Source organism: Carex rostrata, chromosome 18 (assembly GCF_964058835.1).
Source record: "Carex rostrata chromosome 18, lpCarRost1.2, whole genome shotgun sequence".
Lineage (NCBI taxonomy): Eukaryota > Viridiplantae > Streptophyta > Magnoliopsida > Poales > Cyperaceae > Carex > Carex rostrata.
This window is the reverse complement of record NC_135935.1, coordinates 7249419-7321507: the sequence shown is the minus strand read 5'-3', so window position 1 is coordinate 7321507 and position 72089 is coordinate 7249419. Positions and strand designations below refer to the sequence as shown.

Here is a 72089-nt window from a genome sequence, read left to right as displayed (position 1 = left end):
TAACGTTTTATGCGACAATGTGAGGGTCTATTTAGCAAAATTCTGTGTCTCTTTCTCTCTCACTCTGTCCCTTCTCCCTGCCTGGTGTGTGTTCCGCCCCAAAGAGAAAAGAGAGAGAGAGAGCTCCATTATTTCACGAAAGTTCGGGAAATCGAAGGTAGGAACGAGAAATTGGACGTAGATCTCATCTAGCTCTCCCATTTGGTATTCCCTTCTCTCCTCTTCTCCCTCAAAATCCGAATTTCACCATTGTTAGGGTTTTTCGTTGTAAATCCGAGATTTGTGTTTGAATTGCTTGTAGACTGGCTCCTTGAGCCTCCTTGGTTGTTTATGTGTCGATTCTTTTCCCGATTTCATTTCGATTTTGGATTTCCATTTCTAGGGTTTTTGGTACCAAATCCGAAATTGGGAAATGTTGTTGATCGCTTAGGCTAATCCGACCAAATAGACTTATAATCGGTAAACCTCTTTCTCAACCTTGACATAGAGCGATTAATTCAATTTTCGACCAAATTAGGGTTTAATTAATCGGCAAATTGAATTGTTACGAGAACCAAAATAGTGAGACGGTAAAGGAATTGTTACCAAATTGGAATTGTGTATGGTCTAGAGGACCCAAACGTGAATATGAGAATTGATAAGAGATGTTAAGTAATTAAGACCAATGAAGAAAGGGTTGACACCAAAATATATGAATTTCGTTAAGAAAAGTATAAAGAGATTAATACAACTCAAGCAAGCACCCGAACAAAGGTTAAACCAAGGGTACATTTAATATAGGTGTAGGCTCGGTCGAGCAAGACTTTGCGGGACATTTCGAGACGTCTGATCCATAACTAAGCGGTACGCTCGTCGTAATCAGGTGCGGGATTCTTGGATTTGTTTGATGTTTCATTTTCAGAAATTAAATTATCTTTTCCGATTGTCATGTTGTGTGATTGATTGTTGCATACTTGGAATTGTCATGTTGTATGTTTGATTGTTGCATAATTAGAATTATGTGAATTGTGTGCATAATACATCTAAAACCGAATTGTTGCGGTATGGTTGATTTGCATATTTGTATGGTTGTCATTTTGATTGTTCTCTTATGAGTTGACTATGGATAAAGGTCACCACAAATTGATGATTGTGAAATGATATGTGAATGAATTGGCAAGGTTGAGCTGTATCAGCTAACTTGAGATGATATTTGAATGAATTTGCAAAGTCTGCTAGCTGACTTTGATCCCAGGATCCTAATGGCCTTAGGTGAACGGCCCTCGAGGTATCCCAGTACCAGTTGGGACGAGGGGTGGGTGACTATATGTATATGTTGATTGTGATTGTGGGTGACCTATGTGTGACGTCTGTGGCTCGGGGGCATTACCCTACGTGGTAATGCATTTGGACGGTCAATGGACTATGACGACATTCTGATTTATTTCATGTGAATTTTCATTTTATGACTTGGAACCAGACTTTAGTAAATGGTTAAGCCAAAACATTTATAGATGGGTGTCAGATAAAGGGTCCAGCTCGGTGGAACATCTGTAGGTGCCAGTAACCCTACAGATGAGGGTTTGATAAAGGGTCCAGCTAGGTTGAACATCTATAGATGCTACCAGCCATAATAAAATGAGTCAGGCCAAAAATGTGTTTGTTCAAACTTCATCTTGAAAATTCCTTAAGTTGTTTTTCATTCGATTATTGTTGTCGAGTACATGCATTCATTTATATATATATATTGTTATAGAACTGCTAATGTGATTTTGTATGGATTTCATTTTTGAACATGGAGTCTGATTGCAAGTCCAATAATCTAACTGTGGCAAATTTCGCACTGAGAATTTATTCTCACCCCCTCCCTTTGGGTCATTTTCAGGTTTATTACACGGATATAGAGAGACGATTCTGGATTGCGAATGACAGCATAACCACACATAATTTGGGATTTGGGTGGTTGAAACTGACAGGATGCGGGAGACAATTCTAAATTGTAGTCTGCCGTATTCTGTCAGATAAATCTTGTAAGGAATATAGGGATGTGGTTATTATGTAATGGTGTTATTGGTAATGCATATAAAAGATCCACTGCCTTGCGTATATATATGTCTTAATAAATATACGTGGCAGGCTGTTATATCCTGGATTTGGGGTGTGACACAACCACTTTCTGAATTTTGAATTTTAGTAGTGATCTATCGGTACCGATCAACTTTGTCTCTTTTTGGAAATTTTTTTGTCCTCCTCTGAATGTTTAATTTGTAATTCGGGTTAAATTTAGTGTTAAAATCAAAATAAATTTATTGAATTATGATTGGTAATTAGAATTATAAGTTAAAGCATCATAAATTATAAGTCTAAGTACTGAAAAATATAAGTCAAAGCATTTTTTTTATCGAGTTCCTAATTAGTTAATGAGTTTAAATCTCATAAGGTATTTAAACCTGATTCAATATTTTTTTGCACCCCTAGACGAAAATCCTGATTCGCCCCAAATTCGAACGACATTGGTGTGGATCGGAATGAGTGATTGAACACCAAATTGTTTGGACAATTCCGAACTAATTACTCGGTTCTTAATCAGACATTGCATTGTGACGATCAGTTATAAAAAATGTCTGTTTTGGCCGATTAGTTGTTGGCGATAACCAAACCGTCATGAATTTTTTCTATTAATCGTCCGATTATTTTCGATTATGGCCGATTATTCCCGATTAATTGCTTGGCGGTACCCTGTCCGTCTGACGACCGCATACCGTTATTTACAACACTAGTGACGACAGAGGAGAGAGAGAGAGAGAGAGAGAGAGAGAGAGAGAGAGAGAGAGAGAGAAGATGGATTGGTATGTAGAGACGAAAGGGTTTTTGTTTGAAATAGAAAGAATCTTGATGAATGATCCTTGTTTCAATTATTTCCATCTTCTTGATAAGTCAGCCTCTCAACTCTCATAAATTAATTATTTTCATTTTTACATTAAAATTTCTATTTTTGTTTTAAATAGAATGAAGTTACAACCGTAATGCTCGACCCCTCTAAACAAAAGGTCTTGTCCTACTGGCTCAGATACCGTTGTTTGATACATTTTTGAACCATTGATAAAGCAGTCTTGTAAAAGACGTTCTAGTCATTGGCAGTAATTAAACCGTTATGGATTTTTTTGACTAATCGGATAATTATTTCCGAATACTATCAGTTATTTCTGATTATTTTTAATTAATCGTTTGGCGATATCTTGTTCGTCTGACGACCGCATACTGTTATTTACAACACTGAAATAAAGTAATTGGACCAACCTGTATCAATAACTTTTCAAAATAAATATAAAACCATTCAATCAATAAAAGATGATCATGACACACTTTTGTGATATTATTGGGTGTAAATTGATTTATAAGATCACGAACAAAGAAATAATGTATATGCACACAAGACGAGTGAGTTGGCTATGAGCAGTAGCATAGATGAATGGGGTCAATTGACTCTTTTAATATTTTTTTTTTTTTGTATTTCTATGTGATTTTTTATATAATTTAGAGTAAAATGTTATGAAAATTATAAAATCGATCCCTATTAAGTATGAAAAAAATTACATGATTAATTTATAATTTGTGTTTGATCCTTATAATTAAAAAAATTGACTCCATCTCTAGCTACGAGCGAATCCTTGCTACTTGGTAAAAACAAAAAATGCATTTAAATCTTGAGACGCATGTATATATTCATATCTATATTCCTCGATACGTAACAATCTAACCACAGATATTTTTAAAGGTTCTAAATAACGCGCTATAGCGTTTTCAGACCATAAAAGCTATGACGCTATCAGCGCTATAGCTATGCTATTTGGAGATAGCGCTGTTTTTTAACCAACCCGCTATGACGCAATAAATCTTTGGATTTTTCCAAATTTATATATAAAAACCTTAAATTTTCATGAACAATTTTGTTGTTCTAGGAAATAATAAATGCTGGTTATATATTTTTTAAGATCTTGGCCCTAAATTGTGGGATATTCAAACATGTTACATGTACCGTTATGTATATATTAACAAAATTAGTAATCAACAATAATAAAATACCACATCTTTTTATTTAATACAAAACTGTTACAAGCAACGAACCAACAATCACACCTCATTTTATAAACACTAATTTTGTTTGATTATTCGCGGAAAAAAAGGTTGTAAACATAATTTAATATTTTCCACGGGGTTACTTGTCACTAGAATTTTCTGTCTTGAAAATATCTAACTGGGTGTGGGTCCTGATAGGGGTGCAAACAGATCGGATAATATCCGATCATATCCGGATTCGTATCCAAAAATTTGATATGAATATCCGATATCAGAATATTCGTGCGGATACAGATATGGATATAATTTTGAATTTTAAATATATACCATATAACTTAATATATATTATGAAAATATTTATGTATATATTTACGGATATCCGATATCTATCTGTATCTGTATCTATATTCAAAAAATAAAAACAGATACATATATGATTTTACCACTGTCTGATCCATATCCGATCCGTTTGCACCCTATGTGGGAAGACAAATTTTTGGCTACAAAATTACAAAAAATCTTTTGTTTTGTCTCCCTATAATTAAGGGTCTAAATGCGAGCAAAAAGGAACGCATGCGCGCATAAGGCAAAAGGCCCCCCCAACTCCCCAAGGCCGCAACACACACACAGGATGATTTAAATGGAGAGGAAAATGGTTGAATCTTCTCCATTTGATTCCCGACAAATGCTCCCTTTTTTCTTCTTTCTTTCTGCTAATAATATATTGCCAAATGCCAATAACAGACATCGGCAAAAGAACACCGGACATCTTTTTCTTTTTCTTGATTATATCATTTTTTTATTTTATTCAGTATGCTATAGTTTATATCAGTGTTTTAAATAGCGCGCTATAGCGTTTTCCGACCAAAAAAGCTATGACGCTATGCCCAAATAGCGCCGCTATAGCGCGCTATTCCGCGCTATAGCGCCGCTATTTGAGCATAGCGCGATTTTTTTAACCCGTACGCTATTTCGCGATAAACGCTATTTAAACCATTGGTTTATATAAATCATTGCAGTTTTTATGAAGTGTCAGTCATACATACACTGATAATTATAAAATTATTAGGTTCACATTCAGAGCCTGTTCGGCGGTACAAGGAGAAAGGGAATGGATACAGAATTTTAAAACTTTTGAACTGAAAATTACTGTTCATGTGGAAAAAAAAAATTCAATCTGAGTGAATTTTTTTTCCCACATGAATAGTAATTTCGTTGCTGCAGCCGAACAGGCACTCATAGAGTTAGAATGAAGAAACCAACTTTTAGAACAAACTAAGCATCCTTTTATTTTATATATAGTCTGTTATCGTGTCTTCATAAATTTTTGAAAGGTTATAACTTATAACACTATCCGCATTAAAATACTTTCAAAAATTCTCACACCATAACTATCATAACTATCTAGAGGAACTATAATTACAAGTATTTATATTGTTATTTTCAATTATATAACTGTATGCATAAAAGTATTTATAAAAGAGGAGGGTTCAAATGCCTCCATGTTTTTGTGCCTCCATCATGCCTCAATCTCTCTCTATCATTTTCAAAGTTCAAACAGTTGATCCGAACCGCTCAACCGAACCTCCATACTAAAATATGTTTGGAGACCAAATTTTATATTTTTAGGAATTTTTTTACTACTTTTTTAGATAGGTACAAAATCAGTAAATCTGAACCATCTAAAAACAGTATTTTTGTACCTATCTAAAAAAAAAGTAAAAAATTTCCTAAAATATAAAATTTGGTCTCCAAACATATTTTAGTATGGAGGTTAGGTTGAGCAGTTCGGATTGACTGTTTGAACTTTGAAAATGACGGAGAGAGATGGAGGCATGATGGAGACACAAAAACATGGAGGCATTTGAACCCTCCTCTTTATAAAATATACTTAATGATGTATTTTGTATGTACCAGTTAGTAATAAGTGTTTCAGTTATAAATTATAAAAGCAGTAACAGTAACTGTATATATTCACACACACACACACAAACGAAAGTTAAAAAAGACGACACGATCGATGACAGCAAAATTAAACATTGAATTAATTGTAACATCTAAAATTATACGCAGGAGTCTTGTTTGGATTGATTAGGAATCTCAATGGAGAATGATTTCTTCTCTCTGTTTTTCACCAGGAATTGAGGCGATAATCTTGAATAGAAACAGAAAGTCGCTGTTGCTTTATGCTTTAGTTATGGTCATATTATTGACTCAGGTATTTGATAACTGATACTTCAACCACATCCTCAAAACCCAGGCGAAATTATTGTCTATCACAGTATCTAGCTGCAACCAGTGCAGTGTTTTAATATTCGGTTTATATGCGGTATGCGGAAAGCTACTGCATACTGTATATATGGATTTTTATACGGATTTATATATGCGGATTTTAAATAAAAATTCATATATATATAGAGGGGGGATCAAGTTACAACACTTGAAAGTTACAACAAAGTTACAACATCAATTTTTTTCATTTTGAAAGTCCAAATCGTCGATCCAAACCGTTAGATATTCAATCTATATTAAAATGTGCTTGGAGACCAAATTTTACATTTTTTGAAATTTTTTTGCTATTTATTAAGATGGGTACAAAATCGCTGTTTTTATTAAAATTCTGCACCATTAAAAAACAGCAATTTTGTACCCATCTTAATAAATAGCAAAAAAATTTCAAAAAATGTAAAATTTGGTATCCAAGCACATTTTAATATAGATTGAATATCTAACGGTTTGGATCGACGATTTGGACTTTCAAAATGAAAAAAATTGATGTTGTAACTTTGTTGTAACTTTCAAGTGTTGTAACTTGATCCCTCCTCATATATATAAACAAGTATACGGTAATATGTGGTATAAAGTTAATATACTCTAAACCGATATTTTTATCACTGTTAATATATTATAAACTGGTAATATGTGTTATAAACCACTGTTAATATACTATAAACTGGTATTTTTATCACTGTTGATATACTCTAAACTGGTAATATGTTCTAAACTACATATTCGGACTGAATATAGATTTTCTATTCAGATTGCAACTGAATATTCAGCTGAATAACCGTTTGAAATGTATTTGTTTTTAGCAGTTTATAGATGCGCTATTCGGGTTTGAACTGTTTGGATTAACCGTTTGAAGTTTATTCAATGATGAGAGATTTATTGAAAACTAAAAGGCAGTCCCATGGAGTACGTGGACCGAGTGTATGGATAATAAATTGATGTAATCCTGAAAATAGGACTGTTGGTCAGATTGAAATCCAATTATTGTCGTTCAAGTTGGTGCGAGCAATGGTCAATCCAATGACGTCATACTTTAATTGGATCCGGTGGGTCCACATTTCAAATTGACGGGACAATGTGCCCATGAATGCTACTGCTGTGATTTAAAAAAAAAAAAATTCAAAATAAATACGGTTTCATTTTTTTTTTCGACAAAGAAGAAGGTGCCCATAAATTGAGCCTTGATTTGTTGGGCCAGTGAGGACGAGTGCGTATCCTCTGAGATATCACATATTTTGCGTAACCGACGTGTCTTGTGCCTATTCGGGGATAGCGCAGGGGCAGTATTATTTGAACTTTGAGATTCGTGCAGAATGTATTTGAACGGTTTTGATTCTCCAAAAAGTCACGCAAAATATGAGATATCTCAGAGGATGCCAATTCAGTGAGGACTCGGTTTAATTCGTATCCTCCGCATTAACTCAAAAGGGAATCTTCTGAGTTAATTAATCTTATTTATCCGATATATTTTATAATTCGTGTAGACTAGATCCGTAGATCTCCTATATCACAAACAGAGGCCGGATTGACTCCGTTTAAATCAGATGGTTAAAATTCATTAACTCAAAACGGGGTCCGAATTGGCTCTTGACGAGACAGAGTGCATATCCTCTGAGATATCTCAACTTTTGTGTGACCGATGTGTCCGGTGCCTATTTGGGGGTGATGTGGGGGATCAGTATTATGTGTGCTTTGAGATTCGTGCATAACGTATTTAAAAGGTTGAAATTTTCCATAAAGTCACGCAAAGTTTGAGATATCTCAGAGGATACGAATTCGACGACACACGGGACGACGAGACCGAATCGTCTGCCCCCCGGGGGGCAGAAATTTCCTACCCCCAGAGTCTCTGCGGGTGGGACCCCATTTAAAAACAGTAACAAAAATTAAACCCTTAAACAGTAATGGTCCCACCTCGGTCCCACTGCGCAGAGACTCTGGGGGCAGGAAATTCCTGCCCCCGGGGGGCAGAGGATTTGATTTCCGGGACGACCCCATCTAAAACTAGATTTCCTGCGGCGCACATTCGGCCAACAAGGGATGTAGCGGGTCGTAACATGTGAATACAGGCTTGCAGAACAACAAAAGCTCGTGAAAATTACTGTATATGGAAATAAAAGCAATAACTATGTGTGTCCCACGAATCAGACACTCGTCACGTTAAGAACTCTCGTGAACTCGGCAGTGATTTCATCATTCATCTCCTCTCCTGGAATCTGACAGGTGTCGTACATGCTGCCATTATTTATCGTATTACTGTTACAACCATCGTCATTCAATTCGAGCGAATTGATCAAAAGTGAAAGCTGTACATCGACTGAACCGTTGGATTAAATCGGACGGTTTAGGATTTCCTAGCGTTCCACGGTTAAATCTTATTATTCTAATCAGATTTATACCTAGTGAGATGTTAATTTATTTAAAATCGTTCGATTTTAATTTGAGAGAAGCATCTCGTTTGATTTCTATAGTCCGGATTCAGATCGAGTCCTAGAAATAAATCTGTTGGTATATTTGCTTGAAAAAAATTGTCAACATTGGACCAATTTTGGAGCCATTTCTTCTCATCGTTTTGAAACAGAAACTTCAATTTTAGAGAGACGAGTGTGGCTTAGAGTACAGAAGTTTTACTAAAGATTTATTAAATGGATCTCATTTAATAAACTACAGACACATTTGCTTCCTTTTAACCTATACTGACAGTTTTTATCAATATAAACTTCGTACCCAAAACACCACCAAAATATTTTGGTTAAATGAAAAAAACCAAATAATATAAGCTTCTGTACTTTTTAACCTATACTGACAGTTTTTATCAATATAAGCTTCGTACCCAAAACACCACCAAAATATTTTGGTTAAATGAAAAAAACCAAATAATATAAGCTTCTGTACTTTTTAACCTATACTGACAGTTTTTATCAATATAAGCTTCGTACCCAAAACACCACCAAAATATTTTGGTTAAATGAAAAAAACCAAATAAGCACATCTAATACTATGAAAACAGCTAAAAAGTTCCTGAGTAGATATCAAAACCATACCAAGTATGCTAAAGGGCCAAGATTATTGATCAAGACGCTACCAACCAAAAAGAAGCTGAAAAGAAACCCAACCAATTCTGCATATGATCAACCAGGCAAAAATATCAGGTGACAACTAAAATTCTTTTTCCTATTAGAGAGATGATGAAACAGATTCGTTTGTTTTTTCAGAGGAAAAAAAGAAAACAAAAATGAAAATGGGGTTATGAGTCTTGCACAGTTGACAACAAGCACAACCATTAATCATATCCAATATCTCAATGCATCGCTTTAACAGATCGGGATTTTAGAGAGAGGGGAGAAGGGCATGCACCACGGGCAATTCTTCAAGGCCACCTTTGGCAGCCTGAAACAAAGATAACACTACAAAATCAGCATTTTTCTTATTGAAAGAATATTTTTGAGTTATGGACATGACATTCTTTGGAAAAAATGTTACTGGTTAAAATGAAACTTCATTGAAAGAAAACATAAGGACATTGGCAATGCTCTATACCTAAGACTTGACTTTGTCGGTTTATTATGTAACCTCACATTACTGTTTTCACTTTGTCGGAAAGAGGGTTCAGTGAATGTTCATTATGAGAAAAAGGGGATTTTTGAAAATTCCATAGACATAGACAAGGATATCTTGTGGACATGCAGTGTAAAAGAAAAGGAAAAACAATCTCAGCACCAACCTTTTGCTCAAATCACATAGGATATAGGATATCATAGTGGCCTGGTCGGTAAAGCAGGGTAACAAAAGGGACGGGATTCTGTTGCGGGGCGGGATTCTCTTGCTTGCTTAAGTCAGTGGATACATTGGCAGCATCAGTAGAGGTGGACCCATTATTTTCAACATTTTCTTGGTCGTAAGGGAAGAAGTCATGATGGTTGGGGGCATTAGGGTTTACAGGGTCACCAGAGCTGCCGGAATCGAGGTAAACCACACGAATGGGCACACCAAGCGCGTCACAGAGAGCTATTATGTGTACATGTTCACTTTCTTCTCCCATTGGTTCCACGGATGACCTACAAAACTGTAGTTATACAGATAAAACAAAATAATAAATCATTCACAGTAGCTTTACAATGAGAATTAGATACTTTCAATATTTTGGTACCACAAGTAGTCATAAGTTTTTCCAAGTAATTAATTCAGAAGGTAGAAGTAAAACAAATTATTCAAACCGTTGATCTTGTTTTACATCATTGAGCAAAGTGTGCAAATACAATTTTTGTAATTTAAAAAACTGGGTTGTACAAGATCAAAAGGCCAAGATATGAAAGCACCCACTTGATTGCATTGGGTAAACAATGGATCAAAAGGTCAAATAATTAAAACACAAATCCTGAACCCTTCAACTTTGCTTTGTATGTACACACATTGCTCAAGAAAGAGAACGAGGCCATTGCATCAGAATTGTGGTCTGGTTTTTCAACTTTGATTAATGTGATAGAGTTGTAACAACTTGTGGCTCAAGAACCTTGCGGGGACAGAACCTCCCTTAACGATCAATATAAAAAGTTCAATAAAAACAATGATAAACTTTCACTTGCTAGTTATCCCAGACCAAAAAGACAAAATCGGACCTGAACTACAGATTTACGAGATGGGCCAGTAACAAAAGGCTCAAAAAATTCAGCACGCTTCTGTAATGCAGCAGATGTGGCGAATCTCAAAAACATCACCGCTGGGCAAGAAAAACGCGAGACTAAAATTAATTATACCATATGAAATGCAATAACTAAGGATTTTCACTTTGGATTGTGCGGGGCGATACATGTCAGTAATAGCTCCCTGATTGTTATTAAAGACTCGAGTAACATAATCAGCTATGAATATTAGGTTAAGCCAAATGTGCCCAAAAAAAAATGTGCTGAAGTGATTTCTACAATAAGAAAAAGTAAAAGAAACATGAATATGTATTTGTTATTCTATCTTCATACCACAATCGGAAGTCATCTGATCGCAGGCCTTTCCTAAGAGGTCTGTCAGGCTAAACACAGAATTTGTAAATTCAATTAAAAAGAAGATAAAAAAGGATAAAAGAAGTAAAATAAAATAACAAATCAAGCTATAAAATGCATACCTCAAAGAAGCCTCGTGGCCTGGAACACAATTCTCCAAAAGTTCGGTGAATACCTGAAAAGTAACCAAAGGATGAAATTAAGCATATTAATAATTATCAAATAAAAAGGAAAATTTTGAGTTTACCCCTGGAAACCTCCAAATATCACATGAAACTCTTCCTCATTGCTTCAATTAACAGAAAGAAGGGATAGCTCAGTGAAGAGAAACGGAGGGATAAATATTGTATTTTCAAGCTTTATCAAGAGATGTATGTGATAACTTCTCATTTTGCAGGGGTATATTAGTTTGATGTTGTGCGCCCATGAATTTGCCATCAAAACAAATAAGAGGCTTTCAGTACTAGCACAACAGAAGAAAAGTAATAACAACAATAAATAAAATAAAGATACAAGAGAAAACTTACACTAAAGTAATCTTCATAGGTAAACTCGGTATAACCAAGATCAACAAGGTCTAGCCTGCACCGCTCTATTTCAAACATCACCCGCTCCATCTCGGGTCTGTCATGTGTCACCAAAATGTGCTCCTAGAAACCCAAAACAAATAGGACTGTTATTCCTTTACACCCGAAAAAATAAATGCTAGTGACAAAAGATCTCTCAATAGATTGTACAATAATAAAATCCCAAGTTTTCAAAAGAGAGTGTAAAACATGAGAATATTCATTTTCTGGAAAATAAAGCAGGCTTCAGTGCTAAAATACTCCTTATTTTGTGAAGAAATAAATGAAATTTTTTCCAAAATTAGAAGTACCAGATACGAAAACATAAAGCTACGAAAGAAACAGTTGCCATCGCCTCTTGTTCTTCTTAGAGCTGTATATTTCTCACCAAGCAACTGTACAACAAAACAAAATAGGAACTAATAAATGGCACCAAATGGCAGTTGGTACAAATCAACACCTGAATTGACTGGTATTGTCCCCAACTAGATTTTGATGTTTAAGCTTCATAAAGAAATAAATATGTTTGCATTCCACTTTTTCTCTCTCAAGTGTGCAATAATAGAAAATATAAAGGACACCCAAATTGCAGTTGGTACCAACAAACACCTGAATTTACTGGTGTTGCACATAACTTGGATTTTGATTTTTAGTTTTTTGTTATTTTTTCTGATTTTGATTTGTGGAGAGAGAGAGACGGAGACCTTGATTTTCTCTTGCATGACCAGGCTGCCTGATTTAAATTCAGCAGCTAAAGCTGAGAGAGGTTCCTGTAGATTTAACCAAATATAATAAGACAAATACACAGAATAAGAAATATCAAATAAAGCAATTAACTGGTTTCTTAATTATACAAAAATTTACATATAACAAAACAAATAAGATTCAAGGGGTTCATTATCAAGATCACAGTACCCAGTCATACCACATGTTACCAGTAAAATAGACAGAATTACCAAGCTGGATTTCCCATGACCCAAACAAGAGTCTAAAATGAGCCTCTGTAGAGGCTCTAGGATAAAACTTTGGCAAGGATTTTCATACCTGGTACCATAGCCATACAACATTTCAGTATTAACCAGCCAGTACAGTAATCGTAAATCATCAAACTTGAATTGTATTCTTATTTGTAACTTAATTGAATAAATGGACCCGGATTGATGCTTCAAGCATGTAGTCCAAATAATATCCTAAATTGCAAATTATAGTTGCCTTGGGGAAAGGAATTCAAAGCCAGATAAATATCAAAGGTTTATATTAAAAATCATATCCAACATTTCCAACATTTACCAATGTTCACAAAATACACTGGACATTTAGTATCTACATTCCAGTTTATGCATTTGGTCAGCTATCACAAGTTACACCAACCATTAGAGAAAAAACTGATAATTATGCAATACCCCTTATTTTCTCATATTTTTTCAGATTGGACAACAAAAACAACATTAAAAAAGTTGCCAGGCTATTCCAATAGCCTTCTAAAAATAGCACATTGCTTTGTTGCCACTTGCCAACAATTACCAATTTGAAATCAAATGTTATTTTTGTGGTCTTGTTTCCGATTAAATCTCAATCTGAGGCTAGTACTAGGAGGGTCAAACTTCTAACTTTTGGTAAAAATATAATATTTCAATCACTCTAATTTAAATGTAGGATGGTATTTGAAAAATCCAAGAAACATGAGTGGGTTGCAAATGTAAGATATCTTATTGCAGATAGTTATCATAATACAGTTGTGCAGTCAATCCATGTTTATGCCAGAACTAATTATCTGAAGTTAAAATAGCAGAACAACAGTAATGCAGAGCACTATCCTACAACTGATACAACCCAAAAATATCTTTCAAGATTCCTTTCAAGATACAGACTTCCTTCCTATTATTCCAATAAAACAAGAAAGAACAACAATCTATGTGAAGATCTCTTGCTTAAAGTACCAGAGAGAAAGCACACAGGGTTGTTGACTGAAGAAACCGAAAGATACCAAAATTTGATCTCACATGAACCTAATTGAAATTAGTGCAACTAAAAAAACCGAAATCCACACAGGATTGTTGACAGAAGAAAATGCTAAGGTATCTAATCTCTTGTTCATAAATCAATCTAAAGATTCCATCTTTACTATTGAGTGCAATTCAAATCCTCATGACAAATGGAAAGTGGCAGAATGCCGCATGGATCACCAATAAGAACCTTGCAAAGGGGATCAAGGGTTCACTGTAGATCGAAAGAACTCACCTTCTCACTGATAAAGGGAGACGTTGGTTTCTCAATTCCCTGCATGTAGTCATCATTATACCCACTGGGGCCACAGTTATCATTATACCCACTGGGGCCGCAGTCATCATTATACCCACTGGGGCCGCAGTCATCATCTACAGCGTTCATATCAAGGCTAGCATTTCCAGAGTTGGAGGTGAGAGAATAGTTGTCATATTCAGATGCGACCATCGTCGGACTCTTGACCTGGGGGGGTTTGTGTTCGTATACGTCGGCCCATTCTGGTGCGACCCCCGGGATAGCGTACAGGGGGGGTTCGGATGATGAGGCCCATTCTGATGCGACCACCGGGATATCGTACAGGGGGGGTTTGTCTATGTGTACATCGTCCCATCCTGATGCGACCACTGGGATATCGTACAGGGGTTGTTCGGATTCATCATCGTCACTAACATTTAATCTCGATAGATTAACCTAATTGAAATGAGGGCAACAATAACACCAAAAGACACACAGGATAGCGTGACTGAAGAACTACACTAAGATATCTAATCTCTTGCTCAGAAATCAATCTAAAGATTCCATCTTTACTGTCTAGTACAATTCAAATCCCTCATGACGATGGAAAGTAGCAAAATGCCGCATGGATCATTTCAAGAACGCGCAAAGAAGATCAAGAGTTCACTATAGATCGAAATAACTCACCTTGCTACCAACAAAGGGAGCCAATTGTTTCTCGATTCCCTGCATGGAGTCATCGTTGAAGCCACTGGTGTAGCACTCCTCCTCTAAGGATGGCACCAAGGACGATTCGGGGCTAGGATTTGTGTTAGAGGTGGAGGGAGCAGAAGAGGCGTCGACCAACGTCGGAATCTCTTTCTGGGGTTGGGATTCGTCGTAATCACACCCAGAAGAGGCGGCAGCGGCGGAGGCGGAGGCGGAGGCGGAGGCACCGTCCATTGACTTGCGCTTTCTAGCGCTTGCTTCCTCCGTCTCTCTCGCCAGCTTGACTTTGTGAGTTAGAGAGAGAGGTTTTGAGAAGTGAGGGAAACGGAAATGAGAGGATCTAATGAGAAAGAAAGGGGAAGGAGAGGAGAGAGACCACAGAAGTAGACCTGGTCTACTGACTGATTTATAGGGCCCCACATGTCCGGTTTCCGTTTCTAATCGTCATGGAAGAGCTAACGGCCTAACGCCAAATTTTTTATTAACAAATATAATACAACAAATTGAGGAAACTAAATATTCTTGTAGTGAACGAAATAAATATTTAACTATTATGATCAGTATTTACCTTTTTTTTTGAACTACTCCACCGATTTTACATCTGGTACCAATATGGTGCCAGTCTTATCTTAGAACAAGCAATTACAATATTACTTAGTTTAACCAATCTACAGCGTAACAAAGCATATAATCAAAAGCACAGAGACAAAAACAACATCCATCCAATTAAGCAAACATCACTAAAAGAAACTACTCCTAAACTATTATGAAATTGCTGCACCCAATTATTATATTTCACAGTCCTCTCTTGTGTTGGACCTATCTGTAAGCAGAGGGACCCATCTGTAATCATATTACATCACACATTTTTTTATATGTCATGTTATGTCTTACCACAATTTTAATATTTTTTTAAGTTTTATTAATCAGTATTTAAAATCGAATAAAATATGTAAATATCTCTTTTTTTAACATAAAGAAAATAGTTTCCCCAATTTTTCTTTTCAATTTTTTCTCAAATGTATATTTTAGAATTCAAATAAAAAATAAGTGACTGTCATGTCACAGTATTATCAGTGTTTTTACATGTGGTATGTTGTAGACTTTGTATTATTTTTCCTAGACATATCAAGTCACATTGTATCATGTAAAAAAAAAAAAATTTATTACTTCATTTCATGTTACGTGTTAAAAATTATTATCTGATATATTGAGAAGGCTATATGCCTCGTGAATTTATCCACTGGTTTGTACTCTGCTAATTCGGTTTACAAAATGATGATTTCTGGTGGCAAGGTCAAGTGGAGATATAATATATATATATATGTCATTTGAGAGTGCTATGCAGGTTAATTAAAGTTTTTGCTTTGTTAGTGGTTAGAGAGAGAATCCTAACACATGATATTATGGCTAAAAGAGGGATTTTATGTGACATGAGATGCCATTTATGTGATATATATATGTGGGAGGGAAGAGGCTGCACGAATGTCTTTATGCATGCGCATAGAGTTTGGACAAGTTTGAGTGCATTATTTGGTTGTAGATTGATATATACGAAGTGGAGATTCGATGGAACAGATATGCATCATGCATGGGACAACTCCATCAGGTGCATTAGCTATCTAACGGCCAAGGCAAAAAGAGTATGGGCCACGCGGTTCCTGTGCACCATAGGAAATAAATCTGCTGTGATTATAAAGAGATTGCAGGACCTGCGATTCCAAATCTAACCTTTCACTTTTTGAAATGCACAAATCTCAATAATACTTATTTTTTATACACAAATCTCTAAACAGATAAATGGATGGATATGGAATAACAGGTCCTGCAATCCCTTTAGAATCACAGCAGATTTATTTCCGTGCAGCATATGGTTCCTTTGGAAACAACGCAACGAGAAAATTTTCAGAGGTGCAGATATGTTAGCAGAGCTGCTGACCAGAAGGATTAAAGATGAATCAAACCTTTGGATTAAGTTTTGCAGAGGAAGAAACAGCAGGGGATGCATGCCATAACACTTTCATATATAGGTGCTGAATGTTATGAGCTGCTAAACTACATGGATTGCAAGGAGCGTTGCTTTTGTAATTTTTATTTTCTTGTTTTCTAGACTGGCAGCTTCTACTAGGGCTGGCAAAAAAATTCGTAGTTCGTGATTCGATTCGGGTTTGATTCGAGTTTAATTCGATTCGAAATGAGTTCGAATTGAAATGAACCAAACTCAAACCTAGCCTAGTTCGATCGAAATGGGTTTGGTTACTTTTATGGTTCGAATCTTATAATAACATCGGCCGTCCATTTACCTAATAAAATTAAAATCCAAGATAGAGAGTCATAATTTAACTTAGCTGACACTCCATCGCTCTCAAATCTCAATAACCTAGTTCTCTCTCCACCTCTCCCTAACTCACTCTCCCTCTAGCTCTAAAATCTAGCTGACGCTCTCGGCGATTGGCTGTCTCTTCGGCTGTCACTCCTCTCTCCGGCCTAGATGACTGTTTCTCCTCTCTCTTCGGTCGTCTCTCATAGTTCATACCAGGAAAGCCGTCTCTGATGTATTTTTTCATGAACAATTTTTCAACTTAAAAACACTCATTTCATAGTTCATACTGGTAAAAGGAAGCCATGTGAATTTTGTTCCGCGAGAAAAAATTAATGTATAAACTACCGGTATAACTAGGGCTGCTAAAAAATAATTTAGTTCGTGATTCGATTCGGGTTCGATTTGAAAAATGTGTAGTTCGCAATTAATTCGATTCGAAACGAATCAAATCAGGTTCGGTTCGAAATTAATTCAAACCAAACTCAAATCTAGAGTAAGTTCGGTCCGGTTCGATTCGTTGCCACCCCCAGCTTCTACCACGCTTTAAAAAAAAAAACTATTGGACTATTCACAAATCTCAACCCGGATAAGATAATTGAAATAGAAGTTTCTATTTTAATGTCAAAACACTAAATGAGTGCAATTTGAAAATGTTAATTTGAACCAATGCCTTGTTTTTGTTATATTTTCGTACATTTTTTCCAAAATATAACTAAAAGTTATGCTGAAATTTCCCTTGATATCACACACAACCACAATTTATTTACATTGTACATGTAGTATAGTGACACGTCATATTATTTTTTCAAATTTTTATTAAATTGAAACCAGTAAATAACATTTGTCACAACACAAAACTGGGCCCAGAATCAAAATTAACAATGCTCCAGCCCACAGGCCTCTATTTCAGCCCAAACCTCTGACTCCTGACATGCGGTCCCCACAGTCAGATTCCCCTCAAAACAAAACTGGGCCTAGAATCAAATTAACAATGCTCCAGCCCACAGGCCTCTATTTCAGCCCAAACCACTGATTCCTGACATGCGGTTCCCACAGTCAGATTCCCCTCAACACAAAAATGGGCCTAGAATCAAAATTAACAATGCTCCAGCTCACAGGCCTTTATTTCAGCCCAAACCTCTGATTCCTGACATGCGGTCCCCACAGTCAGATTCCCCTCTTCCTCGTTACTTCTTCACTTCCTCCCCCCCGATCGCTCTTAAACTTGAGAGAAATCTAACAATCTGTGTCTCGACCTCCATCTTCCGACCATTATCCCTCTCCTTAATAAGTGTGCGAGCTTCTCAAAACCTTCCCTTCACCATTTCCATCTCAGCTTTTTTCAATGCACCAACACATCCGACCTATACCCCTTTTTCTATCTCTTCTTCTCTTCTCTGTTATCATTATCTTCTTTCCGTTTTCTTTGTTCAGGTACTCTATCTCTATATCCGCTCCCAAATCTCAAGTACATAATTCCATGTAACCTCTTTCTTTTGTATTCTGTTAACAGATCGAGTTATAAAGTGAGATCCATAATCTGGGAAGCACCTAGGGTTTCGGAATGGAGGCCTTGCGGATGGTGGAAGGATAACGAGGGAACTTTAGAAGGTTTAGTTTCAGCCCTCGATTTTACAATTAAGTGAAACACTTGACACATATATTGCAAAATCATCAAATGTTGTACTGTGCATTAGTCCCTGAAATATACAATCTTGACTCCATTTGGTTTTTATTATCAGCTACCGCCTTAGCTTTCTATAATTCCTAATATATGGCCTTATATTTAAGTTTGGCATTACGGCCGGATTCCATGTTTCACAAGAACTCACTAGTAAGGATGAACATGACATACTGTTCAATATGATAACAGGAGTTTACTTTGTCTTAGGCAATATCTGGAATTTGTATATATGAGCAATCAACAGACGGTAAATTGTTTTCCTGAGAATTTTGTTGTCAGTCAAGGAGCAATTTTAGAGAGGGCTGTTAAACAAATGTCCTAGTTGCAGAATAATTGAGGGCCTTATTTGAAGTGTACAATACACATATTGGTCTTTCCATCTAGTGTAGAAAATATTCTAGTGTCGGTGCAATATAAAAGTTACAGCACGAGTCTATAACTTTTTCAATCTCTTTACCAAGGATTGCAATTCTGGTTCCAGTGTTGCATAATTAGGATGGATTTATATTGTTACCAGGCTTTGCTGTATGTACTGAGTATTTCAAAAGAGAATAAATAAATAATATATAGTTAAATTTTGATTGGAATTGGTTATTTGGAATGGGCTAATCTTTCCAAAGTAATTATATCTCAGTCGGTCTTTTTCTGGATTCTGAGATGGAATTTGTTAGCTTTATTCAACTAGCACATATAATATTTATTTTCTTTTTATTACTGTTTTATTGTTTGTCATTTACTTCCCTCGAGAACCTACTGAGTGCTTGCTTGAAGTATATATGGCCTAATTGGTTTCCAAAAGAAGAAAATGAAACCCCAAAGCAGTATCGTTTCAGCACATATTACTGGGTGGTTGCTGAAAGATACCCGCAATTGTTATGGGTTTGATTTTCCATTTTGATATAGAAAAGGCCAGAGATGGAGGAGTTCTTTCATAACAAATGAAATCAAACAATAAACAGTCTTCGTAGTCATTTCTGAGTATCAGTCTTCATTTACCAATGCTCACTTTACCTGATAAAGTCATAGTTGGTCAAAGTTGACTGTGCATGTCTGCCATCTTTTCCTTCTCCTTTGCTTTTCTAAATTGTTATTGTTTTTGTGTTGAAATGTGCAGCTTTGCCAGCAAAAAACAATGGCTATATAAGGATCGACTGCTATGGTGGGCTCAATCAGATGAGACGTGATGTATGGTAAAATTAGAAAGATTATGTTAAGAACTTGAATCTTTTGGTACCTACTTCTTTGCATATTTTGTTTGCCTGAATTTGCATATTTGCTCTCTTAAAATAGCACTTTTCACACGTCCATATCTTCAAATGCTCAAACCCTATCCAAAATGATCTTTGGCCCTTTAACCTTCAAGGGTTCCATTGATGGTTATGCTTCAGCTGAGTTGAAATAATAAAAAAGACCGAACTTACAATAGTGGCTAATGTCGTATGACCTGTACAGAAATTGATTACTGTCATGGGTGACTAATATGACATCAAGCTTTCAATCAAAGGTATTATGTTCTTATACATGCCTAAACGGATACTGTAATTGGTACCTCCTTTTGTATTTGTAGCTTTGTGATGGAATCGGGATAGCACGTCTTCTTAATGCAACTATGGTGTTACCCAAATTTGATGTAGCTGCCTATTGGAATGAATCCAGGTAATAACTCTGTGGAAAAGGATTTGTATGAATGATGATTATAAAAAACTATTGTTTCCTTGAAACACGTGTGCTCTTTCACCGCACTTTTATCAAAAAAGAAAAAGAAAAAAAGAATGACGATTATGATTGTTATATTAACAATTATAACAATAGTAGTCACAGTAGTAATAAGAGATGTTATGGAGAGTATTTGGGACTTGTGGAGCTCAAATTGAATTGGTGACAAGCTGCATAGGCTAATTAAGTTTAGTTTAGGTTAAATCAGTGACATTACTCGGGAAATTGTAGCAAAGGAGAGATTAAGCTTAAGAGGTAAAAAAATGATGAGGATTTGCCCAAAGGCTTTTCATGTAGTGAAACAAATCATAAAGACAAAATACAAACTTTTACTGCATAATACATATACCTCCTAAATTTAAATTAACCAAAACACTGGAAATTCGAGGCCAAGAGATGACTGGGCTAATATGTATTTGATTATATCTTTTGAATTTAACAACTGAGTCTTTGAGTCATTGCGCAAAAGATGTATGACTCATGGGATAGTTGAACCATACTTGGGGTTGGAATTGCTCAAATTTAACGCGACTTTGTATGCAGACTTGATAATATTTATATAGAAAGATTAGATGTCATCTTAATTTAGTTTTCAACAAACTTTTACTAAATTATAATTTCTGTTTAGTCTCTCACTGAGACTCAATTCACGGTACTTTTCTTTCTGTTCTCAACTTGGCAGTGATTTTGGAGATATTTTTGATGTAGACTATTTCATAGAGAGAACAAAGGGCTATGTAAGAGTTGTGAAGGAATTACCTGACGATTTAAAATTAGGAGAGCCGTTTAAGGTTGATTGTAGTAAGAGAAAGGGGCAATTTGACTATGCAGAGGAAGTGCTTCCATCTCTTTTGCAACATCGGTACATCTCATTTACACCCGCTATGAGCCAGAGAAGAGATAGGTACTACTTAATATTCTACTGTGATCATGGTTTAACATTTCAAATAATATAATTTCGTTGTTATTGGTTGTTAGTACAATTAGCTGGTCCAGGAGTTAGAACCAAATGTTCTTTTGCAAATAGCTCAGTGACCAAAATTACCTATAAGGCTAACCTTATTAGTCAGCTCTGATAATGATTGCCAAAAAAAAAAAAGCGTTGTGATGGTCAAAAAGGCATATCAATTTCCAAGTTGCATATTGGAAACAAAAAGGTATATAGAAAATCTCTTGATGATTCTTTATGGCAACGATAAAAAGTCATATATTCTTTCTGTTGCTGTCATCACATAGACACTGCCTATAACCGATGCCAACGTAGCAAATTTCAAAATTAATAAGAAAAAGGGAAATCTAATCATGTTGACATTATATCAGGTACCCTTTACATGTTAAAGCGGCCTTGTGCCAAGGTTGTTACAACGCGCTTCGCCTCACCAAAACCCTAGAAACCAAGGCTCAGGAACTTCTTGATGCAATACCCAAACCCTTTCTTTCCTTACACCTCCGTTTTGAGCCTGACATGGTGGCATATTCCAGGTGCACATACCCTTCTCTCTCCCCTTTGTCTCTGAAATCCATTGAAATTGCACGCAATTCGGATTTCATCATATCCAATAAAAAGCCTCTGACAGGCCCAGCTGCACTTCAGTGGAGGAGCCGCGGCAAGTGCCCCCTAACTCCTACAGAAACTGCTTTTATTCTCCAGTCACTTGGCATACCGTCAAACACCTTTATATATTTAGCTGCTGGAGATGAATTAATGGAAATTGAAGGTTTTACCTCCATCTATAAACATGTCTATACAAAATCATCTTTATTAAATCATGTGGATTTTGATTCCATGCACGGAAATACCAAGGCTGCGTTAGATTACTACGTCTCAATAAATAGTGATGCTTATGTGGCAACATACTTTGGGAATATGGATAAGATGGTAGGGGGCATGAGAGCAGCCAAGGGGTTGTACAAAACCCTCCTTTTGAATAGAAGAGCTTTTGCAAATTATAGTACAAAGGGGCTTGAAGGGGAGGATTTAGCTAGGGTTTTGTGGGAAGTGCATAGAGAGGATTTTGTCACGGGAAGAGGCTCTGCCTTGCCTGATTGCTTTTGTGAGTTTAGGATGTAGATTACTGAATGTAAATATTACAATTTTGTTGTTATGTTAGCCTTATCCTTTTTTGGCATTAGTCTGTATAGACTAGTCTGTCCAGGCTCAAGTATTTATTTTTATTTTTTATTTTTATAATTTGTGAGAGTTTTGTGGTATGAACTTCAGTCCGAAGGATTGATGAGATTACTTCTAACACAATGAGTACAATGATCCATAGTCCATACTAAATTCTTAAATCTGATTATTTGGGATTTTAAGCTTTGGAGTCAGTATGACATTCAGCAATGGCGTTAGTTGTCAAATTGAAAGAGATCAAAGCAAAAGGATGGACGGATCAGATTTGGGTCACTCGTATAAAAAATAAGAATGAGGATCATGAAATAAAACAATAGAAAAAAAAATGTATTTATAAAAAAGAAATTAATTTGCCAAATAAGCTATGCAGTTGGAGAAAAAAGGGTTGTGTAATTGCAATAATGCATTTTGACATATAAAGATGACATTTTAGAAATAAAAAAAATGGCTGTTCAATTAAGAATGCATTTGTACACAATTCGAAAGCTCTGCAATCGGGGAGAAATTTCTATTTTGTAAAAAGAAGCTTCGTGCTCTTTTTTGGTAAGTACCCGCGCTGAGCCGCTGAGGCCTGAGGTTCACATGACCAAATCCTGATCAGAGCATATTCTTTTATTTTGGAGCACTACATCAGTAAATCAGATGTTCAGATCAGGTGCGGTGTGGCATCCGTGCTGCACATCATCTGATGGATTATTGTTTTTAATTATATGTTAAATTGTTAATTCATTACTGGTAATAGATGTTCAATTTCTCCCCTTGAACATTTTATCCACATTAATAGTTTGGAGTTCACTGGCAACAAACGTGAAAACTCTGCAATTTTTTCATTTTAATTAGAAGAAGCCCCACCTGTCAGTGACTTACCACACAGTGTTGCCTATCTGTTAACGCTCACAGAATCTGATTTCCAGTTCAAACGGTCTTTGATGCCTTTCTCCTGGGTTTTGGTTCCTTGCTGTCCCATTGTTCTGACAAAAAGTAAAAAGAACATTAGAAAAGAACAAAAATGTTCTAAATTAAAGCCCAAAATAGCGCAGTGCCCACCTGTCGGGAGCGCACCACGCTCGCCCACTTCTTAGCCACTAAGCAATACCTTTTTCTTCTTTTGCTCTTTTTTCTAACCTAACCGACATCCTCTCCATTTATCCAAAATTTCAACATGTTCTTAACATGATCACTGTAGTTAGTTCTCACTCAATTTTTCGAGGAAAGGACATCTCCATTTCTTGGATAACTGGAGTGGAGTTTAAGCACATTTGTCTTTGCTTCTCACCGTCTCCATCCTTTCCCTTTTCGTTGTACCAAGTATATATATATAAACCCCACCCCAGTGACCCCATAATAGATCTAATCTAAGCATCATTCCTTGTCAAAGCTCTATTTTACATTTCATAACAAGAAAACTTTCTTCCTCTTATTTCCTTCAGAGCAAACCCTAGCTAGTTTAGCCATGGAATTGCACTCTCAAACCGCAGCAAAGAAGATGTGGGACTACCTAAGAGCCGTTCTCTTCATGCTAAAGGTGAAAAGCGTGATATCAAAGAGAAAGCTCATAATGGATGTAAACATCTTCATGAATAGAAGCAAATTCATAGGCAAATCCATTACAAACCTCCTTGCACACAAACACCATCACTCACACCACAGCATAAAGCAACCTTCTTTGTTAAAAGAGTACGAGTTCTCTTGTAACAACAGCCCAAACCCTCTCTATTTCCATGCAAAGAAAGGCCACAATAAGCGAGGTTACTTCCCTTGCCTAAACACACCGGTTGTAGAGGGATCAGAAGAGCAAGACGCTGACATCAGGACCCCACTACGGCTCGAGTACACATCTCAGGAGTTGTGTGGCCTCATGACAAGTGATGCCGTATCGCCATTTGATGCCAGGTTTGCTGATTTCTCACCAATGCAGATCGAAGGGAGCAGCAGAAATGGAGGGGTGGATTCTGAAGCAGAGGAGTTCATAAAAAGGTTTTATGAACAGCTAAAGAGACAGAAAGAGGTTGGTTTGCTTGAGTACCCTCAAGGCGAGGAGTAGGTATACTGTTTCGATGCATTACTGCTGGAGAAATTTCCGAGTTCTGCGTATAATTAATACATCGATCTATTATAGCTAGCTAGTTTGTTTATTTTGTTATTTATTTACATGTTTTACAAGCATAGGTGATGATGATAGTTTTGATTATTTGTAGGGAGGGTTCTTTCGTTGCTTCGTTTTTTGCTGTTACGATTTAATAATTACGAACCTCTTTTTTTATTTGGTAATAAGATGGTTGTATGTTGACTGTTGAGAACAAATATATATAGATATAGATGTCAATTCTTATACTATACATGCATGCCTGTAATTTTTACAGTCTGTAATGGATACAAAAATGAAATAAAGCGTCAAGGAGACTGCTACAATTTTTTAAAATATTTTTCCAATTGGACTTGGGGGCATAGCTTGGATCTCAAATTCTGGATACAAAAATGAAATAAAGCGTCAAGTAGTTTTGTCTTCATGCAGCGCATTAACCATTTGCCGTACTGTTTTAATTCTGTAGTTATTACGCTGCATCAAGCCAAAACTGCTCTGTTAAAATCTACCCCTCCTTTTTTAACAGTCAAAATTTATTCCCTCTAAAATTCGGTTGTTGCATAAAACAATTGTGAACACAGAAAAATGAGGAGATACATTGGATGAATTATTCAACATTGCCTTTTCCTTTATATAACTCAATTAAATAACAAAGTTCAATTTTCTTTTTCCCCAGAGGGTTGTTCTCTTTTGGAAAGATAAATTGACAAAATTTCCAACTAAATCCGCACAGCCTTTTAATTATGGTGAAAATTTTGATATTTCGTCAGGGTGAGTGACATAATTTATTTATTGAGTAAAGATGTTGTCCCCCTTGAATCTGTCCCCTATCTGTCTCCCTAACAACTTTCCTTTTTTGTTCCCTCACGTGGTCAAAACCCACCCTCTTTAATCTTCAATCTTCTCACGTGGCGAGGAGAGCGTGGTGCACCGTCGAGATCCGGCGAGGAGAGCGTGGTGCACCGTCGAGATCTGACGAGGAGAGCATGGTGCACTGTCAAGATTCGGTGGGGAGAGCGTGGTGCACCATTGGAGGGGGTCCATGCTAGCCCAGCGAAGGTTGTCACAATGCAACATACGAATACTTCATTAGTTAGATATGAATACTTCATTTGTTAGATATGCATATTTCATGTTAGATATGAATACTTCTTGGAAGAAGTGGGTGAGAGGGATGAATTTGACAATGAATTTTGAATTGTATAAATTATTTTGAACATGTATGAATACTTCGTAATCGTCAGTATGAATACTTTTTGGAAGAGGTGGGGTGAGAGATGAATCTGACTTTGAATTTTGAATTGTATAAATTATTTCAAACATGTATGAATACTTCATAATCGTCAGTATGAATACTTCATTTGTTTAGATACGAATACTTCTATATTTAGATATGAATAATATATAGTTTCGCTGTAGTGATCCCCAATCTTGGCAAATGTCGCTTTCAGACGATTGCGGTCCCCAATCCAGGCTGTCACAAGACGTCAGCGGTCCCCCTGGTTGTTACTGGTCCCCTCCAGCTTGTGTTTACATATGACAAATGGTTCTGATAATAAGTATGAATACTATAAATTCGTAGGTATGAATACTATACGTTTTGACTATTAATAAGATAGCATTAATCTTGCTCTTTGGTGGTAGTTAGCACGTTTTAACTTTTTTTTTTGTCTTTTAGTGCGGGGGACAGATAGGGGACTGAAGTAGGGGGACTGTTAGTCGATCCCTTATTTATTTTCTTTTTCCTACGCACTACAGTGATAAACATGAAATTTGATATGAATTTTGGCTAGGGTTTTACTCATAATTTGGATAAACATCCTTGCCTTTAGTTATATTTTGCTATAAAATTAGATTATTGATGTAAATTTTGAAACTTGTGTGCAGAAAACAACGAAAAAATTAAGTGAATTGAAGATTAAAAGTGAGAAATAAGAGTGCCAACTCTTTTGCGGGCCGCACCAAAACAGCTATATGGGCCATAACAGAGTAAAGGACCTAATGCATCCCAAAACAATGCAACTCTATTGCGGGCCGCACCTCAACTGCTATATATGGGAAACGCTATCTGTGCGGTGGTTTTGATCTGGTCCGTTCGTTTCGGATCGGACGAGCTGGATTGAGGGTTCACCAAATTTTGAGTTTTTTTAAAATTCGGGAAAGATCTGATCTAGTCTGTCCGATTCGAAACGAACAGACCAGATCAAAACCACCGCACAACACCGCAGGTAAAACCTCCGCAGAGGATACGCTTCCTATATATGGGCCATAACAGAGTAAGAGACCTAATGCAGCCCATAACAATGCAACTCTTTTGCGGGCCGCTCCACAACCACTATATATGGGCCATAACACAGAAGGGACCCAATGTAGCCCATAACAATGCAACTCTTTTGCGAAAATGACAAATGAGCGAAGAAAATGGCCCAGTCCAGTCCTGAAGACATCAACTTTGCTGTAAGCACAATGAACCCAATGCAGCCCATGTATAACAAAATTATGCGGGCCGCACCACTGACTCAAAAAGAAAAAAAAATCCTAGTTCTGTTGCCACCCGTAACGACCCGGTGCCGAGTCTGCATCTTGGTCGTTTGATCAGGATCGGAGTCAATCTGACTCACACCTATGATGTACGGAGCTCTTTAATATTAGTGCGGATCTCAATCGGACGGTCTAGATATATTAACGGACATTCCGTTACTGCAGAGGATACAGATTCCCAGGTTCCACCTCTAATATAAATCATAAAAAAGGCAATTTTTAGCATAAACTTGTATGTTTTTGTTGGATTTAATAAAGGGTACGCCCATTATGGAAAACTAAAAACCCGACCCGTTATGAATAGGTGCCAACCCATTAAGAAAAGGTGCATTGGTTTTATATAAACTATGCATATCATTTTCTCTCAGACTCTAATCTGATAATAAATCCGAAATAAGAGACTGTCAAGAAAGAGAGAAAAGCACTCTGTTAAGGTGAAGGTCTTAGGTCGTGGAAAACGCAGGGCTTCCGGCTTCGGCTTGTGATTCCTTGCAGAACCAGTGATACTGCTACGCTTGCAAGATCCGTTTCCGCACGAAGATTAACGGAGTAATTTGTAAGTTCTATCCGTTAATTAACAGTTTTAGCGGTTTATCCACTTTTTTTTCCCCAATTTTCCTTCGACTGATTTCCCACGATTTCAAAACTCTCTCCAAAAGTTATTTAAACCCCCAAAAAGGACGAAACAAATTTATCAAAGGGAGAAGTTTAAGGTGAGATTTGCAACTTGAAGACTCGTAGTAGAGAATGAAGGAAAGAATTTGCTTTGTATTTTATACACCTATAATAGATTAATTTTATTCCCATAGAATTATGTCTTGTAAATTCAATATCTGATAATCTGATATTGCTATTTTAATAACTTTACTAGTTGAAAAAATTATGTCGTTACTTTGATTTATCTTTTGTGCATTTTCTTGATTGCATACGTACTTTGAATATTGGATACGTTTATCTGTTTAGATGGAGGCTGTATTTGTTTTCAAAATTCAAATAGCCGATCAGAATATATAGTTCAATATGATCTCTGTATAATTAAAAATATATCAGTAAATAAAAATTTATATTGTTTAGATTTTTTTACAATCCTTTTAGATAGATAGAAATCACCACTTTTGAGTGGTCTAGATTTTTTATATAAAGTTTACATTTTGCTGCAATTAGAGCTCGAATTCTAATCGTTCACCTGGGAGCTCGTTTTACCAAATGCAGAAACTGAGGCGATACTAACTCCACTCTAATCACGTGTTTATATATTGGCCCAAAGCGTAAATTCAAATCCAGTGCAATCCTAAGTCGTCAGTTTTCATCTGACGCGAATTTCAAAACAAACCACTATACTAACTCTACTATTGATCCGGAGAGCATTGTACTCAGTTCGGTAACTGAGGAGATACAAACTCTAAAGTGCCCGGATCCCGCCTGCGCTACATACTCATCGTGCGTCAGTATAGTATCTTCTTCTTCTATACACGGGTCTTCTTTACTCATTAGAGGGTCTTTGTATTTCATCATCAAACAAGTTAACACTGTTCGTATCATGTTACTTCAGCTTTTTACAGTTTAGAGTTGTCGTCAATGAATCAGGGGCAAATCTAAAGAGGCCTAATACAATTTAATATTTGTGCCTACTCCTAATTCAGCCCATAAACCTTCTTGATAGTTCACAGGTCCAGATGGGTAAGTGCTTAATTTTACAAGCTGCACCTTGTGCCTGTTTTATAGCATCTGCATTTGTTTCAGCGATTTATATTCTTGTTGTGGGATTAAGCTACATGTTATATTATATAACATCCGGATGCTGCTGATGTTAAAGGACTACTTGGGCTCCCTTTTTGGGCCGCTCCCAGGACCAGTAATAACTAATAACGTAACTAAGTTTCTTCAAACATTAATTATGCATTCTTTCTTTGAGAGGTTTATTTGATTGATTCGTACCTTATTTTGAGTTTACCAAGCAAAAATTACAATAACTAAGTTTCTTCAATAGTGATTTCAAGTTTCTGTTTGTCCAAATGATGATTGGATATAGTATTCTATTTAAATATATTTTTTGAACAAAGTTCACACACAATGTTGTTGTCAGGACGAACAAACTCCCAACAAAAAAAAAATATTCCACATAAATTATTACGTGATTAATTTTTTATTAATTTCAAATTTTATTTAAACTCATAAAAATTATTTGTTGTGTTTATCATATTGATTGTATTTTATCTAGTACCCGGTTTGTTAACGGGTTTAAATCCGATTAGTGCCGATCCTACCCTGACAGAAATTCTAGATCCGCCCTGCAATGAATAATCCCCAAAAGATTCAGAACTTTGATAAAAACTAGAAAAAAAAGCGGCCAAAAATGTATCTTCTGATCCCATATTCCAAATTACATACAAAATTAACTGCTGTCCTTTTCTGAGTTCAGGTCAAAAATGACATCTGACCCGTTATATTCATTCACATAGATAGACGGAGATATAAATACCAAATGTTCCGAATGATTTAAATATGTTTGTGACCGGACAAACTATTAATTAGCAGTTGTAACTAATCTTTTGATGTAACAACTTCTTAGAGTTAGTTAGACATTAATTACTCTTGTAACAAACATAGTTAGAGTTGGTTAGAGCTAAGCTGCTGCTTGTAAAACATCCTTAATTATGTAAGGAGCTGTAAAGATTGCAAAATCAGGAATGGAATAACAATTCCTCTTATCTCTCTTTACCAGTACTACATCAACTCTGTTACAAACTGTCTCCATGTGTATCTGTTGCAGAGTTGAAAACTCGATCTGTGTGGTTTATTTTAGACAGAAATCGACTTAATTTTTATTATGCTCGTTAATTGATACAAATGATTACTTGTTAACCTACAGATGATTGTATGTCACCATATTTTACTTTCATCGATCTGTCCATTTAGTGTTAATTATCTGTTAATTATCTATCATGTCATTGAAGACACAATTTGTTTAATATAAATAAAAATGAGCTGATTTCTTGCATCTCATATGTGTTGTTATGTTTATCGAAACTGTTTATACTTAATGATAAAAATATTTATATACCTTGTATTACTAAACAAAACAACAAAAATATCTCGGAATATGCATAGATTATAGGAGTGAAAACGGTATAGATAAAATCAGATCCGTATTTGATATGTGTTTAAAACATTAGATGTGGATATTCAAGATCTGAATATCCACACGGACATAGATACTGATATTGTTTTACGTTTCAATTATCCATATCCGAATAGTAGACATATATTATATAATTTAATATATATTGTAAAAATATTATTTTATTCACCATTATAATTAGATAAATATTATGAACTTTAGTAGTTTTCTAATAAATATCTAATCCGATCTGATCCGATCTATATCTATATTCATATATGTATCTGTATCTGTTTAATATCCAATTCATATCCATATTTTCTAAAAGAAATATAAAAACAGTTCGCTCCGTTTTTACTTTTTACCCTATAGATTCAGTAGCTAGCTAGGTAAGATATATAATATATATCGATCTATCATTAACTATATAATATATATAGCTGAGACATCACTGACGTAGATCCTAAACCTAATAAATATTTATTTGTTGATAACGCAAGTTTTAGCTAGACTGTTGGTATATAAAACAGCCAATTAATAATTGGTTCGCTGGGTTGACGAGGAAATTAATTCCCATGTCCGCAAAATAAAACAGCCAATAATTTTTCGGCGAACCCAACGAAAATCTGTTAAACAAAAACGAAGGCCGGTGCTTAATTATCTTTGAATTCCTCAATTGGAAGAAAAAGCTCCCATGGCACTTTCATTGTAGACATGTCATATATACTTGGAATTAATATATATAAATCCACCAAATTCGTCTACCTATATAGAACTCTCGTCTTCCTTACAAAATACCTAGCTAGTTGACCTGTCAATTGTGCACAAAATAAACAACTCGTCAAAACTCACTTTTTCCACATAGAGATTTTTTTTTTTGAGGAATCACATAGAAAGTTAATGGAAGTTGGTAACAGTTGAATTGGGCCACTGATTACATCATGGAAAAATAGTTTTTTACATATTGATATGAAAAAAACAGTAAGGTCTATTGAGCATTGAGTTCAAGAAATAATATCATAAAGAATTAACATTGCTTGTATTGTATAATTTGTCAATGTAAATATCTTTGATTCCTGTGTACAATCTGAGAATCAAATTTTCTTTGTTGGTACGGGCCTTGAGCAGGCTGAATACATGGAGAAATAGACATAAGAATGAATCACGGTACTGGTGAAAATGTTGTTGCATATATAGTAAAATATAAAAAGGAAATTGAGAGAGTACAGTATTTTGCAGAACTCTTAATTGTATTTGATATGAGTTGAATGATTGGTACAAACATAATATACTGGGTGAAACCTGGTCGGTGCTGATCTGAAATACTGAATTAAATTGGGCAGAAATTTATCAGGCGGAGCCATTGCAGGAATTGTGATAGGCACAATAGCTATTCTGCTATCAATAGGTCTTGTTTCCTACTGTTTGGTGGACAAGAGAAGGACTGCTAAGAAGGCGTCTCTGTTTCCTCTTATGTCTGGAGAGAGCTCAGTTCCTCTTGGTACTGTTTGAAATTTATGCTTCTTATGCTTTTGTTTTGAATTGTTATATCCTAAATTGTTAACAATGGATTAAAAACAATCAGGCAAAACCCCCAACAAATGACCAATGCAAAAACTGTAATAACTGAAAAATTGAAACCTCTAGCTCAGCCAACCTGACTCAATCTGATCAGTTTATAGATTTATTATTTAGTTCTGCTCCCTTAAACGGATCTCATGCTTGATATCTTCTTACTATTTTAACACATCTTTTGCATGTTATGCTTCATCTTATGCAAATGACAGTCGACAATTCCTGCTTCTGAACTCACCATGTCTAACCTTGAACACATTCTTGGCTTACAAATAGGTGTATAATTTGTGACAAATGGAGCTAAATTAATATCCAGCAAAATGTTACTAAATTACCCTTGCCTTCATAAGGACTTAATTGAATACCTCCATTAGTGTTTTATGTTCTTGTTTACTTTTACTAATAATTTTGGTCGTCTCTATGGTTATATCGGTGATCTGTCCATAGACACATCGGTGGCTAATGCTTCCTCTCCAGTTGCTGGATTTACCATTGACAAATCTGTAGAGTTCTCTTATGAAGAGCTCTCCAAAGCCACTAATGATTTTAGCATGGCTAATAAGATTGGTCAAGGCGGATTCGGGTCTGTTTACTATGCAGTGCTCCGAGGAGAGGTTTGTTGGATTAGATTCTTTCTACTTTTGTTCTTGAGGAAACTTTGTAAATTGACATCCGATATTTTTTATATATGCAACATGCGCATATTCATTTATTTGCAAATAGCAACAGAATGTTTGCCTAGTAGGATGGGCAAAGATTGTTTCTATTAAATATTGACAGATTTTTCCTGATATATTGAGCTTATTATCAGTCCAAATTAACATTAGAATATTTTTCCTGAACACATGAAATTTCGTTGTTAGTTGTATTTACAATAGAATATTTGGTTAGATGCAAAAAGTTCCATAATTTCTAATGCAAAATTTCCAGTATAACATTTGGAGACTTGCAGCACAGTTTTTATTTTTGGGTACAAAGAAATACCCAAAATGACAATAATGCATGAAGAGCCGAAATATGGTCACCAGTTTCTAGTTCTTCTGTTTACTCTCAGTTGGCTTGTGTTTCTTTTTTACATTTTTCAGTTTGAAACATAGCACTTTACGTGGTTCTTATGCAGAAAGCTGCAATAAAGAAAATGGAAACTCAGGACTCTAAAGCAAGAAACTCATTTCTGGCTGAACTCAAAGTTCTAACTCATGTTCACCACTTGAATCTGGTGAGTTTTCATGGATATTTTTCTTTTTGGTTTATAAACATCTTCCCATTTTTTTTTATTTGGAATTTTTTTTTATAATACCGAACTTACAAGGTCATGCGCTAGCTTAAATAGCATCTCCTTTCTTAAAAAAACTATATGAAACATGTTGTTGTTAGGACTATGTTAAAAATTGTTTCTGTCATTTCATAGAAGTATTCTGTCATTACATCTGGAGTAAGAATACAATTATGATTATTCCTTTCCATGGTAGGTGCGATTGATAGGTTATTGCATAGATGGTGCGCTTTTCCTTGTCTATGAGTACATTGAGAACGGCGATTTGAGTCAACATTTATGCAGCTCAGGAAGTAAGATTTGTACTAGAATTAGGCAAATGCAATAGAAATAAACAAATTGGAAAAAAGTTATATTTTTCTGTGATCTCGTAAAAAAATAGATATGGTGACATATATACCTAAGCAACCAATTTGTTAGAGGTAATAAACTGGCAGTCGAGTCTGGTTCATTCCAGATCCAATTAGTTTTCAGGTATTTGAATTTAAGCTTCATAGGGCTTTTGAGGTTGGGTCACATCGTGCTCAAGTATTTGAATTTTGGGTTTTTGATTTCTAGTTTCTTCTAACTTCTGGTTATTATCTTGACGAAGTTGATTTGAGGTGGTAAGGTTCATGTTAAACCAGGCAGGTTAAGAATTTGGGTTGCTTTTGACCTTTCAGGTTTATCTCTGTGGGCTTTGGGTTTGAGGTTGCAGGTTAATTGTTGAAATTAATTTTTTTCTAGCAACATATTGGTGTTGAATGAGGTCTGGAACTCTGGATGGAATGTACGTCCTTGGTCATGTCAGATTTTATGAGCTTTAAAAATAACACCTGATAAGCTTGGCACAAAAGCTCAGAATAAGGTTTAAGTTGGTTTTGATTGATGCCACCATAGAAATTGAACTACTATTGGTTGCTAATTTGTAATGCTATTGGGGCATATATAGGCAAATGTTCAATTGATTAAACTATGTGTAAATCATTGCCAATTGGTACCTAATGCAGGGTGGTCCCCTCTTTCATGGGCTAACAGAGTGCAGATAGCTCTTGACTCAGCGAGATGCCTTGAGTACATTCACGAGCACACTGTACCAGTTTACATCCATAGAGATATCAAATCTGCTAATATATTGATTGACAAGAACAACCGTGCAAAGGTCTGTACTTGCCCAGAGCATCTTTCAGTTTGGGATTTTCCCAGTATAAGCCCATGAATTGCAATTCTAATTACTCTTCTGAGACAATGTTAATCCAAGGCGGATATTCCCAATTCTCTGTTTTTTTTTTTTGAAATCCTAATAGAAGCTATTAGGTGTATTCCCAATTCTCTTTGAAGTAGTGTTTTTGGTATTTTGAGGAAGACCAGAATTCAATTAGGTTTGCTAATATGGCAGTGAGTTCCAGTATTGATTGGTGAAAACCAAAAGTCAATTTCTGCATTTCGTGAAATTTCATTAGTGCTGATTGTGAGAGAACACTAGAACCCAAATCTGGTATCAGAATATCAAATTGAAATCGAGTACTTGATACAACTTCAGACACTTGATCAAGAGTCTCTTTTGGAACAGAACTTCGAGGGAGGGCCTTTTTGCAGTGATGGTGGAATTTGGTTTTGCCTAATAATTATAATCATGGGGGAGTTTATATTTTTCATAAAGAACAAAACAAATAATTATGGTCTAATATTTCACTTGGTGATATCAAGGAAAATTGGTACTACTGACTCCGAATATCACCATCAAATAGCAAATTGGGATATTTGTATTTCTCCTTTTGTAATAGCAAGTGCGATGTTTGTAAATTTCAGAGGTTAAAAGTGGGTTACTCACCTAGTTGTGGTAATGATAATTTTTTGTTAGGTTGCTGATTTTGGGATGGCAAAACTTACAGAAGTGGGGAACATGTCTCTTCTTACAGTACCAGCTGGCACAAGGGGCTATATGTCTCCTGAGTAATCTCTCTCTCTCTCTCTCTCTCTAAGGAAAGCTGCATACTACCCTCCAATTTTATGTATTTGCCAATAACAACCATATTGTTGATTTGTTTCTCATAATTGTGAGTTGTGACTAACACAATTTCTCGAACCAACTTGTTCTTGATTGAAAAGATGGCATAGGAGAGCATGCGCCGTTACTTTTATCTTTGTGAAGTATCATTTCTCCAAATAAAGTTTCCTGTTTTAATCTCAGGTATGGGTTATATGGTAGTGTTTCCCCTAAAGTAGATGTTTATGCATTTGGGGTAGTATTGTATGAGCTTATATCAGCCAAAGGAGCCATCATCATCATCGAGCCTAGTAGCGATGCTTCCTCCGAAGCCAAGGCCGTGGGTCTGGTTGGCCTGGTATGTCACTTTGTCTACCTTTCTCAAGTAGTTACAAATAAACAAGTACACATTTGTCCTTACCCTTTCTTTCCATGAGAATTTTAATTACATACTATTTCTCATCTTGGGTGTTACCAAGAAGCTCCATGCAGGAGACTGATGCTGTACCAGTCAAGTCAAGTGGATCTATTACATTTACCAAGTTTGTTACTTTATATTTCATTGAACCCAACATAGCTTCTGCAATTGTTCTTTCAGAACTTGTGGAAATGCTTCAGTTTCTTTGTATGCATATTATGATCATAAATTCATACTGCCATTTAAGCAATAAGTTACTTCGCTAGCTTCATTTTGGTTAGTTTTGGCATAGTTGATGCTGTGGGAATTTTGTGAAAATTTGTCAACAAAAAAAATAAAAATAAAATAATTGTTCTTGTTATTCTTGGCAGTTTGATGATGCGCTAATGGATGGAGATCCGAAAGAGAGCCTTAAAAAACTTGTTGATCCTAGAGTTGGCAGTGACTACCCCCTATTGACTCCGTAATGAAGGTTTCACAGTTATTCTTTCTTTCCGAAATAAATTCAGCTGCCAAACTTCTGCACTGTACCTATTCTTGGTCTCATAATATCTCTGATAAAATATATATTTAATTGGACAAGTATACCTTCTGTTGACCTCTTAGGAGTCTCGACGGTGTTATAAGAATTTTTTTTTTTTTTAAGGTTATCAGCAATTGCCGATAACATTGATAAGAATATTTTTAAAAATTACAAGGTCCTATAAAACTATATATATATACATTGTCACCACATTAACTCTTCCTGGCTATCCTTAATCTAACAACTTAGCTATGTTACATAACTTCTCCTCAGCATTATATACATTTTAGTGTTATAAGAATGTTAGTGGCTGGCCACTGATTAAAATTGGTGGCATTTTGATATATTAACTTCTGAATTTAACAAAATGCAACAGATGGCTCAGCTGGCGAAGGCATGCACACAGTATGAACCTCACAAGCGGCCGGGTATGAGATCTGTGGTAGTGACTCTCATAGCCGTCGCCGACCTCATGTCTGGTTGATAATTCTCTTGAACTTGTGCATCTCGGTCCTCCATGGTCGACTTATTTCCATCTGATCATACGCATAAATTAATTGTAACTATTGTTCTCAGTCTGGATATTAATAATAAAAGGTTTTCTAGGGGTAAATTTATGATTTTTGTTGAATTAGTGCAGTCTTTTCTAGTTGTAATTTTTTTTTGTTGAGGTGCTCACATAGTCAAATCTTTGAATGTTACTGCTCTTTGTGTACGTTTCTTTTTGTGCAAGTAATATTTTATTAAAATTAGATAACTTGACCTCCATCTATATTTTAAAAATAGAGGACTCAATTTCAAAGTGAGGACATCATTACATATTCAGGAGTATTAGTAGAATTAAGACTTATCAAACTTCTCAAAACTTAAATCTTCATGTCCTCAAGTAAATCAATAAACTAGGAGTTCATAACTTATGTTTAAATCAGTCTAATCTTCCATATATAAGTTCTATTGAGAAAAATATGAAAACACAAAGTCTAAACATTTGCATGAAAATTGAATATTTTGATCAATTTTTTTTTTTGAAGGTTAGAAATTGATAGAAAAAAAATTTAATTACAATCCTAGTTTGGTTATTACATTGACTAGCTCTCTGGCTTAGTCATCATATCTGCCCCTGTTGTCTTAACTCTAACTATCACCGATTGCCACTAGCAATGGCTGTATTTGCTAGCCGGCGAATGTGCATTGGCCCTATAAGTTGTTTGACCAAGCGTGTACATCCAGTGTCGTATCATTAATTAACAGCTGTACTATTTTGGATCTTTGGGAAATTTTTTTCCTATTTCTCTCCCTCAATAATGCCCAGCATCCTACCGCCCATCCGGTGTCCCACCTCGCTTTATCTACTCCCATGAGGATGCTCCTCCCTTCCCTTCTACGAAGCCGGTTTGATGGTAGATGCGCTGCATATTTTGACCAAAAATTAAAGGATATTAAATATGTATTTTGAGTCATTCTTGTTCACAGCAATCATAATTATATCCAGTATTGTAAAATGCGGTATGCGGAAGGGCACCGCATACCGCATATACGGTATACGGGTGCATATGCGGATTTTAGTGCGGACTTATATATGCGGAATTTTAATAGTATTTGTAATTCATACGACAATCTATTTATAAAATTTATAATTTTAGTTACAAAAGAAATAAAACTCCATTATCTGAGTTGAATAATTTAAAGCAGCCTAGAAGATATATATCAAGATTGCCATATATAGGAAGTGGGCTACTTAAAAAAAAACTATTCAATTCGTAGTATGAGCCCAACAGCTCAGTACAACTTAACAGTCGCATTCAATTATAAGATATATATCCAACCGCATTCACGCAGCCTAACCTCAGTGCAGCATAAGCAGTTAAGCAGCAGCCCAACAAAAGCCCAATGCCCAGCAAAATCCAGCGCCAATCCGGTTTTTACTTCCTCATTTAGTCCCACAGTTGGAATACAATTAAATCAAAGGGATGGAGCGCCTATAAAAGAAGCCATTGAGGCGCTGTTTATGTGGGAGTCAGATAATGGGTTCTGGATTCGGTCTCGAGACACAAATAATGAGTTATGGGTAATTTTTTGACCCGTTTTAAGCATAACTTTTGATTCAGTAATGGGTTTTAAGTATTTTTGAAACCGTTTTAATCCTTGACTGTGTATGCGGTCTGCATAGGTGTTTTTTATGCCGCAGTGGACTGCATATGTCATAGAACTGTATTTTACAACACTACTGATATAAGCATAGAACTGCATTTTACGTATTTTACAACACTGATCACTGATATAAGCATACTGCATTTACGTATTTTATAACACTAATATAGAGTAAAACTAGGGTGTTCGCAGGTTCACCGAACCCTTTGGTGAACGTGAATCTGATGCCGTCAGATTTCTTTAAAATTTGTGCTATCATGGATCGCTCATAGATCAATCTGATGAGATGGAAATGAACAATTAAACTTTCGCTCCGTTATCTTCTTATTTGCTAGGCGAGTCTATACCCTTCGTCTCCCTCTCCCTCTCCGTCTCGTAAACCCTAAACCTCTCCCATCTTGCGAGGGAAACGGATGCCAGAAAGAACTTCTCTCTTCTCTAAGGACTAGCGTATTCTTCTCTCTTCTCCAAGGACCTGAGAGAACTCTCTCTCCCTCTCCGCCTCATAAAACCTCTCCCTCTCTTGGACAACACAAGCTTAAGGTAAGATTTGTACTTCACCTCCAAATCAATTTCAAAGTTCTAAACGGTCAATTTATGAATTTCATTTTTATGGCTGCCTTGGCAACTCTTCTCTTATTGCAGAAGGTTGCAATCTTCAGTTCTGATTCCAGGTAATTTTGACCTTATTCGGCAGTCTATATATTCCCTCATCTTCACTCTAAGAATATTGACGTATTTTGAAGATTTTGAAGATTTTTTGTAAACATCCTAAATTCAGTTTTCACATTTGTATCTCCAATATGCCCTGTAGTTCAAATAGTGATATTCTACTAGTTAGTCAAACTGTACAAAAGTATTTCCATATGGTTTTTTTTTAATCTATTTCTGATTTGCTTTTATTTCTTGCATTAGGTTCAATTTTTTTATAAACTGAACTCCTTCATGATAAATCAATTTTACGTTGCATAATGCTCCTATTTTGGGGGTCTCTTATAATTTACTTTTTTTAGAGGTGGTTATTATTATTATTTTTTTTTTCTGAAATTTGAACAGAAACTTCCAGTCATGGTAACAGAAACAGTCTAGTTTTACACTAGAGTTTTACTCTGCACACATATATATTGAAATTAAGTTGTAAAACCTACATTAATTTATAAATAATCCAATTACTACAAATATGTTGAAATATGTTGGGCACTTAGTATCAAAGATGGTTATTGAAATATGTTTGCTACTTAGTATTAATGTGCTTGATTTGAAACTTAAATTCTAATTTATAGATACATGTAAGGACTGTTGCTGCACCTATATAGAGAGGATGGATGTCGCACGAGTACTGTCTTTTGATGTTCCATCAAGTAGCATGATCTCTCAAGAAATGTCCTTGATCCCTGCTGGAGATGTAGATGAAGAGATAGAGACCAGGGTAATGAACAACTTAATCTGATGTTATAAATATTGTTTGATTTTAAATTGTTAAATTTCTATAATTTGATTCTACCTTTTTGTATGGGCTGATTGCTGATTGCTGATCAACATAGGAGCTGATTGCTGATCCTTATCCTGAACAAGAAGAAGAACCCTTAGAGAAATGTTTTGAGCCCTATTTTTTCATGGAGCTCGATAGTATCGATGCTGCTTATCAGTTCTACAACTTGTACGGGTTCAAAACTGGATTTAGTATTCGAAGAGCACAACAATATCACTCTCTGAAAGGGGATAAGAAAGCGACTAGCCAAAGATTTGTTTGTTCTAAAGCAGGACTATCAAAGCGTCAAAAAAAAGAGAATGGTGTGGTTGGTAATTCACCAAACAAGACACCACAAAAAGTGATCTCATTTACAAGGACTAATTGTAAGGCATCTATAAGCATATGTTTACAATTGAATGGAAAATGGTCGGTAACCATTTTCAATAAAGAACATAACCATGAGTTGGTCGAAAGTCCTTCGAAGAAGAGGTATTTTAAGTCCCACATGCATATTAGAGATGATAAAAAGGAATGCATTAGTATTTTGAGCAATCAAAATGTGGCTCCCGCAAAGATTTTTGAGGCAATTGTAGAGAAGGAGGGTGGTCGACACAATGTACTTTTTTCGAAGAAGTTTTTAAGTAATGAGATTTCTAAAGAAAATAGAAAGCTTGTCGGGGTGGATGTTAAGAAAGCGCTCGAGTACTTCAAAACATTGCAAGCAAAAGATCCAGATTTCTTCTTTGAAGTAGAGCCCGATGATAACCAAACGGTAAAAAACATATTTTGGATCGACGGGAGGTCAAGGAGATCATATCAGGTTTTTGGTGATGTTTTAGTATTTGATACGACTTACAATACCAATCGATATTATATGCCATGCAGCCCCTTTATTGGATTAAACCACCATTGGATATCTATTTTTTTTGGTTGTGCGCTTATTAGGTCTGAGGGGGCGGACACTTTTAAGTGGTTGTTTCAAACATTTTTGAAGGCAATGAATGGGAAGCACCCGAAAGCTATCATCACTGACCAAGACCCGGCAATGAGAGCTGCGATAGTAGATGTTTTTCCAAATACAAAGCACCGATGTTGTCAGTGGCATATTATGAGGAAAGCAAGGGACAAATTGAGAGTATTGTATAACAGGAATAAAGAATTGGAAGTTGATTTACAAACATGCATAAATTTGAGCTTGACTATCGAAGAGTTTGAAAAGGGGTGGGAAGATATACTTCAGAAGTATAATTTGCAAGATAACCATCATTTGGACCTAATGTTTAGAACTCGTCATAGGTGGGTTCCCGTTTATTTTAGGGATACTTTCTTTGCTGATATGTCAACTTCACAACGAAGTGAGAGTGCTAACGCAGTTTTGAAGATATGGACCGACTCACACACATCAATCTACAAGTTTGTCATGCAATTTAACAAGATGGTTGAGGGGGTCTTTGCTAAAGAAGATGAAGAAGACTTCAGATCTTGCACAGCACAACCGCAACTATGGTCATTTTCTCCAATAGAGGTCGAAGCTTGTTGGGTGTACACCAGAAAAATTTATTCCCTGTTTAAGGATCTCTTTAGGCAAAGTACAAGGTATGACATACGTGAGATAGAGAAGGATGCACTATATGAAGCCGAGAGGATATATGATCCTACAAATCCTAATTGGAAGATTTTGTCATATCAGGTTCGGGTGAACAAAGCCAATTCTGAGGTAAGTTGCAATTGCCGGGGTTTTGAATTCCAAGGCCTTCTATGTTCACATTCTCTAATGGTCATGATGAACCTTAGGATGCACTTGCATCCTCGTTATGTGTTGCCGAGGTACTGCAAAGAGGCAAATCAAGGATTGAAAAAATTTCATCAAAGTGATATGGGATCAATCGAAGCCCTACAATCTGATGCTGACAGGTAAAATGTGTGTTACAATTTATATTTATTTTGGACAAACTTTTATGTTCAGGTTTGACACAAGTTAATTTTGGTTTCATTTTTATAGGTATGCACAGCTTCGCATGAAGGCTATGAAAATTGTTGATGATTTCTGGAAGCCTTTTGAAATGTACACCATTGTTAGCACAAAACTTGAAAAATGGCACAATGAACTAGATGAAATTGCAAAGAGTATGCAGTTTGATACGTCAGTCGAGCATGTTGGTGCCTCTATTGTCAAGCAACCCTTGCAAAGTGATGAAGCTGTTGAGGAGATTAACTATCAAGACCCCCCTCAATCACAATGCAAGGGGAAGAGAAGACTTGGAAGATTTAAACATCCAATTGAGAAAAAGTTAAGGACTTGCAGGATTTGTCACTTGAAAGTAGGCCATAATGCTAGGAGTTGTCCTCAGGTTCATTATATGCATTAATTTGTTTTGACATACATGTTGCTAATATGTACAATTACTCTTCAGAGACACTAACACATTTTTAATTTTTTTTTATAGCGTTTCTCCAAGGAAGAACTAAAAGTGGGGTTGGAATCAACTTCAGTTGAGACGCGCAGTTGACTAGGTCATAGTTTAGGTCATTTTGTAAAGCTAACTGTGGGTTATATTTTGGTATATGTAAGATACATGGTTATATTTTGGTATAGATAAGATATAGGATTATATTTTGAAATAGCTTAAATGTGGGGTCATATTTTATAAAGTCTTCAAGTAATATTTAAATGCAATATGAATGCTCTATCTAAATGCAATTTCTTGCCTTTCATCTTGGTCAGTGATGATATTAAATAGCAATTTCTGACAAGTTTTTTATGAGGCCAGGGAGCTTAGCTCACCAACAATTTTTATTAATAAAGGAAAAAAGGAGTTTACAACTCCACTATTTACCATTAAAGATAAAAGCTGAAATTACAACTCTATAGTCCCTATATATTCCTACTATATTCCTACAACACAAAAAATTTACAAAGCAAACATCATCACCAACAGTGCCCGGAAATACTAATTACAACCAACAAATTACATTTAAGACCCAAACCCATTTAAAATCCTAATTACAAACAGATCATACATCTTCATAAAATTTCCACCGCAATCTGCCTTCTGCATCCACATCTCCGGTAGCACAATTTCAAATAGCACTAAATCTGCATTCATGCTGAGATAATAAGTTTCATATCCACTCTAGTCCTCACTCTTTTCAATCATTGCTTGTCTTGGCTCATTAATTACTGCCCCTATTCAAGCATAAATTGGGATTATTTCATTAATTTCATGCTCAATACATCTCTGGTAAAAGAATATAAAAAAGTAAGGTTAATATATCTTGGAGCAGTAATAAAAAGGTCACTGTGAAGTTTAATTTTGAGATTTTTTGCAAGAATATGTTTAATTTTGAGATTTTTGCAAGAATATACATGAAATTTTGCCAAAATAATTTAGAACACACAGTAGCATAAACATAAAAGTACCAATGTCAACAAGAAATGTTATTAGTTATGTGTTGCACCTGAATTCACATGTGCATTCTATTAATAGACCAATTATTCAGATGAATTTTCCGAATGCTTTTAGGCAGCTAAAGAACTATATTTATGGTTTTCTTCAGACAGGAAAACTTGAAATTTCTACTTATATGAATCTCTTTCAGTTGGTACAAGAGCAAACAAATTTTAATTTTGAGAGAAAGATAAACAAAAATATCAAGTCAATAATTTTCTCGGCCAATTCATGTACTTTCAACAGAAAAAATTGAAATTGGGTGTTTTTTATTTAGTTCTAATTATACATACATGGCACTTTGTGTAATTATAAAAATATTTAGTGAATTGAACAAGAAGAATTACTGAAAGAATTACATATATCTCTATAGAATGATTCAAAAAATTTACTGCCTGTTTCGTGCCTTCTTTATCAAGGTCAGAGAGAGAGGTCGTAGAACCTAGGGTTTTCGAAATCAGGTGCAATCGCGAAAGGAGGCGCAGAGGAGAGAGTGGCTTCGAGGAGGAGAGGCACAGTTGCGAGGAGTAGAGTCGGCGGCGCAGAGGAGAGAGATAGGCTGGGTTTGAACAAGGGAGCGGGAGAGACATCTCGCTAGAGAAGAGAGGAACTGAAAAGAAAATAACGATGAAAATTTCCGTCTCTGTTTGTGCGCTCGCTCATCAGAGCAATCTATGATAGCACAAATTTTAAAGGAATCTAACGGCATCAGATTCACGTTCACCAAAGGGTTCGGTGAACCTGCGAACACCCTAGTTTTACTCCACTAATATAAGCATAGAACTGCATTTTATAACACTGATTATATCATGTTTCAGAAGATAGACCTCATCACCTCAACACAGATCACGAATTGAAATTTTTACGTGATATGATTCCTGAAGGTTGATGCTGTAACCTATAACATTTTATAGATGGATTATATAATAATGATAAAATGAATTGCTACATAAAAATCGAGTGTGATAAAAAAAAAAATTCCAACTATGCGGAGATAGTGTAGAAAAGGGGTAGGCATTTACCTACTCCGGGAAAAAAAAATTTAGTTTGAATCTGGTTTTATAATGAACTTTGTCTATCTCTGAAATTTAATTTAACCTACTTTTGATGTCAGAACCGTCTTCACTTATGAGCCGATTTCAGTCTCTTCTCTCTCCCCGCCATTCTCCTTCCTCCGTCGAAATTGAGATCTTTTTTTTTTTTGTTTCAATTTTTTGGTTGAGCTTGTTGGAAAAGAAAGATCTCTTTTGTTCATTTAGACTTAGTGTATGTGTACCATTGAAGAATATTGTACATGGATTTTTATGGATTGGGTCCAAATAACAAAATATGAGAAATATGAGGTGGATCCAATTTGTAAAATTGGATGATAGCTTCATCCAACTTTTTCATCTTCTTTCCATTTCGTTACTGGATTCATCCATTTTGATAATTTCTTGCATATTTGTATTTGCTTAGGTTCTGTTTTTTTCATAATTTCTACCCTTTTTTTTGTTTTTTTCTTCAATATTTTTTTTTAGGATACAATAGTATAGTTTTAATTTTTACCTATATGTGTGATGCGTAGTAATTTTTCTATTTCACTTAATAGTTTTTATTATTTTTTGGATATTGATTCTGAAAATTTAAAACTAATAATTAATTTAGCTAATAATAAAACTATACATGCATACGGAATATAATTTTTTGAATTTTTTTCAAGGTTCTAAATAGCGATTATAGCGGCATAGCGGGGAGACCAAAAAAAAAAGCTATTGCGAATAGCGTAGCTATAGCGGAAGCTATCACACATAGCGATTTTCCCTTTTCAAACTTTATATTCTATATTTCTACTAATTATCAACATAATCAATATTAGAGAATTGATGTAACAACTAAATGACAACTAATCTAAGTCTATACTTTTTATCAATTACGCAAATAAGAATGAAAAAAAATCTAAAAAGTAACATTATTTAATAGTTTATAGTTCATGGTATTACATATTATAATAGACAAAGAGAAATTAATTTTATAAGGTAAATGAAGTCAATATACATATTTAAACATTTTATAATTATAATAATAATCAAAATTAGCTTTCAATTGAAACGAACGATAATAATTTTACAAACGAATACTATAAAAAGAGTAATCAAAATGAATAATTAGTATTTGAATATTTCTCGATATAGAATGATATAATAAATCACAAATAAAAATAGAAGCATATAGTTTGGTTTAGTATACTTATTGTAGAAGACTATGTAGCATTAGAAATAAGAATAGAAGTATAGAAGTCCAGATAAATTGCAAAAAAAAAAAACCATGTAGTATAGCGATAGCTATAGCGGGTCTCATATAGCGGTAATAGCGGTCAGCTATTATAGCTATAGCGGTCGTAGCTGAGTTAGCGCCATTTTATCTCATAGCTTAGCGTTTATGGTCCGGAAAAGCTATAGCGTAGCTATAGCGCCGCTATAGCTAGCTATTTAGAAGCCTGATTTTTTTTTTATCAATTTGCCAACTTTCAATTACAAAACAAGTTTCTACCAAAAAGATTTGAGTTTTCGATCAAATTCATCTGATTTCTACTGATTTTGATTTTGATTTTTAGAGTCATGGAAAAAATGCGATTCGATAGGCAGCTCGGGCGAAGGCAGAAAGGGAGTTATGGATGCGATTTGAACTCGAACCAGTTTAAAAGAAAAAAAAAAGAATCTGAGTCAAAACATATATCAACAAACCCAATATTCATAAATGAGTCAAAATCAAGAGACAATATAACTACAAACCAAAAAGCATTTGAATCAGCTCTAAGAAACTCAAACCAGCATACACTTAACTTGAAAGAGAATAGTTAAAAAACAGACTGAGTAAAGAAAAAAAAAAAAACTTGAAATCTTATGTAGGTGAAAAACGCGAAGGCCACCGCACCGAGAAGAAGGCAAAATATAACTTAGTAAACACGTTCGTGGTTTTTTAGAGGTGTTTTTTTTTTCTCTTCTGTTCAATATCGCACATATTTTTAACACAAATTTAAAACCATAAACGTCTTCTACATGATTTTCTCTTCCAAATGAGATTCATAATGAAATATTTTTTGAGTTATTCATCGCATAAGTATTTGTAACTCGTTGTACAAGTAAAAATTATTTGATATTAATACGTTCATACACTAATCAGTGTCATATGTAATTTTTTTTTTATAAAACTGTTAAATACAAATATTTGACACATGAACTATTTACACTTATATGACAATATATAAATACTTTAAATATTTGATATTAACATGTTAAGTTACCGACCAATATTATATGTTAAAAAGTAAAAATTTAAGAAAAATATCAAGTAAAAACACTTGACGCATGAAATATTTATTCTTATATAATGAGGTATAAATTCATGCAACATTTGATACTTAATAATTTTAGATGAGACAAAGATGACACTAAATGTGGAAAAAAAAATTGCAGATCGCTACGTACAAATAGTCAGAGTGGACTTTATGATACGGCAATAGGGGTGTAAATGACACCCGTTTAATTACTCGTTTACCCTACCTGTATCGTATTCGATAAACGAGTATGGGTAAGATTTTTTTTTTTCATTAGCTTATTGGATATGAGTATGGGTAAGGATTTTTTTTGTTAGATAAACGGATATGGGTATGGATAAAGGCTATTTCGTACCCATTGGGTAAAGGGTAATTATATAAAATAAATTATATCATGAGAAAATGTATGCATTTTATTGAAATAATAATATTATGATAAACATTTTACTTTTTTATTTGAATGTTTTATTATTTAGTTAACGAATTGAATTTGTTAGAAGAGATATTTGTGATTTTGATTTTTTTTTTTGCTTCATAAAAAAACTATTAGTTGGAATTGATTGCATATATGTATTTTAATTTTATATTAGTAATTGTGATTGAATATGTATGACATGATAAATTTTGATGATTTATTTATAAAAATAGTAAAATTATTATAGTTGTATTGTTCGTTATTTGTCTACTACCATTTTGTTATCCGTTAATCTTAACGAGTATGAGTAGGGTATAGTAAGACATATTTTTAACGAGTATAAATAGAATATAAGTAAGATTAATTCTTAGTAGATATGTATATAAAAATATTCCACCTTCCCCGTTTCGTACCCATTGACACTCCTATACGGCAGAGATTTAAAAGGAAACGTGTAGGATTGACTATTGAGGATCGCTATAATTGGTTAACAGTCAAACGACAAAGTCCAAAGTACCAGTCAAATTAAGGGTGTTTAGTCAAAATACTACAATGTACAGAGTGTACTAGTAAAAGTTGAGAAAGACTGTGCTCGACCTTTTCTCTCTAATAGGGGCCGTTCGGCAACAAAGGATTAAGCCTCCTTAAGGCTTAATCCGCTTCCTTTAGCTTCCTTAGCCTCTTAATCCTACTGAACACCGGTTCTTTAGCGCTGTCACACCCCGGAACAGGGGGTCGCGCAGTTTTGTTTTAAAATGCGGTTTTGTTCATGCATGCGGATTTATATTTATATTATTATATTTTTATGTGGGTGGGCCTGATTCTATTAGTATGCGGGGGGTGGCAGGGGGGCGGCAGCCCCCTGCGAGCGTTGTCTGAGGTTACGAAGCACCGCTCAATAGAGCACGAAAAATTTTATTTTGGAGAAGTCAAATGGTATGAAAATCCTTTAACCGACGGTCCAGATTAGTCAAATTATCATATGATTTGATTTAAAACAAGTTTGGTTCAAAACCGATTTAATTTGACTAAGTTATACCCTAAAACAGCATTTTTCAGAACCCATTGCGGCCCGCAATAGGGCTGTTGCGGCCCGCAACACTTCCCAAAATTTTCAGCCTTTGAAATTTGCCTCTGTCTCCATTCATTGCGGCCCGCAATGAATTTATTGCGGCCCGCAACAAATTCCAAAATTCCCAGCCTCTGCACAGCACTTCTGCCTCCATTCATTGCGGCCCGCAATGACCTGGTTGGCTTTTTAAGCTGCGAATTTTTCTCTGTCTACTCTCATTGCGGCCCGCAATAGGGTTATTGCGGCCCGCAATAAGGGTACTGTTTTTCATCCCTTTGCCCATTTTCGTGGAATTTCACCCCGTTTTCAAACCCGATCAAATCCCCGTATAACTAAACAATTATTCCCCATTCACTAGAAATTTTAATGACGTTTAACATGCAATTTCAACATTTAAATCATAACAACCATTTAAAACATACCGTTAGGGTTTTATAACATAATACGGTTCGATAATAACCTATACATCAAAATAACCGACTACGGTTTCAACTACACATTCAAAATGGCATAAAAAGGGTTTGGCATAACCTATTAGCTCGGCCTATACTCACGAGTCGAGCCCGAGTCCCACTTCACTCGCGTTTACCTGCACATATCAGTTCAAAGGGAAAAATTCCCCGAGGGGAGGGGGTGAGAAAACCTGTCATCCGTTTTCTCAGTGCGGAATTTAAATGGCTACTGGATTTGTGAGAAATCCATCACCAGAACTAAATACACTAGCAATAGGGCATCTATTTACTTATTCACCAATAATAATAAATGCACATGTACCGGGAATAGATTCAAACGGGTTTCAATTCACAAAAATCAACATCAATCAACGAATTTCCAGAAAGATTTGGTTTCACAGATATAATATATATAAGTCTGGTTATGAGGTACAGATATCAACTATCGATCACCTCCGGCTTAACAGTTCTATTTTCTGGTTTCAAGTCATACAATCTCATCAATTCATCACTTAAAATATACACGGGCATATTCCGCGAATATGCAACAGAATATCACTTTTCTCAATAAGAAATCACTGACACTTTCACTGAGTCACTGAATCACTGAACCACTGAACCACAGTTCTACCTAAAATTACACTGCACTTTCCTTACCCAACCGGTACTGGGTTCACTTGGGCCATTCTCCAGATGCGCATAAGGGTCCTGGATGAAAGTCTAGTAGCTAGCTAGACTTTCCACTATGATACTCTGTTCACTTCACACAATCAATCCAAGTCATACTGTGGTTCCACTCACTTATTCAAAACGACAGATCAACAATCGATAAACCGTACCAACATGAGAATCATAACAGTTATACAATTCAATTACACTAATATCACAATTAATGCAATGCGGCAACAAATGCTTTCAATCAGAGATTCAACATGCTATGCACAGTTTATTTAAATCAAGCAATCAACATAAATATAATAATATGCACCGTTATTTAGTTCTACGAATAAACCCCAAAACAGATCCCGTGAACCCCCGCACCTGGTTATGTAGGGCACGTAGAGGGTCCGTGATCTCGTGACTCGGTAAGCTCGTCAATCCCGCTAGTCGTGCTCGTTAGGATCTATCCATAGGTCAATTTATTAAATTCCGGCACTTTTACAATTTAAACCCTAATCAATTTTTGGGAAAATCCGTAATTTGGAAATTTGGTTGCACTTTGGAACATGAAATCAATCAATTTACACTTTAGAAACAACAAAGGCACGGAATAATCAATTTGGTACGATTCTACGGGTTTTCACCGAAACCCTAAAAACACGGAATCGAGAAATTTGGGAAAATCCGTAAATTGGAAATTTAGTGGCACTTTGGAACACGGAATCAGTCAATTTACACTATAGAAACAACAAAGGCACGGAATAATAAGTTTGGTACGATTCTACGGGTTTTCACCGAAACCCTAAAAACAAGGAATCACGAAATGAGAGAGAAATAGAAAGGGGAATTACCGATGGAACGGATGGATGTACGAGATTTGAGCTCCTCTTCCTAAATCTCCGTTTTCGTGAAATACGGTCACCGGGGGGTTTAGATCTCTCTCTCACTCTCTCGTTCTCTGTCTCTCTTGGCGGAAGCAAAGGAAAAGGGAGGGGGCGCAGGAAAAGAAAGGAAGGAGGGGAAGAGAGAAGAATGACAAGGGGCCCCCACTTGTAAGTGGTCTTTTTGCAAAATAAACCCTCCACTTGTTCGATATTGTTTAAATGATTTATATAACACCTATTGTTCCTATTTCTTAACACAATTAATCGTATAATTATTGTTCACCATCCACGTCACTAATTTCGTATATACGTATATATATATATAATTCGATTTAACCACTTATTATTTTAATTAAATCTGAATTTTAAAAGTTCACAGTGTTACAAGCGCGGATTAAGAACACCTCCTTTAGCTTCCTTTTGCCCGGATCTTAATTCTCTGTCCGGACTTTAAGGCACCCATACCCCTTCCTTTAGCTTCCTTAGCAAAACCCACGGATTAAGACAACCGAACATCGGTTCCTTAGCGCTCTTAATCCTTTACTCTTAATCCTTTGTTGCCGAACGACCCCTATAGATTTGGACTTGAATTTGAACTATATAGTCTATTCCAAATGACTTCCGACGAGGTTTTGCCTTACAATTCAGCTATCAATAATAAAGATCAGATCCAGGTGAGTACTGAGTACTGCTCCAGTAATTTCTTCTTTTTTCTCGTATTGGTATTTTTACTTTTGTTAGCAATTGTTTTTCCTACTATTGGTTTTTTTTTTTTTTTTTGAGAAACAACTAGGATTTAGCCCTTGTTTATATTAACCTCAAATGGTTACAGTGGTTGGGTTTCCAGGTTGGAAACCCTGTGCGTGTGTTGAAAAAACAAAGTGGTTTGAATGGGGGAGAGTAAAAAAGTGGAAAATTGCGAAATATAAAAGAAGGAAGAGAATATACAAAGTGGTTTGAATGGGGGAGAGTGACAAAGTGTTTTTCCTACTATTGTTTATTAAAGGAAGAGATTTGTTCAGTTATGTCAAGAGTAGGCACGGAGTATAGGTGCAATTTTCTGATTTTAAAATGTTTAATATTAATGCATTCAGTTACAAAAACTAGCATTTGGTTTAGTAACAAAGACACATGGTCTCTATGTGAGAGGTCATGAGTTCGAAATCTAGATGAGAAAAATCATTTATTATAATAACAAGAGTTATTAAATAATTTGGTGGCTTGACCTCCAAATTTACTAAAAAAAAAAAAAAATACATTCAGTTACCAACCAATATTATATGTTAAAAAGTAAAAATTTAAGAGAAATATCAAGTAAAAACACTAGACGCATGAAATATCTATTCTTGTATAATGAGGTATAAATTCATGCAACATTTGATATTTAATAATTTTAGACGAGACTAAGATGACGCTGGATGTGGAAAAAAAATTGCGGATCGCTACGTAGAAATAGTCAGAGTGGACTTTATGATACGGCAGTAGGGGTGTAAATGACACCCGTTTACTCATTTACTCTGCCCGTATCGTATTCGATAAGACGGGTATGGGTAAGATTTTTTTTTCGTTAGCTTATTGGGTATGGATATGAGTATGGGTATAGATTTTTTTTGTTAGATAAATGGGTATGGGTACAGATAAAGGCTATTTCGTACCCATTGAGTAACGGGTAATTATATAAAATAAATTATATCATGAGAAAATGTATGTATTTTATTGAAAGAATAATATTATGCTAAACATTTTACTTTTTTTATTTGAATGTTTTGTTATTTAGTTAATGAATTGAATTGAATTTGTTAGAAGAGATATTTGCGATTTTGATTTTTTTTTACTTCATAAAAAACTATTAGTTAGAATTGATTACATATTTGTATTTTAATTTTGATATTAGTAATTGTGATTGAATATGTATGACATGATAAGTTTTGATGATTTATTTGTAAAAAATAGTAAAACTATTATATTTGTATTATTCGTTATTCACTCACTACCATTTTGTTATCCATTAATCTTAATAGATATGAGTAGGATAGGGTAAGGCATGTTCTTAACAGGTATGGATATGATATAGGTAAGATCAATTCTTACTGATTATGGGTATGAAAATAGTTCCATCCTATATTGTACCCATTGACACCCCTGTACGGCAGAGATTTAAAAGGAAACGTGTAGGATTGACTATTGAACAGTGTAACAAAATGCGGTCTATGCGGCCGCATATGCGTATGCGGTTCCGAACTGCATAGAAAATTAATATACAATCTAATATACGGTTCCGCATATGCGGCCGCATATTCGGCCGCATAATTTTTGACCGCATACCGCATATGATCCGCATATGATCCGCATACCGCATATGAACCGCATATACCGCATATGAGTTCATATGATCCACATATGAACCGCATATGATCCGCATATGAACCGCATATGAACCCATGTGATCCGCATATGATCTTGTTATTGTGTATTCTTATATATGTATGTTGCTTTTATATTAGAGAATAATAGATATAAAATAGTTCTACAAACATTTGTATTTTTATTCTTGTTGTGAGATTATTTTTCCAAATATATATGAATTTTTATTTTAAAATCCGCATAAAAATCCACATATGCGGCCGTATACCGTATATGCGGTATGCGGTGATCTTCCGCATACCGCATAGAAATCGCATTTTATAATAATGCTATTGAGGATAGCTACCTTAATTGGTTAACAGTCAAACGACAAAGTCCAAAGCACCAGTCAAAATTAAGGGTGTTTAGTCAAAATACTACAGTGTACAGAGTATACTAGTAAAAGCTGAGAAAGACTGCGCTCGACCTTTTCTCTCTATAGGTTTGGACTTGAATTGGAACTATATAGCTTCTCTATTCCAAATGGTGTTTGGACCTTTTCTCTCAATCGGATCAAATAGAAGGGGGAAGCCATGATTAAATCAAAATTCATACTTGTTTTAGCGATCTTAGCCAGCGGTTTTTTTAGTGGATTGGAATCGATGTGCCCCAAAAAATGCCATCTCGCACTGGGTTCGTACTACATTGCAGACGCAGCTTCTATAGGTTTGGACTTGAATTTGAACTTTATAGCTTCTCTATTCCAAATGACTTCCGACGAGGTTTTGCCTTACAATCCAGCTATCCATAATAAAGATCAAATCTCGGTGAGTACTGATCACTGCTCCAGTAGTTTCTTCTCTTTCTCATATTGGTATATTTACTTTATTAGCAATTGTTTTTCCTATTATTGTTTATTTAAGGAAGATATTTGTTGATTTCTACCAAGAGTAGGCACGGAGTAGAGAGAATTTTTTTTATAAACCATAATAATATATATATTTTTTTTGTGAAACCAACGTGATTATCTTTTTTTTTTTTTTACAAAAATTATAAGAACTGAAATGTCATTTCGGTTCTTTTTTATTTTTTTGACCGAAATGGCAATTCGGTCCGAGATATTTTCACAATTTTTCAACATATTATTTTCTCGGAATCTGTGAAAACGATTGGGACTGAAATGACAATTTGGTCCAAAAAAAAGGGAACCGGAAAGGCATCTCGGTTCTTATGGTTTTTGTAAAAACAAAACAAATCAAGTTGGTTTGGCAAAATCTATTTTTTATTTATAGTTTCTAAAAAAATTCGAGTACAGAGGTAAGGGGATACTTTTCTGATTTTAAGATAGAGTAAGGCTACGGTGCTATGGGTTGCATAGAGGGCTACGGCTCAATATTCGAGCTTTCCAAATTATAACGGTTGATCCGAACTGTTCATCTTGTTCTCCATATTAATATGTGTTTGGAGACCAAATTTTACATTTTTTAAAAGTTTTTTACTATTTTTTTAGATAGATAGAAAATTACTTGATCTAAATTTTTTTGCACCATTCAGATATTTGATTTTCTATTTATCTAAAAAAAATAGTAAAAAATTTCCAAAAAATGTAAAATTTGGTCTACAAACACATATTAATATGGAGAATAAGATGAACGGTTCGGATTGACTGTTAGGATTTTGAAAACTCGAATATTGAGCCGTAGCACCGTAGCCTTACTCTTTAAGATATTACTATTTTTTATCTAGGCCAAGGGACGTGTGAATGTGAATTTTTCTTGTGACTGTATAGACAACTCGTTTCTTGGTCACACCTTCCAATACACGATGCTAATAACTAAAGACATACGAGAAGGTCACCAATTACTACGCCAACCTAACAAATACATTAATTTTGTTAGCAATTGTTTTTCCTACTATTGTTTATTTAAGGAAGATATTAATTTGTTGAGTTATGTCAAGAGTAGGCACGGAGTATAGGTGCAATTTTCTGATTTTAAAATATTACTATTTTTTATCTAGTCCAGGACACGCATGAATGTAAATTTTTCTTGTGACTGTATTGAGAACTCGTTTCTTGGTCACACCTTCCAATACACCATGCAAAGTAACGACACATACAACACGGTCGCCAAATACTATGCCAACTTAACCAATACATATTCACTTCAGAAGTTCAACTCATATCCAGCCAATAATGTACCAAGTGGTGCTACTGTGAACGTCACTGTGAACTGTTCATGTGGGAACAGGTCAGTTTCAGACCAGTACGGGTTGTTTGAGACGTATCCGTTACAGTCTGGTGAGAATCTGAGCTCTGTTGCGACTGCATATAACATACCAGAAGAGCTAGTTGAAGAGTATAATCCCGGTGTAAGTTTCAGTTCCATGGGAGCGATTCTGTATGTTCCCGCACGCGGTGAGATTCTACATTAATTAGACATTTTTTTTATTATGATCCTTTTGCAGATGAGACATAGTATTTTTGATGAATTTGCAATTGCACCAGGTGATTGACGAGTTATTTGTAAATACTTGGTAAACGAGTAAAATCCAGGTGGGTCCATTTAAGAACAGAAAAGTGACAACGTAAAAGTAATTATGTGTTTAAATATTGTTGGTAGCTAATATCGTAGCTACATATGTATTACATGTAATTAGCCAGTTGGGTTTATTTTCAGGAGAATTGATATTTTTGACACTTTTGATTTCAATGATGGTACGATGACAAGTCTGAAAATATTGAAAATGTTGAGCAATAGATTTAAGTTTTCATAAATCTGCGTATGGTTTTAATTTTTGTTTCTTTTCTTTTGTCTGATAAATAAATTTGCATCTTAATATTTTTCTGGTTTGATATAATTATTTCAGATGTTAATGGAAGCTTCCGCGCTCTTAGTTCAAAGCGGTAATTATTTCAACTAGTTTTTTTTACATTGGTACTTAAAGCAGTAAGGTTTATTGAGTTCAAGCAATAATCTCAGAAAAAAAATAACATTGCTTGTATGGTTTGTCAATGTAAATATCTTCAATTATTGTGTACAATCTGAGAGTGAAATCTCCTTTGATGGTATGGGCACGCTGAATACATGGAAAAATAGGCAGAAACATGAATGTAACTGATAAAAATTTCGTTGCATATAGTAAAATTAAAAAAGAAATTGAAAGAGCAAAGTATTAAATTGGCACAACTCTTATTGTATTTGATATGAATTGAATGATTGGTACAATTGGTACAAACAGAATATACTGGGTGAAACCTGTTCAATGCTGATGTTTTGAAATACTAAAATTGGGCAGGAATTTATCAGGTGGAGCCATTACAGGAACTTTAATAGGCGCAATAGCTATTCTGGTATCAACAGGTCTTGTCTTTTACTGCTTGGTGGACAAGAGAAGGAAGGCCGAAAAGGCATCTGAGCTTCCTCTAGTGTCTGGAGAGAGTCCCCTTCCTCTTGGTACTGTTTGAAATTAACGCTTTGTTGCTTCTGTTTTGAATTGTTATATTATAAACTCTTAAACATGGATTAAAACAATCAGGTCTAAAATCAACCAAGGGGCAATGTAAATTAAAACCTGCAATAATTGAACCAACCAAAAGGAAACCTGGGGCTAAGCCAACCAAACTCGCTTTGATCAGCTTTTTATTTATTTATTATTTAGTTCTACTCCCTTAGTTGCATTTCATGCTGGAAATATTCTTACTATTTTAATACATCTTTTGCACATCATGCTTCCTTTTATGAAAATGACAGTCGACACAGTTTCTGCTTCTGAACTCAGGTCTAACCTTGAACACATTTTTGGCTTACAAATAGGTGTATAATTGGTCACAAATGAAAGCTAAATTAATATCCAGCAAAAAGTTACTAATTAACCCTTGCCTTCATATTAACTTGATTGAATTCCTTTATAGCAAATTATGTGGGGCCTTAACTTGGTTGAGTTGACTCAGCAATTACCTGTTTAATATTGTGTAAGCATTGGTTTATGTTCTCATTTTCTTTTACTAATAATTTTGCTCGTCTCTTTGTTAATATGCAATCTGTCCATATACACATCGGTGGCTAATGCTCCCACTCCAGTTGTCAAATCTGTAGAGTTCTCTTATGAAGAGCTCTCCAAAGCTACCAATGATTTTAGCATGGCTAATAAGATTGGACAAGGCGGATTCGGGTCTGTTTACTATGCAGTGCTCCGAGGAGAGGTTTGTTGGATCAGATTCTTTCTACTTTGGTTCTTTGGGAACTTTGTAAAATGACATCCAATATTTTTTATTAGAAAATAGCAACAGATTGTTAGCTTAGTAGGATGGGTAAAGGTTGTTTACTTCACATATTGATAGCTTTTCCCCTATAAAGTGAGCTTATTTTGGTTATAACTCCAAATTAAAATGGAACAAAGTCGTATGTTTTTTAAATGTCAGCTTTCGAGTAGTTTGAAAGTCTGGGGCAAATAGTCAGTTTCTGGTTGGCCGAACCTTGGTTCTCACTCTTGGTTACTATTGTGAGTACAGGAAATTTCGTCGTTAGCTGCAAATACAAAAGAATATTTGGTCAGATGCAAAAGCCCCATAATTTCTTGTGCTCAAGTTACAATATAACATTTGGAGACTTGAAGCACTTACTCTTTTTATTTTTTTTGTACAAAGAAGTACCCAAAATGGCAATAATGCATGAAGGGCTGAAACATAGGTCATCATTTTGTAGTTCTTTTAGTTACTCTCGTTTGGCTTGTATTTCTTTCTAACATTTTCAGTTTGAAACATAGTACTTTACATGGTTTACTATGTAGGAAGCTGCAATAAAGAAAATGGAAACTCAGGCCTCTCAAGAATTTCTTGCTGAACTCAAAGTTTTGACTCATGTTCACCACTCGAATCTAGTGAGATTTCATGGATATTTTTCTTTTTGGCTTTTAAACATCTTCTCAAAATATCTTTTATTTGGAAACTTCTTTTATAATATCAAACTACAAGGTCATGCATTCGAAATTTCGAATAGAATCTCCTTTCACCTGCATGAAAGAAAAAAAAATTAAAACACATCCAAACAAAATAATGGGAGTTACCTTGAAACTATATGAAAGCCACTGTTGTACTCTATTTTTATGGTTGTTTCTGTCATTTCATAGAAGTATACCGTCATTATTTCTGGAGTAAAGAATAAAAGTATGATTATCCCTTTTGCATGGTAGGTGCGTTTGATAGGTTATTGCATAGAGGGTGCGCTTTTCCTTGTCTACGAGTACATTGAGAACGGCAATTTGAGTCAACACTTGTGCAGCTCAGGAAGTAAGATTTATACTAGAAATAGGCAAATGCAATAGAAATTATAAGCTATTTGGAAAATAATTTTGTTTCTACGATCTTGTGACTCATTCTTTTTCTCTCAAAATATTGGGGTTGGATGCGGTCTGGGTGGAATGTATACATTCCTTGGTCATGTCAGATTTTACCAGCTTGGCTCAAAAGCTCGAAATAAGGTTTAATTTGTTTTTTTATTTAGATGCCACCATAGAAATTGGACAAATATTGGTTGCTAATTTGTAATGCTAATGGGGAATATATAGGTAAATGTTCAATTGGATTGAACCTTGTGTAAATCATTGCCAATTGATACCTATTGCAGGGTGGTCCCCTCTTTCATGGGCTAATAGAGTGCAGATAGCTCTTGACTCAGCGAGAGGCCTTGAGTACATTCACGAGCACACTGTACCAGTTTACATCCACAGAGATATCAAATCTGCTAATATATTGATTGACAAGAACAACTGTGCAAAGGTCTGTACTTGCCATGGCATCTTTCAGTTTGGATTTTTCACAGTATAAGCTCCTAAAATATACAGGCCAGTATTTTAGGGTCGTAATGTGTCAACATGCCTGTCATGGCCTATATTAGTACAAATAACTTAAAAGCCCAAGATTCATGTAAAGGCTGTTTTAGAGGCCATTATTCCTTTTTTACAGGGGGTACTATATACATGTAAGGTCTTAACTAAATGACATGGTAATTTGCATTGCTTTATAATTGTAATAATGACTATCACTTGGCCTAATGTTCAAAATATATCTGCAGTCACTGTAATAACAATTCTAAATACTCTAGTGTCAATTTAAGCCAAGCCGACCTTTCTGATTTTTCTTTGAAGTATTATTTATTATATTTTGAGGAAAACCATAATTCAATTAGGTTGGTAATATGGAATTGAGTCCCAGAACTTCAAGTGAGGGCCCTTTTGCAATGATGGAGAAGAGTTTGGTTGTTTTGCGTAATAATTATAATCTTGGGGGTTTATATGTTCATAAAGAGCGATACAAATAATTATGGTCTAATATTTTACTTGGTAATATCAAGAAAAATGGGTATTACTGAGAGAAGTCCAAATATCACCATCAAAAAGCAAATTGGGATATTGGTATTTCTCCTTTTGTAATAGCAAGTAGGATGTTTGTAAGTTTTCAGAGGTTAAAAATGGGTTACTCACCTTGTTTTGATAATGACAATTTTTTGTTAGGTTGCTGATTTTGGACTGGCAAAACTTGCAGAAGTGGGGAGCACATCTTTTTTTACAGGACCTGTTGGCACAATTGGCTATATGTCTCCCGAGTAATTTCTCTATTTTTTTATTTATTTTGGCAACGACTGTTAGGTATAATTTTTATTAAATAAAACATAAATCAACATCTAACAACAAAAACAACTAAAAACAACATAAAAAAAACTCTCTTCCTAGAAAGTGGTGGGCAGACCGACAACACCTACAGCATTGACTGACCAGCAGCCGGAGGGAAAGAGTCATTTTCTTTATGGGGAGAGGGGAGGGGGGAGTTAGGATTGCAGGCGGGTGACGTCCGTGTGGCCCTCGGCTTTCCCTTACCCTAACTAGGGTCTTGGGTTTAGATTTGTTCTATCTCAGAGGAAGTATGTGCTAGACTTGCTCATAGAGACCGGCATGTTGGGATGTAGGCCTGCATCAATCATATTGATCACATGAGGCTCTGGTGTGCTAATAAGTTAGCAATCAACATCACCAATAATCTAGTGTAGCATGATAGAATAAGCACATTGAGATTGATAGGTTTTTATCAAGAAAAAACTGGATAGTGGACTGCTAAAGCTGAGTCATGTTCCGACTAAGGATCAAGTGGTGGATTGACAAAGGGCCTTAGCTCTTTGAGTCTTTCTAGATTATTTGACAAGATGGACTTAGTAGATACCTTACGCCTATCTTGAGGGGAGTGATGAGAGTTAAAGTAAAAGTTCAATTATGTAATAGACTAGGGTCCTATATGAAAGATGTGTACTCCATATAACTCCTTGTCAATTAATGAAAATTAATATTTTTTCCAATTAATCAATTCTCTCTCTCAGGTAAGCTGCATGCCACCATTTAATTTTCCGTATTTGCAAATAGCAGCCATCCTTTCTCATAATTGTGAGTCGTGACTGGCACAAAATTGCCCGAACCAGCTTTTTCTTGATTGAAATTTGAAATGATGGGTGTAGGAGCACATGCACTGTTACCTTTATCTTTGTGAAGTATAATTTCTCCGAATAAAGTTTCCTGTTTTATTCTTAGGTACTGGTCATATGGTCGTGTTTCCTCAAAAGTAGATATTTATGCATTTGGGGTAGTATTGTATGAGCTTATATCAGCCAAAGGAGCCATCCTCATCATCGAGCCTTCTAGCGATGCTTCCTCTGAAGCCATGGCCAAGGGTCTGGTTGGCCTGGTACGCCGCTTGTCTTCTTACCTTTCTTAAGTTGTTTGATTTTAATTACAACTAAACAAGTAGAAGCTTCTCTTGCCCTTTTTTCCATGAGAAAATTTAATTACATACTATTTTCTCATGTTGGATATTACCAAGAAGCTCCACGCAGGAGACTGATCGATGCTGTACCAGTCAAGTCAAGTGGGATCTATTACATTTACCAAGTCTGTTAATTAATTTTGTATTACATTGAATGCAATGCAGCTTCTGCAATTATGCTTCAAAACTTGTGCAATCATAATGCAATTTAAGCAATAAGTTACTTAATTTGCTGGCTTCATTTTGGTTAGTTTTGGCATACTTGATGCTGTGGGACAATAATGCAAATTTGTCAACAAAATTCGAATTGTTCCTGTTATTCTATGCAGTTTGATGATGCGCTAATGGATGGAGATCCGAAAGAGAGCCTTAAAAAACTTGTTGATCCTAGACTTGGCAGTGACTTCCCTATTGACTCCATAATGAAGGTCTCATAGTTAATACATTACTTTTTAATTGGACAAGTATATCTTCTGTTGCCCTCTGATGACTTTCAACAGTGTTATAAGAATGTTAATGGCACTGATTAAAATTGGTAGCATTTTGACATATTAAAGTCTGAATTTCACAAAATGCAACAGATGGCACAGCTGGCGAAGGCATGCACTCATTATGAGCCTCGCAAGCGGCCGGGCATGAGAACTGTGGTAGTGGCCCTCATGGCCGTCGCCGACCTCATATCTGGTTGATAATTCTCTTGAACTTGTGCATCTCAGTCCTCCATGGTTGACTTATTTCCATCCTATCGTACACGTAAATTAATTGTAACTATTTTTTTTTTTTTTTGATTGATAATTGTAACTATTGTTTTCAGTCTGGATATTAATAATAAAAGGTTTTCTAGGGGTAAATTTATGATTTTTGTTGAATTAGTGCAGTCTTTTTTAGTTGTAATTTTCACATATTTGAATGTTACTGCTCTGTGTACGTACGTTTCTTTTTTGTGCAAGTAATATTTTATTAAAGGTAGATAACTTACCTCTATCTATATTTCAAAACGAAATAGCAAAATTCAGATTCTTAAATAAATAAAACCAAGCTTAAATATTTCAACGAAATAAGCAAATTGGACTTGATTTTTATAAAAAATAGCTCCACCGATTCTGAATTGGTGGAGACAGTTTACTATGCTTACTTTGTATGCAGTGGAGCAAAAACTTTTTTTGCTTCGGTGGAGCTGTTTTTAATAAAAACAAAATTCAGCGTGCTTATTTTGTTGAAATATTTAAGTTTGATTTTATTTAAAAAAAAATCCAGAATTCATATACGTATAAAAAGGGAGCAAAAGAGCAAGACGTTGACATCAGGACCCGCTACGATGGAGTTAGGGGCGGAGCCACAGAACTAGATTTTCGAAATATAGAGGTAAAAAAATATGTGAAAGTTAATTATATAAATTTTTTATAATTTTCGTTTAAAGAATGAAATCATAACATGACATTTTACTTAAATTATATACAAAAATTATGCATAAAAAAAAAAATAGATATCAATTGAGCGTTGTTTGTTATCTCCGCCCCTGGGTGTAGTACACGATTCAGGAGTTGCATGCCTCAAGAAAAGCGGCGCATCACCATTCGATGTCAGGTTTTTGATTTCTCGGCACTGGAGGGGCAAGGAAGCAGCGGAAATGGAGGGGTGGATTCTGAAGCTCATTCTATTAAGTGTTGTATCTCAGCTAGGGCTGGCAACGAGTCATCTCGATCCGAGCTAGATCAAGCTCAAGCTCAAGCTCGCGGCTCATTCGTTTTAGCTTTTAGCAACGAGCGAGTAATGAACGAGTTAATATTCAGATCCGAGCTGAAAAAGTGGCTCGTGGCTAATTTGTTTTGACAACGAGAGAGCTGAGTCAGCTCATGAAAGCTCGTGACCAAAAGTTCAAATATATTAGATAATGTATTATAAAGTAAATTACCATAATTTAAGTTTATAATTAACTAAATGTGTACATACTAAAATATTAAATCTCCAAAATTCATACAAACGTAATTGACAAAATAAATTCATGCATACTAAATTTACACAAATTCATACTTGTACCGAACTGGCTCACCAGTTCGCAAGCGAGCTAGATCCCAGCTCAAACTTGTTAATTTTGGATCAAGCTAGTGATAAGCTAGCTCGTTAATAGCTCGGTCCACTAACGAACGAATTATTAGCGAATAAGTTAGATGCGAGTCACGATCGATCCACGAGCTACGAGCTTATTTGCCAATCCTAATCTCAGCAGATATGCACCCACTAATTAATAAGATGGTTTTATGAACTTGGTTTGTAGGGAGGGTTTCTCGAATTCGGATCAGCCCAGGTACTTTGACAAAAGCAAATTACAAACGGACAGTTCATATTAGTCCTTTTATTTTGGTACGAATTTCAAAACAAACCTCTTATATTTTGATCTGACCAAAAATATTAATCTAATTAGTCGTCTGTTTGTAATTTGCTTGAGTCACGCAGGTATGTGAGAGGATACAGATTCAGGGTTTCTCCTTAATTATGCCTTTGGTTATTTCTGGTATTTTTGTTATTAATATTTACGCATGAGCTAGCAAAATCAGACTTTTAAATTATGAAATCAAATATATATTAAAAAATAATTTATATTAATTTATTTGTAAAAAATAATAATTAATTTTACATAATATTTTACTCTAAATTATATAAAAAAAAATTATAATTAAAAAAAAATAGGATCTATTAATTCTCATTTCTCCTATTTTAAATCGGCCCCTGAATTTAATTACGACTATCTTTTTTATTGGATAATGAGGTGTCATTTCTAGACTATACATACATGTAATTTTACTGCCGCAATTTTTATATATAAGAAAATTGAAAAATAAAATATTAAAAACGAGAATGGATCTGTGAAAATTTTAAAAACAGGAAGGGGTACATGACCCATGGCGTCCCTCAGGGACGCCATACCAAATTCAAGTCCGACGAAATTTTTTTTTTTTTTTTTGAAAAATCAGGGACGCCATAGCATACCCCAGCCCAAGAATTTCAGTAAAAAAAAAAAAAAAAAAAAAAAAAAATTAAATTCCAGGGACGCCATGGCATATCTAGTCCCATATACAAAAGCTGAAAATAAAACTTTACTTAGCGTTTTTCAGCTGAAATTTGACTTAGCGTTTTACGTGAGATTTGTATATGGGACTAGATATGCCATGGCGTCCCAGGAATTTAATTAATTTTTTTTTTTTTTTTTGGGCTGGGGTATGCCATGGCGTCCCTGGTTTTTCAAATTTTTTTTTTTTTTTCGTCGGACTTAAATTTGGTATGGCGTCCCTCAGGGACGCCATGAGTCGTGTACCCCTTCCTGTTTTTAAAATTTTCACAGACCCATTCTCGTTTTTAATATTTTCTTTTTCAATTTTCTTATATATAAAAATCACGGATTTTACTGAGTCTGTACGTAATGAATAAAAATTGAAATAAAGCGTCAAGAAGACTTGTAGAGCCGATTTTTTTAAAAATACCCACCAAAAAAAATATTTTATTAAAAATAACCAGACTTCAGCCAGATTTTTAAAAATAGCCAAACCGCGGATTTTTTCCGCGCTCCGGAATTTTTATAACGGGCCGCGGAAAAAATTCGTGCCCCGAAATTTTATTTTATTTTATTTTTTTTTTGAGTTTGGAGTTAGGAAAATAATGTTTTTTTGGAATTTTTTGTCCAACTTTACACCTCTGATTAACATATCAAAACACCTCCAAAAAGCATGAAAATTTACCGACATGTATTCTTGACTTCATAGAACAAGACTGTGAAGTTTTATACAAAATATCAAAACAGATATCTGACGATTTTGAGAAGCACTCCTTCAGCAGTTCGGGCAATTTTTGAGAGCCGATATCTGACGATCTGTTTTGATATTTTGTATGAAACTTCCCAGTCTTGTTCTATAAAGTTAAGAATGCATGTCGGTAAATTTTCATGATTTTTGAAGGTGCTTTGGTATGTTAACCAGAGGTGCAAAATTGGGCTCAGAAGCACTCCTTCAGCAGTTCGGGCAATTTTTGAGAGCCGATATCTCACGATCTGTTTTGATATTTTGTATGAAACTTCACAGTCTTGTTCTATAAAGTTAAGAATGCATGTCGGTAAATTTTCATGATTTTTCAAGGTGCTTTGATATGTTAACCAGAGGTGCAAAGTTGGGCTCAGAAGCACTCCTTCAGCAGTTCGGGCAATTTTTGAGAGCCGATATCTCACGATCTGTTTTGAGATTTTGTATGAAACTTCACAGTCTTATTCTATGAAGTCAAGAATACATGTCGGTAAATTTTCATACTTTTTGGAGGTGTTTTGATATGTTAATTAGAGGTGTAAAGTTGGACAAAAAATTCCAAAAAAACATTATTTTCCTAACTCCAAACTCCAAAAAAAAAAAAAAAAAAAAAAAAAAAAAATCCGGGCCGTGGAAAATATTCGCACTCGGAAAAAAAATAAAATTTGTTTTTCTTTTTGGGGCGCAATTTTTTTCCGCGGCCCGGAATAAAAATTCCGGATCGCGGAAAAAATCCGCGGTTTGGTTATTTTTAAAAATTTGGCTGAAGTCTGGTTATTTTTAATAAAATATTTTTTTGTGTGGGTATTTTTAAAAAATTCGGTAGTGGGGATACGTGCAACATAAGATATCATATGTGCGAGTACCATAGTGCAAGAAAAAAACTTAAAACACAAAATTAAAAGGAGGGTCAATGTTCATAGTACGTCTAACGTCTTATACAATAATAAGGGAATTACAAATTCATTCATCTACGAATCAATATTTAAAACTTTAATGTTGAAATATTTATATTTTAATATTCTTTTTCAAGCCTGCGTGAATTTTGGACAAACCAAATTACCAAAAGCTAAAAAGATAATATGTGGGCTGTTCTTTGTCGTCCGTTTATATAAAACAGGCCCAAGCCTTTTTCTAATATACCTAATTAGTGGGCCAATTCCTTTGGAAAATATATGGGCTGGGCCCAGCAGATATTGGGAAAAGGTAAATTGGTGGGATTAATTTGAATTACCCCAGTGTATAATTTCATGCACCTAAATCAAGTCATTACATAATTAAAACAGACACACACACACACACACACACACAATCTTCTCATCAGAATCAAACAATAACACATCCTGATGGTTGTTCATCATAGGCGGTGTTGACATACTGTACCGGCCTGTATGAGTTGCTCGAATCGTGGTATGGATGTACCATATTGGATGCGTCGCTGGAGATGTAGTATGGATGGTGTATATATGGGTATTGCTTCTCTGGCTCAGGTGGACCAACGCTTACAATTTTGGCATTTTTATTTTTCTTCCTCAGTGCCTCAATAATTATAACAGGGTCTACATTTCCCACTACTGTTAGTCTCCCCTTCTCATCTAATTTCATGGATTTGATTCCTGCAAAATATTTAAATTAATGAAATCTCAGTAAAACAACTTAAACCTATATATTTGTCAATTTTTTGTTATTGCTACGGACACAATGAAGAATTCATGTGCTAAAGAGTATTCATTTTAGATTAACAAGTGAAATTATTTAAAGGAGATTAACTAATTAAATTGTGATAAATCCAAAAGTATATATATATATATATATGTATACCATTAAGCTTGGCAACTGCTGTCATTATGCTACTGTTGGACCTGTTGGATGATAGAGTAACTTCCACCACAGTCTTCTGCAAATTCAGAATAAAAGAATTAATTTCAGCTTATTTAAATTAAAAGAAAATTTAGATGACAAATGATATATCTTCCAGTTGTTTAGTTTTTTTTTTTTTTTTTTTTTGTAGTTACTTCAAATAGATTTTTAATTAAAAAAAAATGGCCAGTGTCATCCAATAGCTATTAATGGATGAATGTATATCATAACTATATTAAAAAATAAACACCAATAAAAGTCTAGCATTATGGGTATGAGATTTTATTTTATTTTATTGTAGAGATGAGAGGCGCCAATGCTCTCAAATTATTAATTCACACACAGATGAAAATAATGTTGTCAAATGTGATATATGCGTGGTTCTTATTATAGTAGTACCAGAAACATATATATTTAGGAAATACAAGAAATCATTATTATCAATTTAAAAAAAATAATAATGAGATGAGATGTACTGCATATAACGGATCTCATTCTCAGAAAAAAAAAAATATATCAAATTGTTTTACCTTCATGATGAGTACTAGCTAGAAGGATCGTCTATAGATTGAAATTTAACTTTTATGTACGAGCATAATAATCTCCAAAGGTCATTATGTGTATTTATAGCCTTTTATGTACTGTCGGTATCCAGCATACGCAAATTGTCAACTTTTTTTTTTTTTTTTTTTCTTATAATCTTATATATATAAATCAAGATAAATACATGGAACCAGTCTTAAAAGCCCTTTTTGAAAAAGTGAATTAATCATAAGCAAAAGTTCCTAGCAATTGCAAACAAGTTTGTGAATATTAGTTACATATAAGGAGATGGTGTTTTTCTGCAGCAGTCTTCCACACCACAAGTCAATTGTGAATCATATAACTGTGATCGAGGTTTGCAGATTAAAATATATATATACACAACCGACCTATTTGCTACACGAAGTGTTATAGGAAAGGTGGTGCAGAAGAATTAGCTACATCGATATATCATAATAAAATGAAATAAAAAAGGAGGAATATATATATATATATAGAGGAGGGTTAAAATGCAACCTTCCAACGTATTCTTCATATTAAAATGTGCTTGGAAACCAAATTTTACATTTTTTGGAAATATTTTACTATTTTTTTAGAATTTTTGAAAATTATCACTTTGCTGAATTTTTTATTATTATTGAGTTTAATCAAAAATTCTGAAAAAATAGTAAAAAATTTCTAAAAAATATAAAATTTGGTCTCCAAGCACATTTTAATATGAAGAACACGTTGAAAGGTTCGAATCAACTATTTGAACTTTGAAAATGAAAATATAAGGGGAGGATGCATGTTAGGAGCACAAAAGGGAGGGTGCATTTTAACCCTCCTCATATATATATATTGACTTTGAATACGTCATATAATTTTGTGACGTGAATTGCTTGGTAGCTAAGGTACGTAGATGATGATTCTTAATTAATTAACCATTCGAATTTGCTTGTTGATTTCCTGGAACCCTAATTAATTAATTAATTAATTAATTATAACACGTTTCAATATATACGATGAATTGATCCGTACGTACGTAAGTGAAGCAATCATGTGAGTTGTGAGACGCGCGCATTCTTTTTGTTCGATCATTGAGACGTTGTTTCCGTGTTGAAATTAAAACTGGAAGAAACGGCGGGACGGGGACACGGTAATACCGCGCCATTGGCATCACAGTTAGTTTATTGTGTTCGCTAATGAATAGTTTCCATTAAAAAATGTGTCTATATATACCAGCTGTAAATTAATTAGCATTTAGCAACAATTAATTGACTTCATCAGAGGAGGCCCATGGGCCTAATAACCCAAGTAAACATAAAAAAATAGGTACATTAATAAATTAAGATTCAGTACATAATTTATTCTGTAGGTAATTAAGTTTAAGCAACGTCCACCGTTGCATCATGCATGACGTAATAAAAATTAAATCCAAATTAACCCCATTTTATTTCTACTACAATTATTTTTTTTATTTTTAAAGTATAACTAATTACTTTAATTTTTGGAGAGAAACTTGGGGTTAGCAACTTAATTAATTAGCTAGCATGCCCGTTGGACGTTGGTTAATTGGAAGTTTGGAGGCATAATTATATATCCTATATATAATTCCTAACCTTTAATTAATAATTAATTGTAGTGTACTGGTGTCATCTCTGAGATTGAGATCCAATAAAAACATAAAAAGATTGATCATGCATATATATACGATGAAAGACATATATATATATCAACAAATTAATCAGCAACCAACCTACGTATATATATATTATATAAGCATATATAGATAATTGATCAGCTAATTTCCAACCAATTTTTTTGTAGATGCGCGCAAATATATATTTACTTGTATAAGTCGGTCACTTGACTTTATTCGTGTCGTTCTTAATTAATTTATATAGTTTTTTTAGGAGAATGTTCTCTTCGAGCTATACAAATTAAACAGGACATCACACTGTTTGTTCTTTTTTTTTTGATGGTAGGTTGGCAATTGCCAGCCTACTATTTTGCATTGATAAAAAAATAATTACAAATGTTCAAACACCTCCTACATATATTACATTACTCAAATAAATGAGATATTCTACTCTTGAAAAAAATTAAGAAAACCGAGGGTTCATGCTCCTCTAAAACCCCTCATCCATTATCTATCCATAGCCTAACTTCCCTGATCGTTTCTTCTACGAGTAACCTAACTGTCTTTGTATTTTGATTGAAAATTCTACTATTCCGTTCTCGCCACAACGACCATAATCCCGCTGCCCAAGCTGTTATCTACACCAGCCTCAATTCTTCCATGTGCATAGCTCCTGCTCCTGCCCATAGTCTAACGTGATCGCTAACACTATTATGTATTGTACCCAAACCCAATTTGAGAAGCAACTGAATCCAGAATGATTTAGATACTGAACATTCCCAAAAAAGGTGTTTACTCGTTTCCACTTTCCACCATATGACCAGCACATAATACGCATCCATTGGTAACCTGGCATCCTCTTCTCCGTAGCATGTCTCTAGTTAATAGTTTATTGTGTAACATTACCCATATGAATACCCTTACCTTCGGTGGCGTCTTGGCCTTCCAAATCCTCTTCTGATATGGGCATAGTACTCTTGTGGTGTGCAGCATCTTATATGTCGAAGATGTCGAGAAGCACCCCGTAGGCCCCCATCTCCATTTTAGCTCCCCTAAATCTCGCTGTATTGTTGTTGATAGCCTGTAGAATGGTAATAGGCTGGAAAGATCTTTTACAAAGAAAGATTGATGTTGTCGTTCGCCTATTTGGTCAATTTCCGTGGTCCCATATAGCACTCTCAAGGCTACTGCCCAGCTGCTCTGTGTGTTCGGTTGCATAATCCAAATCCATTTCGTCAATAGAGCCTTGTTTTGTATTTTAAGATTTATGATGCCCAATCCTCTATTCTCCTTTGGGGAGCAAGTTTTTTTCCCAATTAATCAAGCAATTGATCGGCTTGCATGGTTGATTCCCCTTCCACAAAAAAGCTCGTCTGATCCCATCTATTCGCTTGAAAACCCATTTAGGGATTCTCAGTGCCTGCATGTAATGTAGCGGCAGTGCAGACAGTACCGCCTTAATCAATGTTAGTCTACCTCCGAATGACAATAATGCTGATTTCCAGCTAGCAACTCTCGCTTCAACTGCCGCAATTAGTGGCAAGAAATCACATTTTTTTGGTTTGTTTGCCGATAGAGGCAATCCTAAGTATCTAATTGGTAATTTTTCGACTTGAAATCCCAGGATACCTTGCAATGTTCCCCAAAACCTTTCTGAAACCGCCACCGGCACGAAGGCTGATTTATGCTTGTTTATTCTCAGACTCGTCAAGTTCTCATATATGGACAACACCAACGAGATAACCCTCAGAGTACGAGGGTGCCCCTCTGCAATGATTATAGTGTCGTCGGCATATTGGATCAATTGAGGTGTGAAATGAATCGGCCTCTGCATTTCCGAGGCCGCATTGTTAATCAACCAATGCAGTGAATCTGCCACCAAAATGAAAAGCATCGGGGACAACGGATCCCCCTGCCGCAATCCCCTGGCATGTTGAATAGACTCGGTGTACTTACCATTGCACTTTATTGTCGATGAAGAAGAGTTCAGTAACAATAGAACCGTTGAAACCCATTTCGGTGGGAATCCTTTCTCAATCAATAGATTTGTCAAGTAACACCAGCTCACTGTATCGAATGCCTTCTCGAAATCTGCTTTGAACAAAACCGAGGGGATTTTCCTCTTTGTACATGACGAAAGGAATTCCCTCGCCACCAAGAATGATTCCATTATTGACCTCCCCTTTATAAATGTTGTCTGCTTATTAGAAATCAGATCACGAAGCAACGGTTGTAACCTATTTGCCAAAATCTTCGTCACTATTTGCCAAAATCTGCTTATGAGAATACCATCACTATTTTAACGGTTGTAACCCTTTATTCTCAGACTCGTCAAGTTGGTTTAACAAAAATATGCCACAGATTTTAGTTAACTACAATAATATGTGAGTATCCGCGAGTGTAAAAGTGTTTAGTAGTGATGGTATTCTCATAGATACTCTCGTCTCGTTGTTAATGGCGGTACTGAGCATTGGGAATAACAATTAATTTATATTGGCTTAATTACTCTCATTAATAGGTATTTTTTACCCTCACAGATACTCACATATTATTGTAGCACGTTTTGAATAATTAAAAAAAAATACTCTTGATTTAATTTTTTACGCTACCAAATTAATTTAACAAACATCATACAAAATTTAACAATTATACAAGTTATTTTAATTATTCTTAGGTTTATGTTGTAGACTTAACAAACTTCTAATATATGTATATTATTCTGATAAATTTGTATATAAATTGTAATGGTTACAGACAATTTTGGTAAAGTTGAATTTGATTTAATTTAATCAAGTTGCAAACTAGTTCAGTGGTAAGTAGTAATATATATAATGAAATTGAAGTAATAGACTAGTGACTATAGGACAAGGACATACTGAAGAAGAGAATTGTATTATAAATGATCTTGGCGGGAGTTGTTAACAAATCGAAAATGACTATTACCAACCGTAGCCGTTTACAAACCCAAGAAATATATAAATAATTAGTGAAAATATTTAATCATAAAAGACAGTTTTACTTAGAAGAATAATTCCTTAATTCCTTTACACAAAATAAGGAAACAAAAATCAATTTCAACAAACCACCGCCCTCCCAAAATTTAACTAATATCACCCCCAACCGCTAACCCCCAAATGGTACTAAGAAGAACAGCTACCCACATCACAACTTCTTTTCTGAAACAAATTAAACTGTAGAACACTAACTACTTACCATACCATACATACAGAAAAACTTAGCTATATATATAGAGATGGGCTACGGTGAGTTGCGAAGTAAAGCGGCTATTTTACTTCACACTCATATTTTGTGATTTTTAAGTTCAAAACGTCGATCCGAACCGTTCATCTTGTTCTCCATATTGAAATGTGCTTTGAGACCAAATTTTACATTTTTTGGAATTTTTTTACTATTTATTAAGCAATTTTGAAAGTCGCTGATCTGATGGTCCAGAAAATTTTACTGTTTTTTACTGTTCACAGCAAAACAGCAATTTTCAAAAATGCTTAATAAATAGTAAAAAAATTCTAAAAAATGTAAAATTTGGTCTCCAAGCACATTTCAATATGGATTAAACATCTAACAGTTCGGATCGGTCGTTTGGACTTTCAAAATAAAAATATGGCGTGAAGTAGAAACGCGTTTTACTTCGCAACTCACCGTAGCCCACCTCTCTCTCTCTCTCTCTCTCTCTCTCTCTCTATATATATATATATATATATATATATATATATATATTTTACAATAGAAAAGTTCATCAGGAAATGATGCAGCCACTATACTGTGGTTCTTCATGCCAAACGACAGTGCCATACGGGGGCATATACGGTCCCCGGCTAGAGCTACATGAAGTGCAGCAAGGGACTATCTTCTTGGGTGAAGGTTTTTTTTCATCGGGTTTTTTGTCTGGCCCAACACTCTCGATCTGTGCAATTTTTTTCTTCTTCTTGAGAGCAGAGATGATACACACCGGATCCACATCACCCACCACTGTAAGAGTGCTCTTTTCGCCATCAATA

The 72089-nt window shown here is 35.1% G+C and overlaps 6 protein-coding genes across 7 annotated transcripts; 5 read left to right on the top strand and 1 right to left on the bottom strand.

The window, feature by feature from the left end:
* Positions 1-9449: 9449 nt before the first annotated feature.
* Positions 9450-15295, bottom strand: LOC144569533 (OVARIAN TUMOR DOMAIN-containing deubiquitinating enzyme 1-like). The gene is made up of 9 exons (XM_078319918.1): positions 14840-15295; positions 12616-12681; positions 12223-12306; positions 11873-11995; positions 11468-11520; positions 11325-11374; positions 10968-11068; positions 10073-10414; positions 9450-9738 (listed from the first exon to the last, which is right to left on the bottom strand). The coding sequence occupies exons 1-8, from the start codon at positions 15092-15094 to the stop codon at positions 10085-10087; spliced, it is 1062 nt and encodes a 353-aa protein (XP_078176044.1). The 5' UTR covers positions 15095-15295; the 3' UTR covers positions 9450-9738; positions 10073-10084.
* A 3086-nt stretch (positions 15296-18381) lies between these two features.
* LOC144569494 (O-fucosyltransferase family protein) lies at positions 18382-22710 on the top strand. Of its 2 annotated transcripts, XM_078319865.1 has the most exons (6): positions 18382-18617; positions 18697-18794; positions 19982-20052; positions 20435-20523; positions 21266-21487; positions 21904-22710. In XM_078319865.1, exons 1-6 carry the CDS (start codon positions 18529-18531, stop codon positions 22652-22654), a joined length of 1320 nt encoding a protein of 439 aa, XP_078175991.1. In that variant the 5' UTR covers positions 18382-18528; the 3' UTR covers positions 22655-22710. The 2 variants fall into 2 exon arrangements, with proteins under 2 accessions (XP_078175991.1, XP_078175992.1); XM_078319866.1 differs by lacking the exon at positions 18382-18617 and having other exon boundaries at positions 18734-18794; positions 19982-20057.
* A 1431-nt stretch (positions 22711-24141) lies between these two features.
* LOC144569543 (uncharacterized) lies at positions 24142-24782 on the top strand. Its single transcript, XM_078319932.1, has one exon. The coding sequence runs from the start codon at positions 24168-24170 to the stop codon at positions 24756-24758; it is 591 nt and encodes a 196-aa protein (XP_078176058.1). The 5' UTR covers positions 24142-24167; the 3' UTR covers positions 24759-24782.
* Positions 24783-32417: 7635 nt separating this feature from the next.
* LOC144569755 (chitin elicitor receptor kinase 1-like) lies at positions 32418-36959 on the top strand. Its single transcript, XM_078320225.1, is given in 9 exon segments — positions 32418-32651; positions 33158-33256; positions 33510-33606; positions 34303-34454; positions 35157-35248; positions 35487-35640; positions 36072-36149; positions 36152-36172; positions 36600-36959. Coding segments are annotated over 9 exon segments (1035 nt in total). The 3' UTR covers positions 36708-36959.
* A 1853-nt stretch (positions 36960-38812) lies between these two features.
* LOC144569468 (protein FAR1-RELATED SEQUENCE 5-like) lies at positions 38813-42544 on the top strand. The gene is made up of 6 exons (XM_078319835.1): positions 38813-38917; positions 39020-39109; positions 39658-39803; positions 39919-41762; positions 41851-42199; positions 42296-42544. Exons 3-6 carry the CDS (start codon positions 39696-39698, stop codon positions 42356-42358), a joined length of 2364 nt encoding a protein of 787 aa, XP_078175961.1. The 5' UTR covers positions 38813-38917; positions 39020-39109; positions 39658-39695; the 3' UTR covers positions 42359-42544.
* Positions 42545-52989: 10445 nt separating this feature from the next.
* On the top strand, positions 52990-61103 carry LOC144569071 (chitin elicitor receptor kinase 1-like). The gene is made up of 12 exons (XM_078319249.1): positions 52990-53269; positions 54462-54858; positions 55311-55347; positions 55740-55897; positions 56525-56646; positions 57234-57323; positions 57636-57732; positions 58070-58221; positions 58956-59047; positions 60021-60174; positions 60582-60680; positions 60834-61103. Exons 1-12 carry the CDS (start codon positions 53036-53038, stop codon positions 60939-60941), a joined length of 1740 nt encoding a protein of 579 aa, XP_078175375.1. The 5' UTR covers positions 52990-53035; the 3' UTR covers positions 60942-61103.
* Positions 61104-72089: the final 10986 nt, after the last annotated feature.

Excerpts from the sequence above, each read along its gene's own strand:
- LOC144569071 (XM_078319249.1), top strand. The coding sequence starts at position 53,036 with ATGATTAAATCAAAATTCATACTTGTTTTAGCGATCTTAGCCAGCGGT. Across the intron at positions 60,175-60,581 it reads CCAAGGGTCTGGTTGGCCTG|TTTGATGATGCGCTAATGGA; the intron begins GTACGCCGCTTG and ends TATTCTATGCAG. Across the intron at positions 60,681-60,833 it reads CTATTGACTCCATAATGAAG|ATGGCACAGCTGGCGAAGGC; the intron begins GTCTCATAGTTA and ends AAAATGCAACAG.
- LOC144569494 (XM_078319865.1), top strand. The coding sequence starts at position 18,529 with ATGCACCAACACATCCGACCTATACCCCTTTTTCTATCTCTTCTTCTC. Across the intron at positions 20,053-20,434 it reads TCAATCAGATGAGACGTGAT|CTTTGTGATGGAATCGGGAT; the intron begins GTATGGTAAAAT and ends TTGTATTTGTAG. Across the intron at positions 21,488-21,903 it reads ATGAGCCAGAGAAGAGATAG|GTACCCTTTACATGTTAAAG; the intron begins GTACTACTTAAT and ends ACATTATATCAG.
- LOC144569468 (XM_078319835.1), top strand. The coding sequence starts at position 39,696 with ATGGATGTCGCACGAGTACTGTCTTTTGATGTTCCATCAAGTAGCATG. Across the intron at positions 39,804-39,918 it reads ATGAAGAGATAGAGACCAGG|GAGCTGATTGCTGATCCTTA; the intron begins GTAATGAACAAC and ends TGATCAACATAG. Across the intron at positions 41,763-41,850 it reads CTACAATCTGATGCTGACAG|GTATGCACAGCTTCGCATGA; the intron begins GTAAAATGTGTG and ends TCATTTTTATAG.
- LOC144569533 (XM_078319918.1), bottom strand. The coding sequence starts at position 15,094 with ATGGACGGTGCCTCCGCCTCCGCCTCCGCCTCCGCCGCTGCCGCCTCT. Across the intron at positions 12,682-14,839 it reads CTCCCTTTGTTGGTAGCAAG|GAACCTCTCTCAGCTTTAGC; the intron begins GTGAGTTATTTC and ends TTAAATCTACAG. Across the intron at positions 11,521-11,872 it reads CCTATGAAGATTACTTTAGT|GTATTCACCGAACTTTTGGA; the intron begins GTAAGTTTTCTC and ends GTTACTTTTCAG.
- LOC144569543 (XM_078319932.1), top strand. The coding sequence starts at position 24,168 with ATGGAATTGCACTCTCAAACCGCAGCAAAGAAGATGTGGGACTACCTA.